The sequence below is a fragment of the Balaenoptera physalus genome, assembly GCF_965194825.1.
Source record: "Balaenoptera physalus genome assembly, chromosome: 17".
NCBI classification, from domain to species: domain Eukaryota; kingdom Metazoa; phylum Chordata; class Mammalia; order Artiodactyla; family Balaenopteridae; genus Balaenoptera; species Balaenoptera physalus.
The window spans coordinates 51,947,408-52,019,496 of record NC_138895.1 but is presented as its reverse complement, the minus strand read 5'-3'; the positions used below and the strand labels follow the sequence as shown (position 1 = coordinate 52,019,496).

The 72,089-nt window shown below is 41.5% G+C and overlaps 1 protein-coding gene and 1 pseudogene across 6 annotated transcripts; one reads left to right on the top strand and one right to left on the bottom strand.

The window, feature by feature from the left end:
• Positions 1-20,147: 20,147 nt before the first annotated feature.
• LOC309647203 (large ribosomal subunit protein eL8 pseudogene) lies at positions 20,148-22,260 on the bottom strand (annotated as a pseudogene). The gene has a single exon. The product of its transcript is annotated as a large ribosomal subunit protein eL8 pseudogene (transcript).
• Positions 22,261-35,543: 13,283 nt separating this feature from the next.
• Positions 35,544-66,698, top strand: AZIN1 (antizyme inhibitor 1). Of its 5 annotated transcripts, none has more exons than XM_082434320.1 (13): positions 35,552-35,893; positions 40,659-40,796; positions 47,864-48,009; positions 54,017-54,214; positions 56,028-56,201; positions 57,385-57,557; positions 59,198-59,332; positions 60,678-60,759; positions 61,118-61,192; positions 61,785-61,944; positions 63,118-63,233; positions 63,561-63,775; positions 64,368-66,698. In XM_082434320.1, exons 4-13 carry the CDS (start codon positions 54,113-54,115, stop codon positions 64,477-64,479), a joined length of 1,344 nt encoding a protein of 447 aa, XP_082290446.1. In that variant the 5' UTR covers positions 35,552-35,893; positions 40,659-40,796; positions 47,864-48,009; positions 54,017-54,112; the 3' UTR covers positions 64,480-66,698. The 5 variants fall into 5 exon arrangements, with proteins under 5 accessions (XP_082290445.1, XP_082290446.1, XP_082290449.1 ...); XM_082434321.1 differs by having other exon boundaries at positions 35,559-35,893; positions 47,864-48,021; XM_082434319.1 differs by lacking the exon at positions 47,864-48,009 and having other exon boundaries at positions 35,544-35,893.
• Positions 66,699-72,089: the final 5,391 nt, after the last annotated feature.

The following is a 72,089-nucleotide window of genomic DNA, read 5'->3' as shown; positions in this document are numbered from 1 at the left end:
TGCTAATGAAAGACTGGGATATTTCATTTGTGGAGGGTGATTTCCAAGCCCAATCCTACAGGCTGGTGGCAGAGAAAATTGTTAAACTGATGCTAGCATAATATACCAAGCATAATAAAGTGTGAGTCATTTGGCAACTCACCAAAAAAAGAAAGAAAGAAAGAAGACAGAAAAAAAAGAAAATTAAGAAATTTAAAGTCTACAAGGAAAGGACGAAAGGAGACCTTACCTGTGTCCCCATCAATGGACAACTATATCTAAAAACTTTATATTGTGTCTATAAGTCTGTGCTCACATGCATGTACTCAAAGTAGAATATTAAAAGAAAGTCTCAAATTGTAGGGAAGGATCAGAAAGACCCTACCAACTCCTGACCTCATCTAATTCTTCTTAGACAAGAGTATGATGAATGTAATAGTTAAGAGTTCTGGCTTGGATGAACCGGTTTGCAGGGCAGAAACAGAGACACAGATGTAGAGAACAAACGTATGGACACCAAGGGGGGAAGTCGGGGGGTGGGGGTGGTGGTGTGATGAATTGGGAGATTGGGATTGACATGTATACACTGATGTGTATAAAATTGATGACTAATAAGGACCTGCTGTATAAAAAAATAAATTAAATAAAGTTCAAAAATTCAAAAAAATAAAATAAAAAAGATCATTATTACTGGAAAAAAAAAAGTGTTCTGGCTTGGAAGTCAAACTGTTGGGTTTGAGTCCCACTTCTTTTTTTTTTTTTTTAATAAATTTATTTATTTTATTTATTTATCTTTGGCTGTGTTGGGTCTTCATTGCTACGTGCGGGCTTTCTCTAGTTGTGGCGAGCGGGGGCTTCTCTTGTTGCAGAGCACGGGCTCTAGGTATGCGAGCTTCAGTAGTTGTGGCATGTGGGCTCAGTAGTTGTGGCTTGCGGGCTCTAGAGCGCAGGCTCAGTAGTTGTGGCGCACGGGCTTAGTTGCTCCGCGGCATGTGGGATCTTCCCAGACCAGGGCTTGAACCCGTGTCCCCTGCATTGGCAGGCGGATTCTTAACCAGTGCACCACCAGGGAAGCCCTCCACTTCTACTTCTGATGGCAGTAGAGATCTCTATTTGTCCTGTAGTATCTATTCTCCCTTTCTTCCCTGAATTTTTAATGGACGTGTGGCCAAGGTGAAGACTACATTTCCTAGCATCCTTTGCAATAAGGTATAGCCATGTGACCACATTCTGGCCAAGGGAATGTGAACATAACTTCCAGGTCATCCCCTTAAAAGGGGCAGGTTTCCCCTCCATTTTCTTTCTTCCTCTGTTGAAATACAGAAGTAACATTGCTCCTTGATCCATCTTTGACATGGAGGAATAGGGTACCCCCTCTGATAAGGCAGAGCAACATGAAAGAGGCCTGGGCCCCAACAAGGTTGAGCTACCTTATCAGCCCCAGCCAGCTCAGGATGAGACTGACATGAGAGAGAATTAAACGTCTCTCTTGTCTAAGCCATTGTTACTTTGGGCCTTGTTAGTAGCAAAATTGATATCCTACTAGAGTAACTGTGATTAAAAAGCAAGTTACTTAACCTCTATGGGCTTCAGTTTTCTCATCTGTAATATATGGAAAATACAATGACAATAACAACAACAATAATAAAAATACCTTCCTCATAGGGATAGGGCATGTCAATTGATTAGATTAAGTTTCTGTCTCATGGTGAGTACTCATAAGTGTTAGCTATTATTACTAAAGTAAAATTATCGAATGCCGATTATATGCCTGGCATGATCGTAGCCTCTGGTAGTTTTAAGTTCATCCTCTATACAGCCTTCCTCTTCTCATTGGTATATGAATATCTTTGTTCAACTACTAAACACTATTATAATTATATTTGGTGTGTATCAGTTGTATCCCCTGAGTATCGCATGGTGTATTTTTTTAAACAGCTATCCTGTGTAGATTTCAGAGTATGACTTTCATTAGTTAAGATCCAGAAGAAGCTTAAAGTTAATCATGAAGGGTGGTGTGTATAGACTCGAGGGAATTCAGTGATAGGCAGCTTTGAGATTCCATTAAAATCAGGATTTATGTTTATAATAGGAAGCTGAGAGGTCACACGGATAAGCTCAATATATTCAGAGCTGATTTCCTCTCCCAGGCCCTCCCCAAACTCAATCCTCCTCCTTTATTATTACAATCCACTTTACCCACCAAAAAGAATTCAGCCCCAAGCACTGAAATCAAAAACCTATATGTGTCCCCAAGCCCTCGGGGCTGAGCTGCTTCTGGTGTGTGAAGTGACGCAATGCTCCTCCCAAAGGCACTCATGTTTGCAACCTGCAAAGAACTTTCTGGAAGGAAACAGTGAGACCTAGGGCCTCTCTTTATAATATAAAAGTTAATATAATATCCCTGCTGGACTTGGGCTGAGGTTGGCTGGCCGGAAAGAACAGAAGTGTCCCCGAGGGGGCTCAGGGTCAGAGTGGGGTTCTGTTCTGGAGAGCTGACTCTGGGAGCAGTACCAGAGCTGGTGCCCTGTGGTCCAGCCACTTGGCCCCATGGGTGAGCCCAGGGAAAATGGCTAAGAGTGTGGGTCCTCTTGGCTGTGGAGTGGTCACATCTAAGCATCACACAGGGCATCTCCCTCCTCAGCCTGAGACTGGGAGCCTCAGCGATGCCTCATTTTCTACCGTGTTCAGGGTCTGGCCTAGACTGCTGTGGCTGGCTGGCATTCGTGCCTCAGTTACTGCAGTAGGTCCAGGGATGGACGGAGCCTCCTGAGAAGATGAGGCCTCCCCGCTAGATGACTTTCTGCTTGGGGCCCTTATACCTTTAGCCACTGCAGAGGAGAAGGGCTTAACAGTAGACATAATGGTAACCAGGACTGACTCCTTAAGACCCAATGAGTTCCCCTGGGGTTTTGTAAATGTATTCTAAGAAGGACCCCCAAAAAGGAAAGGAAATAAAAGGAGGAAGGGAAGAATGTATCATCATATTTGCTTGAATGCACATTTAAAAATATCTCTGGAAGGATACATAAGAAACTAGAAACAGTGGTTAGCCTTTGCACGTCCGGGTGGGAATTGAGCAGATGGGGGAGAAGTGAGAGGAGCGCTCTTCACTGTCTTCCTATCCTGTCTTGAATTTTGAAGCATCTGTGAAACTGAAGTCAAAAAATAAAATAGAATAAATTAAAATAATAGTAAAGTAAAACGATGTCTTCAGATAATGTAGGGAGGCTGAGCAAGGATGCCTAGAGAAGAGAAAGGAGGGGGGAAGCAGCTACAGACCCCATTCCCATTGCAAGTCTGCGGTTCCCACAGCTTTGTCACAAGAAGGGGGCATGGGAGGACCGGCTGTCTTTCAGCTCTGCAGAGCCGAAAAGAGATGTGACCTCATTTTGGACCTCGAGCTAGTAAAATAGCTACAATTATTATCTTGTCTCTGCTGCCTCTGAAACGGCCCTTGCGTCTGGGCTTTCTTCGTCTCTCACCTTGGTTTCTCTGACAACCTTCCAGCTGGCTTCCTTGTGCCAAGCTTCTAATCCCTCAAATCCATCCACCAATCTTTAAATTTTTTTTGCAGAAATGAAAACCTGATTGTGCCCCTCCAGGAGCCCTCCGTGGTTAACGTCCTCCCGCAGTTGCCCATGGAGCACATGATAACACCTAAATTCCTTCTATATCCTTGGAGGATCTTGCCACTCTCCCACTCACCCTGCTCTACCCACACCTGGCTGCTTGTGGATTTCTGGATGGCCCATCATGTCATGCTTTGTGGCTTTCCATATGCCGTCCCTTCCCCCTGAAGTCCCTCTTTGTGTCTTGTCGCTCTGGAAAACTACATTCTTCCGTCAGGATTTGGTTGAAATGTCATCTTGTCTCTGTGACCCATGATGGGCCCTCTTCTTGCCCCCAATCCTGACCCCGGTCACCCCAGAACACATTGAACACATGACTATTAACATTTACTTTAATCTATTTGTATTATTTCTACATTTTTATCAGACTCTCAGCCTCCTGAGAGCAGGAGTTATGCCTTATTCTTCTTTGTATTTCCAGTAGACGGAAGAAACTGGGGTTATAAATGGATGAAAGTTTTGTTCTGAATTAAATCCTCAGGGTTGGCTACAGAGAACAACTGTTAAGGTACCCTGAGGATAAGCTTGCCTTCCAGAATTCTGTAAAGTTGGCTCTGTCCCTGTCTAAATAATGATGAAGCTTAAACACTGCAATTGGCTCTGTCCCTGAATAAACAATGATTGGAGTTTAAACTCTAACCAAATAAATCCTTAGCTCACTTTTTTTTTTTTTTAATGCTTAAGTATTGAAGGAGATGTGGCCTTATATCAAGGAACGGAGTGGTTTTATGTACTGTGTGAATGCTTTGAAAGTCAGGACATGTCCCATTCCTTAGTAACAGCACAGTGATACTGTAGCAACAGGTAGAGTCCAATAGCAACCATGTGTGGACAGATTCACTTTGGGGGAACTCCAAGGAGTAGACTAGTGGTGTTTTCAGTTCCAGCTTGGAGAGCCAAGTATGGTTTTCACATGGTACTCCTCTCTGTAGGGTAGTTATGGTGACTATCAATGGAATTATAAACTGCTGAGATGAAACCCCACAGAACTTTTTATATACTTTTTTTTGGTGATTTTTTAAAAATGGTACTAAAATATACATAACAAAATTTATCATTTTACCCATTTAAAAGGTATAGTTCAATGGCGTTAAGTACATTTGCAATGTTGTGTAACCACTATCCATTTCCAGAACTTGTTCATCACCCCAAACAGAAACTGTCCTCATTGAACTTTCCATTCATCTCCCCCTCCAGCTCCCGATAACCTTCATTCTACTTTCTGTCTCTATGAATTGGCCGATGCTAGGTACCTCATACAGGTAGAATCATATAATATTTGTCCTTTTGTGTTTGACTTATTTCACTTAGCATAATGTTTCGAATGTTCATCCATGTTTTAGCATGTGTCAGAACTTCATTCCTTTTAATGGCTGAATAATATTCCATCATATGGGTATACCACAATTTGTTCATCCATTCATACATTGATAGACATTGTTTCCACGTTTTAGCTATTGTGAATAATGCTGCTATGAAAATGGTGTACAAGTATTTGCTCGAGGACACCCTCGAGTCCTTGCTGTTAATTCTTTGGGGTATATACCTAGAAGTGCAATTGCTGTACAATATGGTAATTCTATGTTTACCTTTTTGAGGAGCTGCCAAACTATTTTCCACAGAAGCTGCACCAGTTTACATTCCCACAAACAATGCACAAGGGTTCTTTCTTTATATCCTTGCCAACGCTTGTTATTTTCCCTTTTTTTTTTTTTTTTGGTTATAGCCATCCTAAATGGGTTTGGTAGTTTTGATTTGCATTTCCCTAATGATGAGTGATGCTGAGCATCTTTTCACGTGCTCACTGGCTCCTTGCATATCTTCTTTGAAGAAATATCTATTCAAATCCTTTGCTCATTTTTTTAATCGGGTGTTTATTTTTTTCTTGTTGAGTTGTAGGAGTCCCTTATACATTCTGGATATTAATCCCTTTCAGATATATGATTTGCAAATATCTTTGCAAAATTTTAAGATTTCATCCAAAAGAAAGTAGTAATGTTATACTTAGTAGCCATCGAAGTGGTGATGCCCAGGCTTTCCAATGCTAAAATGAAAGCTCTGTTACCAGCCGGGCAATACATTTCCCTCCTGTCAGCACCTCAGAAATGGGGGCAAGCAACCAACAGCAACAGGTGGCAAGAATGAGAGCTCAGCAAGGTCAGGGTGGGAGGGGAAGGATGACCAGAGCTGGAGTCTTGTTTTAGGAACTCAGAGGGTCAAGGGAACAACCTGGGTTCTCCCTCCCTGTGCCCCCTGCTGCCATGGATGTTGACTGGGAAGTCTCTTCTGACTGCTTCTAGAGCCTACTCAGAAACATCACTTACTGAATTTGCCACCTGGAGGCACCCCCCTCCCCTGCCTCACCTCCCGACCCTGTTCCCCAGTCAGGAGTCATGCAGTTATTTTAGGCCAAGCTTTCTTTTCACTTTGTTTCTGGGGCCTCATTCATCCAAGGCTGACAATGGAGCTGGTAATGAGACAGCTGAAAGTCCCCATCTCCCCCAAACAGAGCTGCAGTTAAGAACAAGGGCTCAGGTGTCAGTTGTAGTATCATTTTTTTTTTTTTTTGGCTGTACCGTGTGGATTGCAGAATCTTAGTTCCCCGACCAGGGATTGAACCCCAGGCCACGGCAGTGAAAGAGCCAAGTCGTAACCACTGAACTGCCAGGGAATTCCCAGTAGCGCCATGTTTGAGCTCAGTTTTTGAAGAAACCGGCTGCGTTTGAATCCTGGATCCCCTGTTTATGAGCCCCGTGATCTTGGGAAATCACATTTCTGTGCCTCATTTTTTTCATCTCCCAAAGGGGGATAATAATAGGATCTACATCAGAGGGCCAAGGTGAGGATTAAATGACAAAGTTCCTGGAATGTGCTTAGACCAGGGATGGCACATTGTGAGGGCTTAATAAGCATTAGTTATTATTATCTTCACTCCCTCCAAGGTTCCTCTTAAGCTCTGGAATTGGCACTTTCCTGTGAGTGACCCTAAATGCTGTTCCTCCTGTGAATTTCTGCTCTGCACCTGTCCCGGATGGCTGACTGCATGTTCTACGAATAGGTGATGATGCTGCCAAAGGGGTCCGGGACTCACCCTCGATGACATTACAAACTGAGTCACAGTGCCCAGGTACCAAGCGAGAGAAGAGGGTGCCCCAGGGAAGGTGAGTCACTCAGCGCCACCCTCTGCAGAGCACCCACAATGCTCTGTGACATTCTCCATGACCACCGACAGTAACATCGTCCTCACCTGGGAACTTGATATAATTTCAGTGTTCTAGCCCAGAGCCAGTTATGGCAGCAGCAACCCAGCCACGGATAGGCCTGGCATGCCCGGGAAGAGAGGCTTGAATGGATACCCTGACTCAGTCCAGGATCACTATGGCAGAGCAGCTAAGAGTGTGGGTACTGGGCTCAGGCGGCCTAGATTCTTACCTGGGCTCTGCTATTCATCAGCTGTGTAACGCGGGCAAGTAGCTTAACCTCTCTGGACCCCAACTGTTATTATCCGTAAAATGGAGATCAGGGTACTAACCACCTCATGCTCTTTTATGAGGATAAAAAGAGTCAATACATGCGCAGGACTTAGAACAGTGTCTGGTGTACAGTAAGCACTCTCTTAAAAATGTATGTGATGCTCTGAATTCATCAACCACTAAACGCACAGTAATGGAAGAAAAATGGAACTATCAAAGAGAGACAGATGGAGAGGGTGACCCCAGATCCAGCAAGCAGCATGTCTGGCTGTGCGGTGAGGGAGAAGATAGCGTGGTGCCACGCCTTGGTGCTGGCACTCAGTGGAGAGGTTGGCCCTCACTATTACAGGGAGACACCTGCACAGCCGGGTACGGGGAGGAAGCCGAGGTTAGGAAGGATAGAGAAGCTTCACTGGGGCTCTTTAGGGGCTACTTATTGGGAGGTACCCCGGATGGGGCATTCATTCCATTCAAAACATCTTGGAAGAAGACCAGTTTATATTTGCATATGACTTAAGCAACATCAACTTCATTGTTTCCACCAGCCTTTAGCTGGGAGATGACATTAACACAAATTCAGAAACCCTTCCCTGGCTCTCCACACCTCTGCCACTTCCAAACTGGGTTAGCATAAGGCAGTGGCCAAGGGTGCTGCTTTTTATGCTCCTCAACAGGCATGCGGGGTCTGCTCTTCTTGCCTCCACTTAGTGTCCCAGGAACACCTCCGCTTGGCCCCGTGGTTTCCAGCTACTGGACTGCCACTTCTCAGGTCTCAGACCCCTTCTGGTTTTGACACTTTGGTAATGACTGCCTTCCTGGCTCAACTGGCATCTCCTGGCACCCACCCCTGTTAAATCTATCGGCCTGAAGCAGCAGTGCACCCTGACGCTGCAAAGCTCAGGGCTTGAGAATCAGGTGAGAGTCCAAAGTCGCTTTCAGTTCCTACTGGCCATGTGACTTCCTACTGGCCACGTGGCAAATGACTCCATCTCTCAGAGCCTTAGTTTCCCCATCAGCAAAATGGGAATCACCGGCACCTTCTAGCACTGTGGTGAGGATTACAGGAAATAAAGAAGTGTTTAGGGCACACCTGGCAGAGTGAGTGCTAGATAAATGCGAGCTCTTCTTAGCAGGCGTTGGATGGCACATCTAGGCCCTGCAGCTGCTCTTTTGAACCCCTCCTCCTTCCTTTCTGCCAGGCACCAGGTTTTAGGATTAAGGTAATTACTAACGTGTTGACATCTGGGTGGGGCACAGGTACATTTGGAATTACAAATCAGTTTGTGACAGACTACTTCAGCAGTGCAGATTGTGGGGAGTCACTGGCCCCAGGCAACTAATTGCTGCTGTCTTGTGAAGTAATTTGAGTTGGGGCCCCAAACACTAGGCTCTGTTTTTGGCACTGGGAAGTGCGCTGACCTGGGCAAGAACTCTAAAGGAACCCACCCACAGGAAGGGGCGGATCCGGTCCCTTTCTGTTCTCCACGTTCCAGCTGGATTACTTGCAGCTGGATTACTTGCGAGGGTTGGGGACAACTGAGCCAGAAGCCGTAGGTACTAGGATTTGTTTTTTGGCACCAGGGGAACCAGACCTTAACTGACTGTTGTACCCACTCCTGCAGGGCAAAACAAAACAAAATCCACCACCACCAACCCAGGTGTCTTTGGCCCACACTGAGCACGGCTACTCTGATGAGGGGTGCTGGTATTTGGTGACCTTTGACAGCACTGGAATGAGCTCTACTTGTCTTCCAGGCAGAAACAAAATAGAGCTTGGGTCCTCTAGCTCAAAGGAAAACAGTCTCTATCTCTTGGAGGTCAACCTCCTCCCTTTTTGCCTAGCACAAAAGGGTCAAAGGTGCCCATGCTTATCGCTCAGCCAAATCCAGCTTTTCTTTGCCGAAAGCAAGCTTTCGGAACTGGCCACTCTCCACTTGTTACAGGTGAACCAGATCATTCTTCCTGGAGTCCCCTGGGGCTACTGCCCTTGGGGCCCAAGAGCCCCCAGAGGTCCTTCCCACCAGGAAGCATCAAGCTCTGGCCTCCCGGTTTCATGAAAGTTGGTGTAACGTGGCCGTGTGTACTACATCACACTTCCTGTGTGAAATCCAAACTGGAGCTTTCTGTTGCATGGGAGGAGGCAGAGGAAAAGGAAAATTCCCTGTGGCATTTCTAAGTGGGGCTGTAATTATATACACAGATGTATTATATCCTCTAAAAACAAAACTTTTGACTTTTTTTTTTTTTTTTTTTTTGCTTCCAGTTAACCTTCCCTGAAAAATCTCCTAAGAGAGTCCTTGATATTGGTTTCCCCTCTTTCCCTTTCCCTCATCTTTCCTTAGTGCCTTCGCCTTTGCTCCCCTCCACAGACATTTTTGGAGGCTGGCAAATCAGCCCTATCAGGCAATTGCAGAGATCGGATATGGAAGTGAAGATGGTTGGACATACAAACATTGCCACAGATTCAAATTTCGCACAGTATTTTCTAACAGCCAATGCCTCTCTATGGGAACAGCAAGAGAAATCTGAGCCACTGGCTTATGACTCTTTTCAGGTCTTTAATCCTCAAGCCCACCAGCTCTCTGCAGGTGTCTTGGGGCAATCTCAGAAGCAGCCCATTTGACCCAGGCCTCTCTGCTCTGTCCCTCCCATAGTGGTCCAGCAGGACCTGGAGTGACCTAGAGTGCTGACATCAGGGCTGGAGCAGTTACAACACTATGGATAAGCATGAGTATACAAGGGCCCTGGGCTGGCAGGTCCCTAATGACCAGGCAGCACACAGCTGAGCCCAAGAGAACTGGAAGAGGAACAAAAAAGGAATCCAGAATCTCCCCATCCACAAGTCCTTAGGCATGTGACATAAAATTCATATTTTAAGGCAAGACAAGAAAAATCTAAACATAAAAATTCTTCTCTGGGGAATTTCCTGTCGGTCCAGAGGATAGGACTCTGTGAGTCCACTGCAGGGGCCATCGGTTCAATCCCTGGCGGGGGAACTGCGATCCCGCATGCCACGCGGTGAGGCAAAAAAAAAAAAAAAAAATTCATCATTGCCCTTTGGCCTCCCTTCTCCCCTCACTGTGCATTGTGTATCTGCATTATACTTCAACCAGACCTCCCCCACGAGCAGCAATACCTGCTCAGCCATAAAGAGCAACAACAAGACAACTCCCTTAAAGATAACATTCTTTCTTGAGCTTATAAGGGGTCACATGACCCACCACGATGATGAAGCTTAGATCTGGATTATGTAAACTGTCAATAATACGTCATTTATGTACAGCCCTCTGTCTCAAAAAACTTATATAACTGTGCCTTGACTTCTAACCGGCGGAACAGTTCTCAGAGCTTTCTGATGTGCTCTTCCCGCGTTGTAATCCTCAAATTTGGCTCCAATAAAGTTTTCCATTTCTTTCTTAGATCGACTGATTAATTTTTCATCGACAGGTACCTTCTTTAAGAGGTGGGTGAGTAGAAACTTCTCCCCATGGAGGGGCTGGGCTGCATCTGAGGGGCTCCCTGCCTTGAGGGGAGACTCAAGAATCCCCTTGGCATGCAGGGAAGCAAGACCTAGAATTTCCCTGGGGCTTATCCTGAGTCACTCATTCTGCCTCAGCTTTGGCATTGGAGGGGAGGCACCAGAATGGTGTGAAACCCCTCCCTCGCCTCCACATATCTGCCCCTACCCAAGAAGGAGAAAGCTTTTCTTCTCTTACCTATGGGAACCTTGGACATAAGTGGTTTTAATTTATCTGTTTTCTTTTTCTGTGAGTGTTGGGAGCCACAAAAAAAACAAAACAAAACCAGGAGGTTTGTTGTTATTACTATGGAGAATTTTTTTTTTTTTTTTTACAGTTAAACAAAGGCAGAGAAGAACCTCTCTAAACTTTTTGCTCAGAGAACTAAACTTGAACTTCCATCCTTGAAGGATTCTTGGAATACTGTTCAGGTAAGCACAGAATCCCCACTTACCCCACAGGGTTCTGAAATTTTGCTGCCCAGCCCCTCCACGCATGCCAAATAGACACTGTGTCCCAACCCAAGAAGCTGAAAGGCTCATGAAGCTTAATCAAAAAATTATTAAGAAGAAACAGAAAGAGTAGCAAGGCCGCAGAGGGCTATGATGAATCACACCAACAGCAGCTCACACTGTTTTGCATGCAGCCACTGTGCCCACGCTGCTACCCGGGTTATCCCACTTGACTATCACTACATATAGGAAGGAAGCATTCTGTTTAGCCCATTTTACAATTCTTGAGAATCAGAGGCAGGGTAAGAAAGCGGCCCAACGCTCTGTTCCTAGAGTCACACAGCCAGGTTCAAATCCTGACTCCATCAGTACCTGGCAGTGTGACCTTGGGCAAACTACCAAACTATCCCTTGCCTCAGTCTCCTCATCTGCAGAAGGGGGATAATAATAGTACCCAGAGTTGCTTCGAAGAGTAAGTGAGGGGGGCTTCCCTGGCGGCACAGTGGTTAAGAGTCTGCCTGCCAATGCAGGGGACACAGGTTCGAGCCCTGGTCTGGGAAGATTCCCACATGCTGCGGAGCAACTAAGCCCGTGCACCACAACTACTGAGCCTGCACGCCACAACTACTGAGCCCGTGTGCCACAACTACTGAGCCTGCACTCTTAGAGCCTGCGAGCCACAACTACTGAAGCCGGCATGCCTAGAGCCCGTGCTCCGCAACAAGAGAAGCCATTGCAATGAGAAGCCTGCACACTGCAACGAAGAGTAGCCCCTGCTCACCGCAACTAGAGAAAGCCCGCATGCAGCAACAAAGAACCAAAGCAGCCAAAACTAAATAAGTAAATTTTATTTAAAAAAAAAAAAGAAGACTAAGTGAGGTAAGAGACACAAAGTGCTTAGGGCAGTGTTTGCACACAGTAAATAATGTTTTATCATTGTGACCTTGTTCGTTCAGCTGGCAGGCCAGAATTAGACTCAAGTTATCTGGCCACCAAGGCCTCTCGCTCCTGACTGTGCAGGTAGATTCTAGGAAGCAAGAAGCCAGGGCCCGCTGACAAAGCCCCAGGGCATAGCCTGACTTGTCCAGCTTCGGGCACCTCCTGCTCAGGCAGGTCCAGTTCTCCCCTTTCACGCAAAGGCGGAGCCGCAGCTCAGACACATCTGATGTCAGCAGTGAACCTCAACACACAGGCGAAACCTGCGAGTGCCCATCTTTCCCCTCAGTGGCCAGCTTGTGACGCAAAACCCTGCTCCAAGAACTGATTTTGGGAGGCCTTCACTGTACCTTTCACCTTGGTGTCCTGCCAAGCCCTGTGCTTGAGGCAGCCTCATTCTCCAGCTCTGGCCTCTCAGGCACCACTCTTTTCCATGAACAATTCAATGAGCTCTTTCTTCAGCCCAGCCATGCGTCAGCGAGGCCCGACACGGGCTTGGCTCACCACCTCCAATCAGTGGGATTGCTGGACTCCAATCACCAGTAGGGGTGGCCCCCTCCCTGCTGGGGACTGCTCTTTCCCGGGTGTTCCCTTGGCTGGTACCCTCACCCTGGTAACTATTCTTGAGGGATTTCTGTGATTGTTATTAAAGCAACTGCTCCTCCCCCTCCTCCATCCCCACACCCCACTGTCAGGTTGGGCTTCCCTGATCTCAGGGAAATAGACCTAGAATTCAAGCTCATGTTGCTGCTTCATGGAGAGGCTCAAGGGACACCAAGGAAAACCCAGCCTTTCATGGTGGTTGTGAGGCCTGGAGATATTTATGCAAACTGTTTAGCACATGCCCAGCAAATTATAAACTTTCATTAAATAACCTAGATGCTATTGTTATTATTTGCTGTGCAATCAACCTAAAAGCAGTCCCACTAAAACAGAGCGGGAAGACTGCAACTGCACCTCCCAGAGTGTTGCCCTCTTACTGTGATGGACTTTTCCTTCTCTAGGCTGCCTCTGAAGTTCAATGCCAGTTGGGTTCCCCTACAGGAACTTCTTGTCATGGGAGGGGAAACACACAGGTGATTTGTTCCACAACTTGCTTAGCGTCATCCATTCTTAGAAAATAAGGCAAATAAATTGAATGGGTGAGAGGAAGCACTACGTGTTTGGGAAGCGTCTATAACAGTGTTGGTTGCAGAAAGTAGGGGTGAGGTAGAGAGGGGGCAGAGCAGATATGAAAAATGGGAAGGGTGTTCCAAGGCACCTTCATCTGCTTTGCAGTACTGTGTAGGACCAAGATGACAGCTCCATTCCCCCTTTCATCCTCGGAAAGTCCTATGAGGTGGGATATTATTACCCCATTTTCACTTGAGAACACTGAGGGGAGTGGCCAGATAACTTACCTGAGGTTCAACAGCTGTTGAGAAGCAGCATTGAGCACTGAGATTCACCCCAGGTCAGCCTGAGCCACAGCTTACGTGCATCCTTCCCAGATTGCTGTCTTCTCCATAGTGGTCCTGAGGTAGGGAAAGCAAGAAAGATCTGGAGTGAGGTAGCCTGATTTCCATTTCTTGACCCAAGCTACAAGAGGTGGGACAGCACTGCACTCACCCCCAACACAGCGCCTGGCTACGGTAGGCTCTCAGCAAACACTGAGTGGGGCAAACAATGAGAACCGAGTTCAGGTGAACTCTAGCCAGGCCATGGAAGTAGGGCAGACAAATACCCACACTAGAAGTGCCATTTGCATCTTTTCTAAATGCTCTTTATTTGCTTCTCCCACAAGGATCTTGAATCAGGAACCCAGAGAAAAATGCAATTATATAGTTTGTTTGGGAACCATTACTTTTCATTTATTTATTTATTTTAAATAGACAAAATAACAGTGCCCATGAGATGCCTATAAAAATAGCGTTGACCTAAATAATGTATATGTAATTTACAATGATTTCTCTTTCATTCTAAGATTCTTATTAGAATTAATACTTACATTTGGGGGCTGGAAAGGATCTTGGCATTTTTCTGATCAAAAAACCCCATTTCTCAGATGGGAAAGTTGACACAATATCATGCGGTTTGTCTAAGGCCAGGCTCCACGGAGCAACAGAGCTGGTTAGAAGGCCAGGGCACTTTCTACAGGTCACAAGTTGTTGTTTTTTTTTTTTTTTTTTTAATTATTAGCACCTTTAATTATTATTTATTTATTTATTTGGCTGTGTTGGGTCTTCGTTTCTGTGCGAGGGCTTCCTCTAGCTGCGGCAAGCGGGGGCCACTCTTCATCGCGGTGCGCGGGCCTCTCACTATCGCGGCCTCTCTTGTTGCGGAGCACAGGCTCCAGACGCACAGGCTCAGTAGCTGTGGCTCACGGGCCTAGTTGCTCCGCGGCATGTGGGATCTTCCCAGACCAGGGCTCGAACCCGTGTCTCCCGCATTGGCAGGCAGACTCTCAACCACTGCGCCACCAGGGAAGCCCACAAGTTTTTAAATTGTGGAGAAGAAGCCACCAGCAGGTAGTAAAATTAATTTTATAAATTACAACCCACTTTTATTTTTATTTTTTAAGATATTTTTTAATAGATTTCATTTTTTAGAGCAGTTTTAGGTTAACACAAAAATTGCACAGAAGGGACATTTTTAACTGATGAACTGATATTGATACACGATTATTAACTAAAGTCCATTGTTTATGTTAGGGTTCACTGTTCCTGTTATTCTGTGGGTTTTGACAGATGCATAATGTCATGTGTCCATCATTACCATATCATACAGAATAGTCTTGCTGCCCTAGAAATGCCCTGTGCTCCGCCTATTCATCTCTCCCCCACTCCTCCTGGACCTGTAATTCAATTTTTTATACACAAGATAGAATAGAATAAAAAAATCATAGTGCATACCTCATGGTATGGATATTAGTTCATGAAACTTTTAGGTATTTGTAAATACATGTGTATTTGGGTTAAAATATAAAATATATTTCTTACTATAGATTGAAGAGAAAAAAAGTTTGAGAAACACTGCTCTAAGCTATCTTTTACTTAAAATTCTAGGGAATAAATCCAGAAAATGAATACACAGATGGAACATTTCTTATATGAAACCGAAGCAAGAAAAACACATAACCAAGAGACGTTACGAAAATAAACAAGCATAAAAAATGCTCTGAAGAGTGAGTACATAGAGGTCAGAAAATTACTGTTTTTCCCCAAATCAGTTTTGATTTTAGTTTTCACTGGGACTGCAAATCATTCAGATTTGAAGACTTTAACGTTCTCAGAACATAAGCTACAGTTAAGTGTGTGGGGGGAAGGGGTAGGAGCAAGGGTTGCCTCCTTGCAAACTGATTCTGTTCAAAGTTTCCAAAACTGTTAGGTCCGGATGGTAATCAACAAAGAAAAAATTCTTTTCCGGAGGGTTTTTGAGGTTTGTTTGGCTCTACAGCTTCACATTTCTTCCTTTTTCATCAGAAAAATCACAGAACAGGGATGCCGTTGTATTTAACTTCATGTCATATCAGGTGTCTGAAGATTTCTAAAAAATTTGAATTTATGCTTGAGTTAGATTCCTCTATTTTAAAAAATCTCCTTTCCATGTATATCGATGCTTCATCTGTCCAGGAGACATGTGAAATCTAGATATACCAGGGTGTCTAAGAGAAAATCCTGATTTCAAACTCAGAATTGCATTGGCTCATTATGTGGCCTGCAGGTAGACTAGGGTTTGAGTCCCAGGTTCTACTAGTGATCCCTGCGTGAGCTTGAAAAGGAATTCTCTCCTAGGGTTCTTTTTAAAAAATTTTTATATATTTATTTATTTATTTATTTGGCTGCACCGGGTCTTAGTTGTGGCGTGCAGGATCTTTTTAGTTGTGGCATGCAGGATCTAGTTTCCTGACCAGGGATTGAACCCAGGCCCCCTGCCTTTGGAGCACAGAGTCTTAACCACTGGACCACCAGGGAAATCTCAGGATTCTTTTTTAAGAGTGATATATAAAAATTACATATTAAATGAGGCTAAGATTATATTAAGAGCTTCTCCTTGTATGAGTAATGTGCTGGGCTAAGCCCTTTACATGTGCTTCTAATCCCATCAAGAATCCTATGACACAGAATTATTGTACTCATTTAACAGTTGAATAAATTTAATCTCAGAAAGCTTAAAGAGCATGCCCAACACCACCCAGAAAGATAGTGGTTAAGCTAGATTGGAACCGATGCCTGAAAGAGCACGGGCCTATTCTTCTGTGTGCCCCCAGGGCCTAACACAGTGCTCCGTACGTAGAACATGCTGAGTAGATGTTTCTTGAAGGGATGACTGATGGATAAGCAAAAGCTCAGCAAAGATTTGGGGGGGGGGGGATAAATAAGATACTACTACTAGTACTGCAATAATAATATATTATGCATAGAATAACATAATATACTACCACTACTTCTATATCTGTCATTCACTGAACACTTATTTGTGACAGGCACTATGTAAAAGGCTTTACATGCATTCTATTACGTACAGAATGTACATAAAGGAATTAACATAGCATATGATGTCAATGTTACTAACATTATTACATATGACTATGATGGGAGCTATCAGCATTATAGCAAAAGAGCTGAAAGTTATGATCTCTTCCAACACACACACTTGGTGCTTCTCTTGGAGCGGTATTGAACAGGTCCAACTGAGGGTCAGCTCTTTCAGCAGTGAACCAACCCCAAACCTGGTTTCTCCTTCCGTCTCTTTTTCAGGTGGGTGCAATTACAACACGCTGTGTTGGTTAATCCCTACATCGTATAAGGACGTGCTTTTTGGTGTGAGGGAGGAAGGGGGTTGCGTTTTTGTGCTCGCGCCTAGTTTGCATAAGGTGCTCTTCTCTTTCGGGCTGAAATGAGAAAGAAGCCATGTGGTCTGATGGCGGCAGCTGGGAGGAGAAGGTGGTGACTCAGCAGGACTCTGCGTGGAACAGTGCAGGGCAGCTCTGGGGAGCAGCACGATCAGCCTCCCCCTAAGCCATGTGTGGGCTGCGAGCTCTGAGCAGAATCAGCCTGTCAGGCAGCCCTGGCCGGTAGGAAGGAGAGGAAGAAAGTTGCCTGTGGTGGGACCTGGTCAGGTTGTGTCAGTGGCCTTGGGGACACCATGAGGAAGTTCTGGGGAACAGGACTGTGCGGCATCATGCTAGTACTGAAAGTTCTTTGTGACCCAAGATAGCATATTTTTAAAGTGGGAAAGTACCAGGTATTGCTCACAGGTCTAGGTAGGGTCTTGAGCCTGTAGCCCTGAAGTTAAACTTCCAGATGGTAACTGGAATCCTTCATGAAGCACATGCCACAGGCAGGAATATCATGCATATTTTTAGAAATATAGCACTTTATCATAACCGGAGGTCTTCAATCTAGTGGTCCTACTATTGAACTCAGTATCAATATATTTTGAAACAGGACTTATATAAATAGAATATGAAGTCACTGTTACCTCTAACGACTTGAAAGTTTTTCAACAAAAATTCTCATGGAAGAGATCTTGGAGTGTATTCATTCATTCATTCATTCATTTAGAGTGTATTCATTCATTCATTCATTCAAGCTACAATTTATTATCCTTTTTAAAAAATACTGGACTTCCCTGGTGGCGCAGTGGTTGAGAATCTGCCTGCTAATGCAGGGCACACGGGTTCGAGCCCTGGTCTGGGAAGATCCCACATGCCGCGGAGCAACTAGGCCCGTGAGCCACAACTACTGAGCCTGCGCGTCTGGAGCCTGTGCTCCGCAACAAGAGAGGCCGCGATGGTGAGAGGCCCGTGCACCGCGATGAAGAGTGGCCCCCACTTGCTGCAACTAGAGAAAGCCCTCGCACAGAAACGAAGACCCAACACGGCCATAAATAAATAAATAAAAATTGTTTTAAAAAAGGCCTTCCAAAATGAAGGGATAAACTGAAAAAAAAAAAATTATATTCTCTGAGGTAGGCTGACAGTGACCTGAGTATATAGAGATCTTGGGAAGTCTGTAAAATATGAATAAAAATTCTTTGCCGTATTCTAAGAACTTTTAAAAAAATTCATGTGAGATAATGTATGGAAAGTAATTGGTAAGTGGTAAAACATGATATGAAATTATTGCGTTTTACCTATTAAAGAAACGAGACATGGAGCGAGCAAAAATTTTGCCGAAAGTCATCATTAGCTAGTAAAGGAGGGACAAAGATGAGATATAAATTCAGGTGACTGGACACATTACATGCTGGAGTTGATTCAGCAAAACAGTTTCCTTTTTGTAGCCAGGATGTGCGTGACTGTAAGAAACATCAGTCCGACTGAGGTAAAACGGGGTACTTACTGAGAGTATACAGAGGTCTCACAGGATCCAAGGACAGAAAACGAAGTGTTGCTGGGCTCCATTCAGATTGGCCAGAGAACTGGGGAGCCCTCAGGAGCAGGGTGACTCTTCCCCGTGTCTCTCTGTCTCTGCTTCTGTGCCAGCTTCCGCCTTTCCTCCATTTTGCCTTCCTTTCTCTGCTCCTTCACCCTGCGAGAGGCACAGCCTGCCTGGCCTTCCTGGACTTACACCATAGCCGGTAAGCTCCAGGACTCACCCTCAGTTGACAACACACACTGAAGTCCTTCATAGAGGAAGGAACTAGGCTGGCTCTTCTGAGGAAACCTGGGCCACACAAGTCGTTTCTGAGCAAATGATTGGTTCTTGCTGGGTCAGGTGTGTGCTCACCCCTGGTCCAATCAGCTGTGCGTTTCCCCGCCCCCATCACCTCCACCGCCCATCCCTAGAAGTCACATTATCTTACACTGTCTTGTGTAGCTATATCTTCCAGAGAGCTGTGGGTGGCAAGGGTGCTAAATTGCCAGGCTGGATGTTATCACATAAAGAGAGAAGCTATTTATAGGGAGACTGTACTTGGAAAGACTTTATGATGTATTTCATTTATGAAATCTAAGCCCCAAATTTCCTGGTCAAAAAAATTCAATTCAATGGAACTCCCTGGCAGTCCAGTGGTTAGGGCTCCATGCTTTCACTGCTGAGGGCCCAGGGTTCAATCCCTGGTCAGGGGACTAAGATCCCACAAGCCTTAAAGCATGGCCAAAAAAAAAAAAAAAAAAAAACAAGTCAATTTAATAAATATTGTGTTGGGCTCTGAAGATAAGACATATATGCCCATAAGATATGCCCACAAATAATTATAACACAAGACAATTCTATGAAAGTTTCTTAGAAAACTTTTAAGAAACTGGGGCTTCCCTGGTGGCACAGTGGTTAAGAATCCGCCTGCCAATGCAGGGGACACGGCTTCGAGCCCTGGTCCGGGAAGATCCCACATGCCTTGGAGCAACTAAGCCCGTGCGCCACAGCTACTGAGCCTGCGCTCTAGAGCCCACGAGCCACAATTACTGAGACCATGCTCCACAACTACTGAAGCCTGTGTGCCTAGAGCCCGTGCTCGGCAACAAGAGAAGCCACTGCAACGAGAAGTCTGCGCACCGCAACGAAGAGTAGCCCCCGCTCGCTGCAACTAGAGAAAGCCTGCGCTCAGCAACGCAGACCCAATGCAGCCAAAAATAAAGAAACAAATAAATAAATGAATAAATATTTAAAAAAAAGAAAACTTTTAAGAAACTTACAAAATTACATGAAAGCTTTAAAAAGGATTGTAAGGGTTAAGAACAGGCCTCCCTAAGGTGTGCTAATTTGGCATGTGGATTCTTTTGTGCTAAAGGCAATGGAGACCCTGTAGGCTCAAGAGAAACTACTGCCCCTCCCTTAACTACCTGGAAGAATTAAAATTGGGGATTTTTCCCAGAAAAAGAGTTATTATCAGAAATAAATTTTATCTAAGCAGCGCCATCTACATGGCAGCGTAAACATCTAATTCCCAGCCATCTGCTCTTCTTATCATTCTGAAATTGCCTTCCTGTCCTTGGAAGTTCCAGGCCCTGATCCCATTCCTTAGCTCAGGATGGCATATATGCCTCATTTTATCTTTCTGTCTCTGAACCTCTCGTGTATGTAGGGTTTCCGTATGGACAGATTAAAATTTGATTCTCTCCTGTTCATCAGTCTTACATCAATTTCATTCTTAGACCAGCCAGAGAACCTAGAAGGGTAGAGGTAAGCTTTTCTTCCTCCCAGACAGCTTTTTTTTAAATACATAAATTTATTTTATTTATTTATTTATTGGCTGCGTTGGGTCTTCGTTGCTGTGCGCGGGCTTTCTCTAGTTGCGGCGAGCAGGGGCCACTCTTCATTGAGGTGCGCAGGCTTCTCATTGCCGTGGCTTCTCTTGTTGCAGAGCATGGGCTCTAGGCACGCGGGCTTCAGTAGTTGTGGCACACAGGCTCAGTAGTTGTGGCGCACAGGCTTAGTTGCTCCGCGGCATGTGAGATCCTCCCGGACCAGGGCTCGAACAGATATCCCCTGCACTGGCAGGCAGACTCTTAACCACTGTGCCACCAGGGAAGCCCCCAGACAATTTTAAATCTCCTGGGGGAGTCAGAAAACTTTCACTGAGTAAATGCACTTTGAGATATGTCTTGAAATGTTCATGAAATTTTTATAGAGTGACCAGGAGGACATATGTGAAGCAGTGGGAAAAGGATAAGCAAAAACTTGGAGGAATGAAACTATGTGTGTGCTCTGAGACAGCAAAAACTACAATGTGGCTGAAGAGCAGGGTGCAGGAGGGAGAAAAAGAAACCAGCATGAATTGACTGGTCTCAAGTATATGCCGGACATTTTCAGATGTCACCGCATTTAATAGTTTCAGCAATCCTTGAGGTGGTGTCGATTGCCCCTATTTTACCAAGTGCACAAAGGCCAAAGCCATTCCCTCCATTGTACCGTGATGAGGATGGGGTGGAGAGGATGGCAGAGAGCAGAGGGAGGGAGGTTACCTGCCAGGTAACGAGTCCACACTCGACTCCGGAGGCACTGGGAGGGAAGTCATGCAAGAATTCTGAGCCAAAAATGGCCTGATTGCCTCTGAATTTTAGAAAAATAATGCTGGTGATAATGGAAGAATTAAACAGAGTATTCTTTCTCTCTCCTTCATTCATTTAATTAAAAATATATATTGAAAACTTCCTGTGGGACAAGACTGTGGTGTACCAGACCTGTGGGAAAAAATGTTTGGGGCGAGATACAGCCCCAAATCTCATGAAGTTTACAGTCTCTGTGTATGTGCATATAATACATAGCTCATATATACTATTTTATTTTATTTTATTTTGTTTTATTTGGCTGCGCCACGTGGCTTGCAGGATCTGAGTTCCCTGACCAGGGATTGAACCCAGGACCCCGCAGTGAAAGCGCTGAGTCCTAACCACTGGACCTCTGGGGAATTCCCATTTGAGCTAATTTTTCTTTGTTTGTTTGGGTTTATTTTTGGCCAAAGAATTTTTATTACTTTTATGTACAGAAAACTCAATAGTGTACACTCAGCTGGCCAGTTTGGTAGGCAGCTCTTTGGCCTTTGCCTTTTCCAGGTTGGCAATGCAAGCCCCTGATTTTGGACCAAGGATGTTGCTTCCCCAGTGACGGCAGATGTTGTCATATCATCATCGTAATCAGTCCTGATGGCTTCCACTAGCTTAGCCAGAGCCCCTTTGTCTTCCGAGTTGACTTGTGTGAAGGCAATGGTGGTGCAGGTCTTCCTGTGGACCACATGTCCCAGCCTGGCCATCCCCTTGGTGATGCAGTAGGGATCCCCCATCTTACAGCACAGGGCAGGCAGGAAGACCACCAGCTCAATGGGATCCATGTCATGTACAATCACCACCAGCTGAGCCTTCTTGTTCTCCACCAAAGTGGGGACAGTATTAACCCCTGCTTGAAGGACAGGTGGCCTCTTGGTGGGGACATCCCCTTTGCCCTCAGCTTTCTTCTCAGCTCAGGCCAGCAACCTCTGCTTCTTCTCTTGCTTCATCTCTGGTCTGTACTTCTGGGCCAGCTTAAGCGGGTGAGTAGCTGTTTGGCGATCCAAGGCCTGGGTGAATTGGTTAATCGCAGGAGGCACTTTCAGCTGCTTATAGAGGATTTGCCACTGCAGCCGGATATAGCAGGGCCGTTTAACAAAGTGGGTGAGGTCCCTTTTGGGCTGGATGTCCTGTCCAATGCCAAAATTCTTGGGCCTTTTTTCAAACAGGGGATTGATCACCTTCTTGGCCTCCTGCTTCTTCACGGCAGCAGGGGCCTGGGCCACCTTCCTGCCCTGGGCTTTCTTTCCCTTCGGCATCTTGAACAGCTGGCAGAGAGAGCTTGAGCTGATTTTTGTATATGACGTAAAGTAAGGTCCAACTTCATTCTTTTGCATGTGGATATACAGTTTTCCCAGCACCGTTTGTTAAAAAGACTGTCTTTTCCTCATTGAATGGTCTTAGCACCTTTGCTAAAAAGCATTTGACCGTATATTCAGGGTTTATTTCTGGGCTCTCTATTAGCTTCCATTGGTCTATACGTCTGTCCTATGACAGTACCATATTGTTTTGATTACTACACCTTTGTAGTAAGTTTTGAAATTAAGAAGTGTGAGTCTTCCGATTTTGTTCTTTTTCAAGGTTGTTTTGGCTATTCTCTTGAGATTCCATTTGAATTTTAGGATGGGTTTTTCTATTTCTGCAAAAAAAGCCATTGAGATTTTGATAGCAATCACGTTTGAATCTGCAGATTGGGTGGTATTTACACAGCATTTTGAATGCACTAAATGTCACAGAATTTATACTTTAAAATGGTTAATTATACATTTTGTGAATTTCAGCTTGATTTAAAAAAAAAAAATTGGGCAATTATACCTGAAGAGCAGGTATGGGGATGGCATGAGGCTGCTGGAAGGTAAAGGAGGTTGCGATCAGAGGGAGGAATATTGGGATTGAAGACTCCAATACTGAATAGTTTAGGGCAGGTGAGGGCCCCTGGATTTGAGCAGTAAAAACAGCTAAGGTGACCCAAACCTTATCTCCAAAAACACTGACTTCACAAGGAGATTCAAGACTGCAACTTCAGAAGGATACATGTCCAGTTAGGGATGGTGGCCATCACTGGAGTGGGGTGGGGATAGCTGAGATTATAGGGGAATTTTATTACTATAGTATCTTTTTAAGGAGAAAGAATAATGAAAGTTGTTTTAAAGCTGAAATACAGGAACTTTAGGAAAGGAGGACAATGACCTAAGTGCCTTTTTTTTTTAACTGTCGTGGGAGTGGCAGCAAGGTGTCAGATGATACAGGCATGGATAGGGCGTGGGCAGGCCAGCTGACTTAATCTCCTATTTATTTTCAGAGTAATGGTCTGGCAGTAATATTGTGGAGCTGGGAAATGGCCAATCCTGCCTTCCAACCCTGAAGTATGTGAGGCTTGTTAGAGTAAACACCCCTCAATTCAAGACGATAGCCAGGTTTCAGTTAAGGCAAGGAATGGGAGACAGACTGGGGATGTGGAAGGATTTGTTCACCATGAAATGGGGGCTCCAGAGAAAACAGAAAAGTGTGAGAAGGAAAGGAGCAGCTGGGGAATGTGTGTGGGAAGGCACAGGGCAGTTTGGGGACCAGTGTACAGGATAAGATGGATGACCAGAGGCATTCACATTTTGGCACTTATATGGGATGGGAATAGGGTAGTTCGGTGAGTCATAGTGGCCTTAAAGGCCCAGAAAGACCTGTGATGTCAAGTTTAGTAACGGTGGGACAGGCCTCCTGGGATCCAAACAGGATATTGGACTTCAGCTGGGACTTCGGACAGTAGAATCTGGGTAGACAATAAAACAACAGTACAAAGTCCCTGAGGCAGACACGATCATGGATAACTCGATCATGGATAACTCGAGGGCCCACGAGCAAACCAGACAAACCGAAGCTGAAGGTTTGTATGGGGGTTTAGAAGGCTGGCTCCCAAGGGTGGGGCTGGGGTCTGAAGAGCCTTATAAGCCAGCAGAGGAGTCAAGACATGACTTGTGGGTGGACTCTGGGAGGCTTCACGCCAAGGAGTACTTCCCAGAACTTCTGCTGCCAGTGTCCTTGTCCCCACGGTGAGCCACAGCCACCCCCCGCCTCTGCAGGAGACCCTCCAACACTAGCAGCCGTGTGGCTGACAGGGTCTTAGTGTTCCGGCCGGGTGTCAGGCCTGTGTCTCTGAGGTGGGAGAGCCGAGTTCAGCACATTGGTCCACCAGAGACCTCCCGGCTCCACGTAATATCAAATGGTGAAAGCTCTCCCAGAGATCTCCATCTCAGCGCTAAGACCCAGCTCCACTCAACGACCAGCAAGCTACAGTGCTGGAGACCCTATGCCAAACAACTAGCAAGACAGGAACACAACCCCACGCATTAGCAGAGAGGCTGCCTAAAATCATAATAAGGTCACAGACAACCCAAAACACACCACCGGACGCAGTCCTGCACACCAGAAAGACAAGATCCAGTCTCAACCACCAGAACACAGGCACCGGTCCCCTCCACCAGGAAGCCTACACAACCCACTGAACCAACCTTACCCAGTGGGGGCAGACACCAAAAACAACGGGAGCTACGAACCTGCAGCCTGAGAAAAGGAGACCCCAAACACAGTAAGTTAAGGAAAATGAGAAGACAGAGAAACACACAGCAGATGAAGGAGGAAGGTAAAAACCCACCAGACCAAACAAATGAAGAGAAAATAGGCAGTCTACTTTTGACCACCTAGAGGGGTGGGGTAGGGAGGGTGGGAGGGAGACACAAGAGGGAGGAGATATGGGGATATATGTATATATATAGCTGATTCACTTTGTTATAAAGCAGAAACTAACACACCATTGTAAAGCAATTATACTCCAATACAGATGTTAAAAAAAAAAAAAAGATATGATTTGTAAGAAGCAAAGCTTCATTATGGGTTTTTACCAGTGGAAGGACATGAAAACAGCATTTCAGGAAGATTAGTATGAGAAATATCCATGCTAGGTGGATTGGGGCAGGAAAATTTGGGCTTGCCACAGATTTTGCAACTATCCAAACATGATGTGGTATAGGATTGGACTAGGGAGGGGAAAAAATGATAATTTCAAAATAAAAACAAATGGAACTTGGTTTTTATGTGGGAGAGATAAAGAAAAGAAGGGATTAAAATTTTTCAAAAATTTGAACCTGGCTGAGAGTTATATCAAGCATGGGCAGGGGAGACCTGAAAGAGGAGGATCAGTTTAGGGGGAAGGAGTGGACAGTGATGAATTTAGTTTGGGACCAAGATTCATTTGAGTCTTACAGCTAAGTGAGACTTTGCATCTAACCATGTGGAACAACTAAGGATCATGTTACATAGATAAAGAAATCTTGAATTTGAGATAACACAGGACATCCTAGAAGAGATGTCCTAGAGGCAGTTGGCCATTCGGAGCTGTACTTTAACGACAGATCAAAACTAGTGATAGCCGTTTTGGAGTCATAGGCATCGTCTTGTCAAATAACTGTAGGAATGGATGAATTATCCAAGGGAGAGGAAACAGTGAGAAGAGGAGAAAAGCCATAGGAGGAGACAGCAGAGAATTGAATCAAGAGGCAGAAAAGAGACAGGAATTTTGGCTTTGCTATTTGTTAGCTATAGGAACTTGACAATTTATTGACCTTCTCTGGGTCTCAGACGGCAGTCATATCAAGGCTTGCCAGGGTCGGGGTCGGGTGTGGTTGGGGGATCTGCTTCCAAGCTTTGAGTGAGCTTGGAAGCAGCCTCCGGTCCCTGGCTGTTGGCTGGAGACATTGGTATCTTACCACGTAAGCTTCTCCATACGGGCACTTAGAACATGGCAGCTGTCTTCTCTCTGAAAGTGAGTGAATGAGAGAGGGCCCCGGTCTCATACAACCGAATCTCAGTGGTAACGTCTCTGAGACGTTGGTAACATTTTGCCAAATTCTATTCATTAGAAACAAGTCAAGGGTCAAGGGGAAAGGGTTACATAAGGGTGTGACTACTAGGGGGCAGGATTATTGGAGGCCATTTTAGCGACTGCCTGCCATAATATCTAACAGTTATATTCTTAGACACTCATACTCATTACTTTTGTAGCTAGTTCACTTAAACTGGCAATTTAATAAATATTGAATCCACTGAGGTGGGCACAGGCACAGGTGGGACACAAAGAAGGCAATTTTACCTAGAGGGAAAAGTCATAGAAATTTCAAGAGAGGAAATTATGCTTGCACTGATTCTTTTTTTTTTTTGGCTGTGTCAGTCTTAGTTGCCGCACGTGGGATCTTTCCTTTTGGTGCGTGGGCTCCAGAGCGGGTGGGCTCTGTAGTTGTGGCGCGTGGGCTCAGTAGCCCTGTGGCACGTGGGATCTTAGTTCCCTGACCAGGGATGGAACCCGAGTCCCCTGCATTGGAAGTCAGATTCTTAACCACTGGACCAGCAGGGAAGTCCCGCTTGCACTGATTCTTAAAGGATAAACAGGAGTTTATCAGGAGAAAAGATGGCCAAATTAAAAGTTTATCCAGGGCTTCCCTGGTGGCGCAGTGGTTGAGAATCTGCCTGCCAATGCAGGGGATACGGGTTCGAGCCCTGGTCTGGGAATGATCCCACATGCCACGGAGCAACTGGGCCCGTGAGCCACAATTACTGAGCCTGCGCGTCTGGAGACTGTGCTCCGCAACAAGAGAGGCCGCGATGGTGAGAGGCTCGCGCACCGCGATGAAGAGTGGCCCCCACTTGCCGCAACTAGAGAAATCCCTCGCACAGAAACGAAGACTCAACACAGTCATAAATAAATAAATAAATAAATAAAAGAACGTGAATTTCTTTAAAAAAAAAAAAAAAAGCAAACTGGGCTATTCATTTCAGTAACAGTCAAGTGGTCTTAGTTTGCATTCAATTTCCAATCAGTTTCTCAATCTATTTCATCTGAAGTCTTCACATTATCCACTATAAAAAATACCTATTTATTAAAAAAAAAAAAAAAGTTTATCCAACGATTATAATTTGGACTGTGGCGTTCTTAGGTACTGATTTTAAAGTTGAGTGGAAATATGGCAGGCGTGAAGAAAATATTTCCTAATTTGAAAAGTCTCCAATCTTATCGAACTGTGAAACATTGAGCGATTCACAGGATTTTATCATTTGATTTCAAATATATCTTTAGAAATCCTAATAGTTTAACACAGTCTACAAGATCTTGATACCCATTTTACTAAATTAGCACTCCTAAGTTTCATCTGTTTTCTAAAAATATTTTATGAGCACACTGATCAACTAAAAACTTGCATGAAATAATTCAGAAATTTAAGATTACAATTTAGAATGTACTTAGGAAAAACACAAAGGCTATTCTCCCATTTTCAGTGCTATTACTCTAGTACGATAAAGCTGAAATTCTAGTTTTATTTTTCATTGTTGATTTTACTAATTCTGTGAGCTTTGTAGGCCCCCATAGTTGACACACATTCTAGTACCTTCTTGCTTTCCTCACCCATACATTCAGTATTCTGGATGCGTAGGATTATGAGTATGGCTGAACTTCAAGTAAGCTGGTTTGGCAGTTTCCCAAAGTGTCAAAAATGACAGAACATTATGGAGCTTCTCTAAGGGCTTCTCTCCTCATGACTAGGGCTATCACTGTAGAATAAGTAGTCCCATTTCTTTCCTGTAAGTCTGAATTACTCTTTGGGGCTGTCTGATCACTCAGGCTTTGGCCCAGTCTAATCTAATTCCCCCAGATCTAAGCAACCAGGAGGCAGAACAAGAAGTGACGGGAGGCCCTGAGTAATGCCAGCTCATCATATTTGGAAGAATATTGATTTTGATTTTCTGACCATTGTTCTCTAACAACTAAAAGGTTTGGTTCATCATTTTACTGTGGTATTAGCAACCAAATGTTGGATCCCAGTGCTTGATAGTCATGTAACTCTGCTGCCAGTGGGTACGGTGCCTGGGAAGTAAGAGGCATGCCACAACACAGACCCTCTGTGTTAAATCATCTCCCACTCAAGGGCTGCTGCTGGCAGCTGGAAATTTGACTTAGGAATCAAATATGTTGTTAAGCACCATTGTTTTTGTGTACAAAGAACAATGACTGAGACTTTTTTCTTTTAAAGCATTCTTAATGTTATACTATTATAGTGTCCCTCATTTTCTATTTCTTCACTTTCTTTGAAAAGCAAACACTCTTTTCTTGGTAATTAGGCACACAAGTAAACATAAAACACCCCAGTTTTTCTTGGATAGTTTATCTCCATTTTTATGACTACCATTTAAAATTAAAACAAACAAACAAGCACTATTCAGTTCTCTCAAATTAGAGGCATTCTCTTTTCTTTCTTTTTCTTTTTCTTTTTTTTTTTTTTTTCCTACTGTAGGCTATTGATTTCCTTGGGGAGGAGGAGGAATCAATAATGGCTAATCACAGATAAAATGCATCCTAATTTTACTATGAGTAAATAATGCATTATAAAGAAATAGAACTTCATATGTTAATATGCAATCATCACATTTAAAGTTAAAATAATGCTAAATTTTGCTGGTTTTTAAAAAATAATATTTAATGAGTAGTAATGAATATGTTTCACCTTTACTTTGTGATTAAGTAAGGAAAGTGTCTAAGAGGTCCCTCTTCTCCAACATCCTCCCAGGGCAGAAATCCCCTCTGTATCTCTGAGTGAGTCCAGTGACAAGATATTGATAGCTTTCTGCTCCACAAGACATCCTAGGGCACTGCCAGTTACTACGCTGTTAGGAAGTAATCAGAGGTCTATGTGCAAGGCACTGTGCTGAGTGTTCCATCAGATTAAAAAAATAAGAATAAAATCCTTGCCATAAAGAAGCTTTGTGAACTTTTCACAAAGTTCAGACAATAATTACAATAACATAAGACAAGAAATTAAAGGGGCTATAGAAAGGCACAAACCAAACCTTGTGGAAACTCAAGGGGAGGAATGAGATAGCACATCTAGCCAAGGAAACCCACTGGTCCTAGCTCCGCTGTCTGGACTGACACTGTAGTTTCTCTTCTCCACTTGTAGAGCTTGACATAGTCTATAGATGAGTCCAAAGAGGCAATATAGTTGAGGGGCTTGAAGCTGGGTCTTGGGCATTAGACATCTTTGGACATGAATCTGGACCTTTTCTTTTTCAGCTGGGTGACCTTGAGCAACTTACATAACCTCACTGTACTTCTGTGTTTTCATTTGTAAAATGGGCATAGTAAGACCTACCTGACAAGCTTACTGAAGAATTAAATAATAATATAAGAGGCTTTAGCATTAGTGCCTGGCACTTGGTGTATAAAAAATTGTAGCTTTTGCTTTTACTTTTTTTTCATTTTCCCTGTGTTTTTTTCTCCCCAATTTATCTCTAATATTTTTATCACTCCTAATAATATGTTGTTTCTAGACCTCCTCACCTTTATGGCTATCCTCCTCCAAACTATCTTGTTTTCATTCTCCTGTACAATGTGCTACCTTGAACTTTGCAACAATAAAAATTTCCCCCCAAAATGTTACTTTTTCTGTTCGTTGGTTTCTGACCAAAACAGTAAACCAAACCACTACTTCCCTTCTAACCTGTACTTCTGTTAATGCATTAATTTATTGAATGTTCAAAATTATTGCATTCAAGTTTTTTTTTGTTTTGCTTTTGTTTTTTAGCAATTCCACACATGCCTTATCAGTTCATGGCAAGCTTGTGGCCAACTACCTTCTCTAGGCACTATTTAGATAATTAATGAACAATAGGTCTCTCCTGTCTTGTACTTGTGCTATTGATTTTTTTTTTTTTTTTTTTTTTTGGCTGGTCAGACGGTTTGTGGGATCTTAGTTCGCCGACCAGGGATTGAACCAGGGCCACGGCAGTGAAAGCACTAAACCGCTAGACCGCCCGGGAATTCCCATGCAATTGATTTTTTTAACCTAAATAAAGGTCTTTTCCTTTCACTCTCCTGTGTAGGCCTTGATTCTTAGTAGCAAGTACAGAAAGCTAGTTGGAACTAAAAACTTAAGTAAGAAAGACGAATTTTTCTGTTGGCATAACTGAAGAGCAAGAAAAATGGGACAACTAGAATGCTGACTATCCCTTCTTCATGATGGGCAGTGGCTTCATTTTCTCACATAGCTTTCTACTGGGACCCTTATGGCAGCAGCTCCTGGCTCATACTGTCATGACTTGAGCCATAGAAAAAATGATTCCCTCGTCCATTCCTCCTCCCTCCAACCAAGGTCTGAATCAAAAATGTGCCAATCGTTATTGAGCTGCCTCTGCCCCCAAGAGAGGGTGAGAAGTTGTCAACCCTTAAACTGGTTACTTTGTCCCAGCAAGGCAGAAGGTTGAGAAGGTAGCAGTTCCCAGCAGAACTCAGGGTATGGCAGGGGAGATGTTCTCCCAAAGGAATGAGGAATACATTTTCTAAAAGCAGTGGACGGGAATTCCCTGGCCGTTTACTGGTTAGGACTCTGAGCTTCCACTGCAGGGGTCACGGGTTCGATCCCTGATCAGGGAACTAGTATCCTGCATGCTGTGCGGCCAAAAAAATTAAATAAATAAATAAATAAATAAATAAAAGCAATGGAGGTGGCTTAGAATTAAGTGATTTAGACAAGTAGGACCTAGATGAAATGAAGATTCTCAAACTACTGTTGTTACAGATGGTTGAATGACACAAAAATATTATTTTTGTGAAATCAAGTCATTTACGTTTCTTCTCCCTATTTAAGTAAAGAAGGAACTAATCTTTTATTGTCTTTACTGCATGGCCTTTTCTCCTTTTAGTTAGTATTAGGTAAAGCAAATTTAGATTGATATAAATGTTTATCTGAGAACTTGCAAAACTTCAAGTTAAATGACAAAGTAACAAAAATTCTCATTAAATAAAATGTAGCCCGCAGTTACTTATTAATAACCATTTAGGTGCTCAGGTGACAGCACCTAGGCTAGGTTATTTATTTTAAAAAATAGAGTAAACCATAATTCAAACTGGACAAGAATAGATTTCACAGCTCCTATCTTCTATATGCCCTGAACCAAAAAGTTTAGGATGTTTGCCAGGAAGTTGTTTTGAGACAGAGAGATACAAGCTTATCTTGCTATGTATTACCCAACAAACAAAACACTTATCAGATAATGCCTGACAGCAAAGTGAAAATGAGATTAATTTTCCAAGGATTTCCTAACTTCCAAGGATTAGAGAAAGATATGAGGGAGTAAACTCATGGGTCACATCCATTGATTATTCTAATCATGTATGTTACATTTATTTTTAAATTATTTATTCATTTATTTATTTATTGGCCAAGCTGTGTGGCATGTGGGATCTTAGTTCCCTGACCAGGGATCGAACCCGTGCCCCCTGCAGTGGAAGCTTGGAGTCCTAACCACTGGAGCACGAGGGAATACTTGTATGTTACATTTAATTTGTAAAGCTGGATTATTGCTTTGCCCTTTTACACAGGTTTCCAAAACAGTCCTCTTAAATTAACAGTGAGTAATTTGTTATTTCTTGAAGTAATAAAAGACGTCAGTGTATTGCTTATGACGTGCTTATCTTAGAAACCATCCAAATCACTTGGGAGATAGGCTGACCCATATCTAATGACATACACAACCACTGCAATGAAAATAGAAAAAAATTCTTTTCCCTCAAACTGGGTTTGTATCTGGGCTCTCTCACCCTTTGCTTGCCAGGCATACCATTCTATAGTTCAAATTGTCCTGTGGACAAAGATATGGGTGATGGACATGAGCGATTTCAAATCAGTGCTGGGATGCAGGGTACCTGGACTGGAATGCCACATAACCCCTGCTGACCTGATCCCTACATTTTGTGAGAAAAAAAAATTAAATATGACAATAAAAAGTCTCCTTCCAAATTAAGTGATTCCTCATCTGAGGTGAAAATCAACCTAGGTAAAGGAATTACGACTCTAAAAGATTATAACAACAAATTCTTAGCAAATAAAGGATAGCACCTTATATCCATTCTGTTCAAAGAGAGAATGGTGTATAATCTGAACTCTGCGCTCAGCAAAGTAATTTACAGAGCAAGTGAGTAATTACTCATTTTTACCTGTCCGTAAAAGACATAGCACCAGATTCTTGATAAGCAAGTTAGCTTTTTCGAATATTATCAGTGCACAAAAAGATGTGGTGGACAACTGAAATATCATAACATATTAAAGTGTGACTGTTTTAACTATTTGAAATCTATATATTTTGCTTTTCTACATAATAAGGCATACTCTAAGAATGTACCTTAGCAATAGAAATTCTTATTAAGCTCTCTTTAAACATTCCCATTAAATTAGGATTTTTCACTCTCAGTTACCACTGGGCTCTTTATTTTGTCACATTTATATATGTGACTACAAGATATTTCTATTACAGGCTAGTAATTTTAGGTTTACCCATTGTTTTTTGAGTGACTTGTCTTTATCAACAATCTAATTCATTCAGTCTTTTATATCTACTGGCACAAAGGCAAACGACTTTGAATCAACAGACCAGTATGATCTAAGTGTGAATGGTATTATATCATTTTATCTTCAGGCTCTCTATTTAATGATAATACTTTCTCTGGCACTACCTGTGTTTTTGTGTATGTGTAACCTGACTTGGCAAAAAAAACCCAAACCTCGAACCCGAAACGCAATTAAATATGCTGTTCTCATTAGCCAGCTTTCATTCTGTTAAAGTTACATACTATGTTGTCTAGTTCATTGAAATACAGTTTTTAAGGCTCCATTGTATTCATTAAAAGCTAGCATTATTTAGATTTGAATACACAAATACTAATTGTGAGGGCACATAGTTTGAATGATAAATTGTTGGGTTGCTTCATTGTATAAATGATGTTGGATTAGGGTCTAATCCAGTTGAAAGAGTGGACATTCACTGACTTCACTTCAGCTGCTCCCCACTGGAACCTCTGCCACATGTCTGTGCCTCCCACTCCACTGAAATTCAGTTAAAGGTCACACATAACTTGTTTTCAGGCCCTTATCATTCTCCTTACTGGATCCTTATAATAGCTTTCCAAGTGTTCTCCCTGCCACACATGTATAGTCCTTTTTCTTCCCACCCCTACACTCTCCCCTTTTCTAAAATTCAAATCACTCCCATGATTGAAACATTTTTGTGTTAAAAATCCAGGCTTCTTAACCTGAGTTTGGAGTTTACCGATGACTTGCCATTTTCCTAAATCAGAACCCCCTTTCAGCCATTTCAGGGATATGACATGCTGATCATTCATTCCATCTTGAAACATCTTTCTTGAATGGCTTGACATGGTACTACTGTGATTCTCCTCCTACTCCTCTGGCTGGTCCTCTTTACTGGCCTATCTTCTCTCTGGCATTTCTCTAAGTCCTGTGCTTATATCCCTTTTCCTGTAGACCTTAACATTTCCTTAATTATCATGTCTGTAGGAGAGGCTCCCAAATTCACAGCCAAAAGGGTTCCAGATCTCCGTTTCCAGGGGCTTTTGGACCATTTTTACATGGATATCTCATCAACAGCTCAAACTATGCTCAAAGAAGGCTCATAGTCTTCCCTCTGAACTAGGTCATTTTATTTCTATCTCTGTTCATGATTCCAGAATTCTCCCTGTTGATTAGTTTCATATCTCCAAATCATTTGACAAGTTCTCCTTTCCCTTGACATTCAAGATTACCTCTACTCTTTCTTTGACTTTTCCCTCCCATCTATTCTGAAACTCCTGGTACTCTTCTTAACTGCTATAAGAGTATCCTTCACTGTCTCCCTCTTCCACATTTTCTGTTTTCAATTCCACTGATGCCAGAGTAATCTTTTAAAAATATCTTTGAGTATATCATGTCCCTGATTAAATGGTTCCAGAATGAAGTCCAAGCTCTGATCCCTTCTTGATCTCACCCTAACCCACCTTTTCCATCTCATTTGCAACACGATGCCCTAAGCTGGAGTCACAAAGGTCACTCGGTTCTCTGAACTGGCCCATTTCTGTGCCTTCTCTCACATAGTTCCCTTGCCTGGAATATCTGCTCTCAAATTCACTTATTTCCCATGTCTGGAATGTCTGCTCTCAAAATCTATCTCTACCTTTCCCCACCAGCCTTTCTCTCACTTAGCTGCAATCATTTCCCACTTCCACTAGGTTCCGTGCAACATTTTATTTATCTGTCAACAATTTAGTTATTTTGTGTAGTTGTTTTATTTCCCCTGCTAGATTGTAAGCAAGATTTCAGGTGGGGTATTCATTTCTAGCCCTCCTCCCTCCACCAGGGACGGGGTCTAGTAAAGTGCTGTGCTTATAAATGTTCTGAAGCGAAAATAATTTTTATAGAGTGAAAGAGAAAATCAAGAGACAGCAGAGTGAAATATGGAGATATGAAATCAGGAAAAGTCCACAGCTCCTGATTTCTACCTAATACTTTCATCCCAGAGCGTACATTTCAGCGTTGCTACCATTCTACTCAGGAATGTTCTCTCTCTTACTTTCTTATCTCATGATTTAGTAATCAACCACAGTGCAGCTCACAAAGTAAACAGACGGTCGGCAAGTACCAGAGGAAAAAAGTCTGGGTCTTTATCTCAAAGATTTTGGAGGGGTGTGTCAGTACATATTTCATTGAGTCTGAGTTGCAAGGCATTAGCACAGGAGGACTCAGGGTTTCTGATGAGTAGAGCGAAGACATTTTAAAAAGATGAGAATAAACTAAAAGCCATGCAGGTCGTCCTAGGTTCGCCAGTAAAAATAAGTTTGTTACGGAGTAGTAAAATTCAATGACCGCGCAACGAGACTTAGGGGGTTAAAGTAATGTGCCCTTGTAACGTCGATAATGCCCTCTACGACACTGGTCCTTCATTAATAAGGACTGGGTCTGACTGCACCAACTCTTTTAAAAAGGAAGACACAAATGTCACTCCTTTAGAAAAAAAAATCCTACTGCACCACACTGCAACGTGCGAGCACGGGGACATTTCCACGCGGTCACGAGCCTCTGCAACCACCCGAACACTGGGCCGAGCCGTCCTGGCCATTAGGAACTCGCTTCCAAAAAGGAGCGCTGCATCCCGCGGGGACTGGAGCTTCACCCTGGGAGGGCAGTCCCCAGGCGCAGCCTACAGAGCCCTCCAAAGCGGAGGCTCTCGAGGGAGGGAGTCTCCGGGGGTGGCTGGCACGGACCTCCCTTTCACCCTCTCCAGGCAGTGCACGCGTCGCGCAGCCCATGGCCCCGGACTGCGCTCGGCGCCGCGGCCGCCGGGCCCAGTTCCTAAAGCGCCCGGGCCCGCCTCGGGAGTGAGCGCAGGCGCCCAGGCGGCGGGGGCGCGGGCGATGCAGCGTTCTGCCGGAGCCACCTCCCTTATCCCCAGCCCGCCCACGTCCGCGCGGCGGTCTTCCTCGGGCGGGGAAGCTGCCGAGGGCGGGAAGCTACCGGACGACGGGCACCTGCATCGCGGGGTCGCCCAGCCCCAGACCCTTTCTCTCCCTCCGCGCCGTACCCCTTTCTCTTCTGCCCCCTCCCTTCTCTCCGGGCCGCAGCCCCGCTCCGCCCGGCTCCCGCGGCGACCCGGCCGCTGTGACGTCACTATGCCCCGCCCCCTTGATATAAATAATGGCGTCTCTGGCGCCGCCTTCTCACACTCTCTGGCTCTTCGCTCGGTTGCAGTGTTTCGTTCCTTCGCCTTCTCTGCCTCTTCTCATCCTTTCTCGCTCTCTGCTCTGCGGTGTGACGAGGCTGAATCCTCTCCGCACCCAGCCCTCGCCTTTCTTCTTCTGCCCGCGCTGTTCTATTTCTCTCCTTCGGCCGCCGCCGCCACTGCTGCACAGCTGGTGTCGGTGCCGCGCTTTTCCCCCCACGTCGTCCCCGCAGCCTATGGCCCAGGCCGCCTTGGGTATTTCTGCTCAAGGTAACCACATCCCTCTTTAAAAATTCCGCCTAAAAAGAGAAGACGCTTTACCCGACTCTTTGGGCCGTTATCTCACGTGAGTACCGACCCGAGGGGCGCGGCCGGGGCCGGGGCGCGGGGCCGGCCTCGGGGTGCTGCCGGGTGCCTCCGGCTGGGCCCCGCCGCCCGGTCGGCGTCCCCGCAGCGCCCCGCGGCCGGCCGCCTCGAACATGGCGGATGGCGGCGTGTGTGGCGGCTGCCGGTGCTTCCGCGGTGGCGGCGGCGCGACGGGCCGGGGCGGCGGGCGGCCGCTGGCCGCCGGGCCGAGCCCGAGCAGCTGCTGTTGGGGTGAGGGGGCGTATGTGTGGGGGGCGCGCGCGGGGGTCTCGCCGCCGGGGGTCGGCGGCGCCTCCGGGCGGCGTGCGGCCCCCACCCCGCTCCCGTGGTGCATTGCTGTTTCCGGGGAGGGGGACGGGCTGCAGCCCTGAGGGGCCTTGGTCCCGCCGTCCGACCCTGAGCGGCGGCGCGCCTTCGCCTCCGGGAGCCTGGCGGGAGCGCGACCGGTTGCAACCGCCGCGGCCTTGGGTTATGAATGGAGCGGGGCGGGCCCGGCGCCGGCCTCCTGTGACAGCTGCCGGAGGAGGACGGGTGCTCGAGGGTGCGGGGAGTGCGGCCCCCCTCTGCTGGAGGAAAGTTGACGCCGCAAGGGGCCAGGCGGCGGGGAAGCCCCGGTGTCAGGTAGCGAGCGAGAGGCCTTTGGCCTCTTCTGGAAGCCTCGGGGCTGCTGCTCCGCCCCCTGCGGCGCTCCTGATTGGGCCGAGTCGCCTTCACTCACCCCAGCCACCTCCTGGAGCCCGAGGATTAGTCACCATGGCTTCGTTTTCCCGGCCACGCCACGATTCCAGGGCAGAGAGAGGGAGAGCGGTAGGCTTGGGTGGCTTATCAAGCACTGTTTTGGCAGTTAATGGTGCTGTTTTAACCCTTCCCCAGTGTATATCCTGAACGTGTGTTTCTTAGGCTAAACTGCTGGTTCGGCGACCTGAAACGGTCGGGAACACAGTTTACGGCCCCATGTTTCAGCAGATTTAACTGGCTTTTGTGGTTGCCTCGTGGATACATTAAGATGTTTTGTGTCCCGTCGGGTTTCCACCGTTGAACCCCCTGCTTGGATGGGAACCGGAGGACACTTAAGGGAGAGAATTGATGTGTGATCAAGAAAAGGTTGATGTAGAAGAGCCTGGCAGAAATACAGCTAATGATTATAGGGCAAGGCTCTAACAGTCCTTTGATTTCTTTTGCAACTATAGGAGAGTACAGATGCTGGTTATGAAGGCAAATAAGCCCAGAAGAGTTAGAAGAAAAGATAGGCTCCTGATGATTATAGGTGATATGGTAGGCGCCGGAATCAAGTAATAATCAGTGCCGTCCCTCTTGCCACCCAGGTTTAACTTATAAATTTTCAAACATAACAGAGGGAGTGAAAGAATTGTACCCTCACCTACGTTCAGTAAACACTTAACATTTTCCTTTATTTGCCATTCCACTGTGCACTCATCAATCTTATGTTTCTATGTATTTTAAAATAAGTTGGAGACACCAGAACACTTCACCCCTCCAACTTCAGTATGCACATATCATTAAATAGAGTTTAATAGGGTAAAATTCACATAACAGCAAAATGTACAAATCTTAAGTTTACCATTTGACGAGTTTGACAGAAAAAAGTAATCCAGACCTTTAACAAAAGATGAGAACATTGCCATCAAACCCAGAAAATTCTCTTTTGCCCCTTCAAACTCCATCCCTCACAACCCACAGAGGCAACCACTGTTCTGACTTTTTACTAACCATATAGGTTAGTTATTATGGAAGTCTATTCTACAACTTCCATAGGCATATACTTACTGTATGCGTTGTAGTTTGTAAAAGGCTTCTTTAACTCAGAATGTTTTTGATATTCATCCATTCATCAGTAAATTGTTACTTTTAACTGCCAAGTAGTAGTCCATTATATGACTATGTTGCCTAATTTTTTTTTAAACAACTTTATTTTGGAATAATTTTAGATTTATGGAAAACTTACAAAGATAACATGAAGTTACTTTGTACTTCTCACCTCGTTTACCTTATTATAAGAGGTATTGATAGTACATTTGTCAAAATTAAGAAACTGACTTTGATACATTACTCCCACCTAAACTCCAGACTTTCTTTAGATTTCACCAGTTTTTAATGTGCTTTCTGTCCAGGGGCCAATCCAAGATACCACACTACATTTAGTTGTCATGTCTTCCTCAGTCATCTCTGATTTGTGACAGTTTCTCATGTCTTTGACAGTCTAGAGAAGTACTGGCCAGATATCCAGTAAAATGTCCCCAATTTGGGTTTGATATTTTTCTCATGATTGGACTAGGGTTTGGGGTTTTTGGAAAGAATACCCAGAACAACTTGAAAAGTCATTGGTAAAGGCAATGTGTAAGTTGTTCAGAGAAATACTGATAATTTGGGGGATACTAAGTTTCTGGGTAGTTACTGTCAAAAGTGATGGGAGGTTTTTGGTGATTTATTGGCCAGCTGCTGACGCGGTTAACTCTAGTTCTCCCTGTGCTGTCTGCCAAGATAGTGTAGCAAGGGTCATTCTCTTCAAACAATTGAATTTGATTGCAGTGTTGTACATGATCCAACTGATTGAAACATTCTAAATGAGAAAAATTTATCTTTCCCTTTCCCTTCTATTTTTCCATATTTTTATTTTTTAATAAATTTATTTATTTATTTATTTTTGGCTGCATTGGGTCTTCGTCACTGTGCGTGGGCTTCTCATTGCGGAGGCTTCTCTTCTTGTGGAGCACAGGCTCTAGGCGTGCAGGCTCAGTAGTTGTGGTGCACGGGCCTAGTTGCTCTGTGGCATGTGGGATCTTCCCGGACTGGTGCTCGAACTCACGTCCCCTGCACTGGCAGGCGGACTCCCAACCACTGAGCCACCAGGGAAACCCTTCATATTTTTATTTAACCTTCTCTTATGGTTTATCATGACTGTACAGGTGAACATTCAGTTCATCCTGTATGTAAATGGCCCTGTACCCCTTTTATTTATATTAAAGGGTGCCTTTCAAAGTTTAGAGCCTTCATTTCCTACTAGTATCTTTTTCGTTAGGTGGAAATATTTTAGAGATCCTGCTGAAGAACATTCTTGAATGTCTGAAGTGTAATGTTCTCAACATTTCACAGTACTGCTCCTGGGTTGCATTAAGCAGCAAAATAGCTATTGATCTATATAGCGGGTCGGGGTGGGGGGGGGTGTGGATGAAAATGTCTCAGCCAGGATAATTATCCTATTCCTTAGAACAGTTAAGGAGAAACTCTGTCTCTGTCGCTAGCGTGAGTCGGCTTTTAATTTACTTTTAAAATTACCTTGGTTTGGGAAGAATTGGAACCTTTGTTTTGGAGTACTTAGTTGGAATCTAATGTGATGATATAGTCACTGTTGCATACTAGTATGGATTTTTGCCTCATTGTCCATAAGTGTCATTGAGCATGTGAGCAGGATACCCCTAGTAGATTGAAAGAACATTTTACCTCCCCTAAGGGTGCCTCTATCCTGGTTGAGATGAGATATGCTTAAGATGTGTCTAGAGTGCTTCTGAAATCTCAGATTCTTCTAATTCCTAAATTTCATTATTTTTCTGGTTCCCTTCTTACCACCCATCTTCTAGCAGATACTGTCAGGTTGTATTACTTTAAGGTAGCAATCACTGAATTACAAATAGAAGTATAGATGTAGCTGTTTAGGTTAGAGGTGATAAGTCTATCCTGTCAAATCATAATAGGTAAAAACCACTTCTAAAACTTATTTAGCATTTTGTAGTGTGCCGAGCACGTTCACATTCATATGTTGTTCCTAGTGATAGTAGAGTGACTTAGATTAGGAATGAGGAGGAGGTAAACCTTAAGAGGTTACTTGTCGGATATGTAAGGCAGGTCTCAGAAGTTATTTCACATGTGTACTTAGTGTATTAGCTAAGCCACAAAATGTTTTTTTTCTTTTTGATATGTAGTAGGATTTTACACTTAAGCAAAGAAGAACTTAGAATTTGGAGAGTAGAAGAAGGCTTGTGGGTAGTTTCAGACTATTAGATATACATATAAAATCTTGCACACACACCAGGTTAGTGAGGGCATTTGGAGATCTTAAAATTTTAGGCCACTTAGAAGTTTGGGTTTTGGAGGACAAATAAAAGCAAAAATGAAATTCGGTGAAGACTGGAAACTGAGTAGGTAGATAGAGTAACTTGGTAAGATGACCATGACCTCAAATTCTGTCAGTTCTGTACTCTAGCAGCTTGGAAATGCTTATTACATAAAAAAGTACTTGGTACTGTGATAAACCCTTTGAAAACATCATTTTGTGTAATGTGCTTTTTTTTTTTAAAGAAATTCACGTTCTTTTATTTATTTATTTATGACTGTGTTGAGTCTTCGTTTCTGTGCGAGGGCTTTCTCCAGTTGCGGCAAGTGGGGACCACTCCTCATCGCGGTGCGCGGGCCTCTCACCATCGCGGCCTCTCTTGTTGCGGAGCACAGGCTCCAGACGCGCAGGCTCAGCAATTGTGGCTCACGGGCCCAGTTGCTCCGCGGCATGTGGGATCTTCCCAGACCAGGGCTCGAACCCGTGTCCCCTGCATTGGCAGGCAGACTCTCAACCACTGCGCCACCAGGGAAGCCCTGTGTAATGTGCTTTAATGAAACACTTCAAACTAAAACTTCTTCCCGCACTTAATCTTTACATCAATTTAACCTTCTTGAAGCGCCACCTAACATTTTTTACCACTGGACTTATATACTTTTATTTTCCTCTTTAGGGCGAACTTTCTGACCAAGTATACAACTACCCAGAGGGCCTAGGAGAAGTGCTGTATAGAGAGCAGTTCGACTTCAACGCTGAGCCACCTTGGGAACCTAGCTGATGATAGGGGGGTTCCATCTCCTAACTTGTCCATGTAAGTATTTTCACATCTGCAGAGGGTGAGGGACGGTCTTGTAAAATAGAAGTAAAGGAGAGTTCTTGTTGCTCAGTCTTTTTCAAAACTTGAAATTGTATTTACCACTTATGCCCCACCCCGCCCCCCACCTTTTTTTTTGGCCGAACTGGGTGGCTTGAGGGATCTCAGCTCCCCCACCAGGGCTTGAACCCAGGCCATGGCAGTGAGAGAGCCTGAAATCATAACCACTAGGCCACCAGGGAACTCCCCCACTTACCTTTAAAGTTGATTCAGTTGTATGCATTGTTTACTAGTGGCTGGATCCTTATTTGTTACTATATCTAAGTACATACTACAGGGTAAGTTTTAGGAAATCTTACTATTCCAGATTTTAATATAAGTTGGAGAGATGGTTTTTTGTTTGTGTTTTAATGAGGTGTGGGTAGTAGTTTATCACGCCATTCAACCATTTAACTTGTTAGATTCAAGTATTTGGAGTATTCAAGTATTCAAGTAAAAAATTCAAGTATTCAATACTTGAATTCAAGTATTCAAGCAAAAAATTCTGCTCTCCATTCCACTCAAACCTCTTCCACAGAGCATGGGATATAAGAGGTGAATCTTAGTTCTTGTTTTTCTAGTTATGAGCATCTTGCCAAATACAATGTAATTTCTAAGAGTTTATGTTCTTTTTCACAAAAAGACTTTGTATACTACTCACCTGGTAGAAAAACTGGTTGTCTTTAGAGGTATTACTGAGAGATGATACATGCTTGTCTCTCAACCGGCTACCTTCCCGAGCGATTTTCAGGGATAGTTTTTGACTATACTTGATTTTCTGTGTATGGATTTAACTTTGAATTTAAACCTCTGTGCAAAATGCAGTTCCACAGTAAACTGTTGTTCGAACTTGTGCTGCTAGATTTGTGTGGTTCATTTAAAATTTTTTATTATTTGTAGATTTCTTGCAATTGAAATTTGGGTTTTGGTGTTGAGGTTTGGATGTCTTTAAGTGGGCTAGAGACTTGGAGGGAGTAACATTAGAAAATTTCAGGAAAGAGATCTAATTGGATAGCGTATGTTAAAGCAGACCTTTTCAACACGTTTACTGTTAACCTCAAATTACAATTTTAGACTTCTTTTTTTAAGTCTAAAGAGAAAGGGGGGAAACAGTTTAAATAATACGAATTCTTGAAAGTTCTACTGACTTGGAACACAGACTGGAGGGTTTCCCATACTGGCTTTCTCCTAGCTGTGTGAATTTGAGCGAATTGCTTATTTTTTAAATCACAGCTGTAAAATAAAGTTGAACTAGAACAGTTCCTTTAACTGTAAATTGATACAATGATTTCTCTTTTTTTGAGGGTTTTAATCGCCCTTTGTTAATGCAGTGTGTGTGGTCTTTGGAACAGTAGCATTAGCATAACCTAGAATAGAACTGCAGACTCTCAGCTCCACCCAAACCTGAATCAGAAATCTGCATTTTAACCAAGTGGCTTGTATGCATATTAAAGAGTACAGTTGCCACCAGTTCAGTGCCAAGCCAGTTATCTCTTTAATTTTTGTTAGTCATCTATTCTCCTTCCAGCATATCTGATGTTTTCTCCCAAGTTGTCTTAGAGATATAAAACTTTTCTGGGTGGGGTGTAGTTGACTCCATAGTTGAGAGGGGAATAGATTCTAAGATGGAAATTTCATAACAAGCTTCATGTTTTAAGGAAGACCATATTAAAGGATAAGATTTTTATTTCAAGTCTCTTTAATGGAAACCTAACTTTGCATTATATTTTATATTTCTATTGGTGTTTCCTCTTAGACTTGAGAAACATATTAGTGAGCTCATACATTTATAAATGATTCTGCCAACTCAGGGAAAAGTCTTTAAGATAATTAATATTGTAGAACTCAGAAAGTCTATAATTTCCCCCTCTTTTTTTGTTTGTGGAGGTGTAGTGTATATAGGCACAGATAGAAAATGCTAACACTTCATTCTGAAGGTTCCGGCAGCCAAAGTGACTGACTGATTTATTATGCCCAGGTACAGTGTATATTATGTTAAGTGAAACTTTAGTTCTTGGTGCTTTGCTATAAAGCTACAGCCACAATCCCTTATTCATGTAATTCCAAAATTGAAAAGTTAAAAAAAAATGTATAGCTTCCTTGATGTGACTTAACCTGATTGGGGAACAAAAAGTTGACCTGAATCTGAGCTAATTTGAGGCTATTTTTATTTTGACTTATCCCATTTAGTGCTAATATTCCTAATTCTGCTGCCTCCTGGAGAGCGTTAAATAATATATTAAACATATATGTATTAAATTGCCATTCTAAAATCAGAAATTTTGAATCCAGAAAGATATTTTGCCCCAAAGGTTTCTTGACTAGAATTAGTAAAGGTGGCAAGAGAAATTCTACATTCCGGAAATGTCCTTAGATATTAATAGCTGTTTGCAGTACTAGACATTGAAATCCTGATGTTTCCTGTGGAGCGACAATACTGTTTGGAAAATTAGAAGTCAAAGGATTTAATACACTGGCCTTCATGGAAAACACTTAGCACATAGCATTGCAAAACATATAATTACATGAACCATGTTATACGTCTAGTACTCCAGTAGGATTTCTGTGCAGGTGGTCTAAGCGCTAGGATTTGGCTTCAGATTTAGGTTTTCAAATCAGGTAACCATCTGAATTTTTAGATAGTTCATTTCATTAAGTATATGGAAACTTTATAAGCTGCTTGCATAGTAAAATTTCTTCTTTTGGAAGTGTGTGTGGTGTAATGTGTGAGCACTGTAAAGATATCATAACAAATGCTTAAGCTTAATAATATCTCAGATTACTGAAGGGCTCTAGTTGTGGAAGAGTTTTTGTGTACGTTTTAAATTTCTTAGGCTCTACACTGCAGTAGTTTTTTCAGTGGGCTATATTTTCAAGGTATTTTAGCTAGAGCTCCGATTATAATTAATAGATCAGCCTAATGGAAAAATTTTAAAGTCTGTTTCAGAAAACTAAATTCTCTTCTAACCAGCTGCTTTTATTAGCAGATCTAGTGATGAAGTCAAATTGAATTAATTATTAACATATACCTTTTAATGTTTTGTTTCTAAGAATAGAAAAGGGATTCAATTAATTGATTTGTCTAAACGGACAAATTTTGTCTAAAATTTTAAATATTCAATTTAAATTACCAATATTTGGTAATTTAAAGATTCTGTGATGTAAGCAAATTCACAGAACTTTTATTAATGGTTGTTGGTGCTCTTTGACCGCGAAGACGAATAAAACTATCATTGAAAACACACAGATTTAGGGACCAGTTTTTAAAGTATGTGTATCCCCTTGGCATGCAAAAAGTAGTATTCAGTGGTGCCTCATTGCTTGTGTAAAGTAGCAAAAAAGCATTCTCTATAAGCCCAATGGGAATAATAGGATGTTAATGGATAAAACGGTTTGGGGGACATGGTATTCTTTCTTCAGGCAAATTTAAACTTTTCTGGGGGGGCCAAATAGATTAGAATGCAGTGTAGACCGCTTTTAAAGGGAATAAAATTGTTCTTGCATTTATTACAGAAGATAGTGAGCTGAGAAAGTTAATAGTCGCTACCAATCTGTGTATTTCATTACACTCCCTTTGGTCTTAATTTCAGAGTTTTTGAGTTTGGGGTTTTTCTCCTCTGCCCTCAAAAAAGCATTTAGAGACACTTAATTCTTCTGATTAGGAGTAGATAAGATATTGTGTAAACTGTACGTCCTAAGCTATAAAATCTAGGTAAATGGTAGGCTGCAGTTTTAGGCTGGCCATTGTTCAGACCGGCCTAAGGAGGCCGTTGCAAGTGCAATGCTGTCGTGCTGGTAAGGCCTGGAAGACACAGATGCTTTTGTCCTTCACCTCCATTCCAGGGCCATCCATGCACACTGAAGCAGTTTGTCACAACCTAACCGAAACAAAGATTTGGCCATCCTTTTTTCTAATCCAGGGAATAATGTGAAGAACATTATGGCATAAGTAGAAAATATTTGTGCAGCATACTGAGTTGCAAGGATTAGGCTGATGAAGTTCAGCCTGCCCAAACCATACCCAGCCACCATGAGGTCTTAAATGCCTGTAACTGAGTGAGTTGCAGCAGGAGCCAAGATGATAAAACCCTTTTGGAATGCTCTGCTCTAAACTTTTCCACCTTTCTTCATTATCTTATGTAAGCACACATTTCAGTTCTCTAGGATTTACTTGGTGTGGAGTTTTGACCTTTCTTTCCTTTACTGTTTAGTTTTGTAAACTTGTGAATTGATCTTTGTTACCTTGAGCAAAATTATTTGGGGGTACCATGGTCTTTGTTCTTGTTTTTTTATCTGTGATGTGTGTGGACTTGATCCTCAGAAGTTTAAAATTTTTTTATGAAAACAGCATTCTCTAGAACTGCTCTGTTCAGTACAGTAGCCACTAGCCAGGTAGCTATATAAATTTAAAGAATTCCAATCAAATAAAATTAAAAATTCAGCTGTTCAGTTGCTTGGGAATTATATGTGGCTAATGGCTATTGTTTTGGACAGTGACAGAGAACGTTTCAATCATCATAGAAAGTTCTGTTGGACAGCATCACTCTAGGATAATTGTTACTGTGAATGTGAGTGGTATTAGCCATATTAATCTTAAAATATCTGTTAATAAGAATCATAAGAATTACACATTCTCTTCTTTCTCCTTAGGTTTGTCTAATAAACTGTTCTTGACTGTAGGGGCTTTTCAGTTTTATATTCTAGTTGAATTCTTTAGTTGCCCAGCATGTTCTTAAGATCCAGCTCCCTGCTATACTTCATGTGCTCATACAGACTGAACTTAATATTAGGTTTACGTTGAATATATGACTTCAGATTATTCTTGATCTGTTTCTTTCTTTTGGTGGGGGCTGGCTTGTGGGATCTTTGTTCCCCAACCAGGACTCGAACCCTGACCCCCTGCAGTGGAGGCATGGAGTCCTAACCACTGGACCGCCAGGGAATTCCCTATTTGTTGTTTTTTACTGCAAAGATACTGTGGTGCCCAGTATATAAAGAGCTCCTAAATAAGTATAGTCTCTCCTTAGTTCATCATCTAGGTTCAGCATGGTTTGCATGTTATGTTTGGCATGACCAAGAGTAGAATGGGATATTCTAGTATGTTCAACATGGATACTATAGCAAAATAAATAAAACTCAAAATGAGAGAGATTTGCTATCCTGAATTCACGAAGAGCTCTTATAGGTCAATAAGAAAAAGCAAAAAACATGTAGGAAAATGAGCAAAAGACTTAAAAACAATTTTTCACTAGCAACATAGCAGTTTCACTCCCAGGTGAAGTAGCACACTGCTTGGTTCTTCATTTGTGGATCAGCTAGTTTGCAGACCACAACTTGAGCAGTGTTCCCCTTGGGTACATAAATAACAGCAAGAAATTATATTATGGTGTTTATAAACAATATAGCAAAAAAATGGAACAACCTATAGGTCCTCTTTGGATAAATAAATGTTGTACATCTACAAAGAATAGTACACAGCAATGAAAATTAATGGACTCCAGTCCCATCTATCTGTGTGAAGGAATTGAAATTATAAAGTTGAGCAAAAGACGTCATAGTAGGAAAACAACAGTGACTCCATTCATGGTTCAAAACCAGTAAAGCCGATGTTTTAGGGGGCAGATAGAGGAATAAAAAGATTAAATAACAAGGGAATGATGATTGGAAAAGTCTGAACATGCTTATTCTAGAGGAGATGCAACCACTGCTACCTGGTAAAGATGTTTAGGGGCTTCTGAGGTATTCAGTCTTCCTTAACCTGGTGTTTACTGCAGTCATTGTGTAATGGACACATGCTTTATATAATAAAAGTAAATTTTCCTCTTGGTGAAGTGGCAATGAGATCTGCCCTAGGGTAATCAAAATAGTAGTTAAGTGCATTTGTTTAAAAGGTTATTTCTTGTGCTGCACCAGGAAAACTAGAAAGCTTGAAATAATATGGTTATGTATTTGCTGCTGTTCATGTTGCATTATAATAGTTATCTGTAATGTTACTACATTTTAATTACCATAGGGATTTACATATTTCACTTCTGTACAGGTACATACTTGTTGCAGAAGAAATTTAGTCTTCACATCAGATAGTCAAGACACATTTTTTAAGAGAGCCTAATCTTGTCAATTTCACTTGCAAAAGTATATTGCTATGAAAATCCTGTATTTCCATTTTCTCATTTAGATGTATTTTAGAGTTTAATGTGAGGCATTTCATTGGGCAGCCTTTACCCAAGCATTTCAAACTTAGCCTGTTGGGCTCATTTCCTTTAGGATTCCCCCCACCTTTATGTATTTCCTATTCATTCTTGTTCTTGTCTGTTTTTTTAAAAATAATTCTTCAGCAGTCACCTTTAGTGTTCTTCCTCTAGAGTTAGTTTTTTTCAACCTTATCAGCTGAAAAATAAACTTAAGGATGTTTATTGCCATTATTGGCTTTCCTCTTGCTGTCAATTAAAGCAACCCCTGTCCTGATGATCCTAAGTACTCTGTAGGCTATTGTTATTATCCATCACTTTTGGTCCAGCATGGCAAAAGTTCATACGGTCTTATGATCACACAATTTATTGGAACTTCTACCTACCAGTTCTGATATGTAGCTTCCTGGAACTACCTTCCTGGAGGCCTGCTCCAGACCTCATGTTTGTAGTACCAGTGTCATCCTTCTGGCCGATTATTTCTAAAGGTATTCTCTGTGGTAAGTAACATTTTTCTGTGGGATGTAGAATGCAGAGGTGACTTTGACAGCATTGTGTCTATCTTTTTTTTTTTTTCCCCATTGTGTCTATTTTTAAACCTGTGAGCTGAGTGCTAAGTCATCAAATGCCTATGTAAAAGTAATAATAAAGGTAGAAATACCCTTTGGCTTCTTCAGAATAATAGTAGTGTAAATTTCAAAATATCTTAAGTTCTCATTTTTAATGAGTAAAAGTCCTTTTAGAAAACTGGTCATGTGTTAAGGTTGGGTTTCCTGCTTAGATGTCTCTGAAACAGTACTCTCAAACTTTCAGCTCTCCCTGTTCTACTTCCAGGGAGGTCTTCACTTCAGAAATCCAAGACTCATATTCATCCAGCTTGGTGTCAAGTGGGCTGTTGCTGCCAGAATTATCTTGTGATTATTTGAGAGATGTATCAGTTTCTTCTGAAGTACAATCAACTGTAGAAGCCTTTGTAGCAGGTGTGTAACAAGGCAAGTGCCCAGCTGCTGCAACCACTCCTCTTGGAGCTACCCTCTCGATGACATGAGGACTCACGACCTCATGAAAGACTCCAGGGAGCAGTGTGTGGTTCTTGGGAGGCTTTTCTTTCCTTGGCAGCTCTTCCTGAAAAATGTATTATCAAAAAACACCAATATGAAGGTGTAAATAAGGAATGTTAAACATGTTCTTTTCTTCCCAGCTATGATGTCTAAGAGGAAATTATTTCGTTTATAAACATAGTATTGTGACTGCAGCAGTTGTATTAGTGTAAAATAAGCTGAGCTTTCTTTCACCATATATTAAGGTGTTTGGTTGTGAAAATAGCTCAAAGGCTCTTGTGAATAGAGAGCACATTCTAGTGTCTATTGATAAAAATAAACTTGGGAGCTTTTATTAAAAATGGATTTGCTCTTTTAAGTTTAAATAAGTCAACGTCCAGCAACACTAGACTATAGTATGTAGTGGTCTATAACATGTCGGAACCAATAAATCAGTACTGTTTCTGATTTATACACCATTTAAAAAAATGGTGCAGTGTCTGTTGGGAATTATAACCAGGATTAGATTGGAACATGGGGGAAGTTTGGCATCATCTGGGTTTGAGTCTGCTGCATTCTTTTTTTTGGCCGGAGCACTTTGCAGGATCTTAGTTCCCCAACCAGGGATTGAACCTGGGCCCCCTACAGTGGAAGTGCAGAGTCCTAACCACTGGACCAACAGGGGAATTCCCTGCGTCTGCGTTCTTAATGGAGAGATTCCTGGAAATTCCCTGTGGTGTGGATTAACTTGGTGGATCTGGCATACAGTATAAACTCTGTTTTATGCGTGCCAACACATGCACACTTATTTTCATTCTGACTCCTTAGGACATGCTGTGTGTCAGATTTTTGGTTTAATATTACCACCAAGTAACTTTAAATGCCTCTTGAAAACATTTTACTCAAATATTTCTTTACTTTAGTGCCTAGTAAAGCAGAAATGTAGAACATGAACCTTTTTGCAACAGTGAAACTTTAAAGTATTTTTGCTCATGTGTTAAGAAAATTGCAAGCATAGGCTTCTGAGGGTATGGTTATGAACTGCTTTTAGGACTCTTTCAGTGAGATCGGGCGTAGGAAAGACTCAAGAACAGTCTATGCTTAGCCACCAACTTAAGCCTTTTCAATTGTTGGAAATACTGGGCTTCCAAGTGAACATTTCATTTGAGCACAGGGTTTGTTGGCTCAAAATGTGTTAGAAACCTTCTTTCCTGAAGGTCTTTGTGTTTTGTGGATTCTTTTGAGGAATTAGTTTTTCCTGGGCATAGCTTTTAGTTTTTAACTGACAGTTGAGCTTTGCATTTACATGTGGGTCACTTGTATATCAAGGTTTTGGGCTCCTTTTAAGGATGTGAAAGATGGACCTCTTTTTCAACACACTTGAGGGAGTTCTTTCCTGTCATCACCACAACCCTTAAGTTTCAGAACTCCCCATTCTTAGAATCATCCTTTGTCCATCTGTTTCTCAGCACCTACTCTGGGCTAGGAAATTATGGGAATCTCAAGACCTTCCTAGGGAGCATCTGAGAAGATAAACCGAGATAGAGCTCACTTATCTCAACATTTACCATCTTTTATGCATAGACGTTATTAGTATTGGTTTTAATCAACTGTTATTGCAGTGCTTGGTATAATTACGGAAGTAAAAAATACTACGTTTACATCTGTCTTAGTTGTTGCAGGTGTGTTGGTCCCAAAATCCTTTTTGTCAGGTCCTGCCAATATAGCACATTTTATTTTATTTTTCTGTCACAGTCCTTTTGTGAGTAAGCTAAGGATTGGTAAACTAACCCTACGGTTACTTCAGAAGTCAGAGTTCCATTTCAGTGATGGTAATATAGCCACTCTAATGTACTCTCACTCTTTCCTTTAGAGCAGGGCATGCTTTAACATATCTTTATTCCTGTTGGTAGTACATTTATTTGTCAGCTGTTTTAGTTTGTCCTTTACTGTTTAAAATTATTCCACTTCACAGAATACAGTGTGGTTGCCAGGGGCTGAGGGAAGGGGAGATGGGGAGTTGTTCCTCCGTGGATGTAAAGTTTCAGTTATGCCAGGCAAATAAGTTCTGGAGATCTGCTCTACAACACAGGGCCTGTAGTTCGCAATACAGTATTGTGCACCTCAAAATTTGTTAAGAGGGTAGATCTCACGTTGTGTTCTTTTCCCCCCAGCTTTACTGAGATGTACTTGACATATAACATTGTATATGTTTAAGGCTTACAACCCAATGATTTGCTAGGAGTGTATGTTGCAAAATGACTACCATAATAAAGTTAGTTAAGAGCTCTAAAAAAAAAAAAAAAAATTATTCCACTTCACAAAAGTCTGTAGTGACAGAAAGCAGATAAATGGTTGCCTGAGGTGGACAAAAGGGACATGAAGAAATTTCTCTTTATGGTAGTGCTGGTTACAATGGTGTATACATTAGTCAAAGCGTGGGTGTACGTTATTGCATGTAAACTAATTCAAATTTAGAGTTTACCTGAGAGTTTTAGACAAAAGATATAGAAGGAGCAAGGTTGAAATGTAGAAACTAGTCATAAAGAAAGGTTTGAAAGGCTATGAGAAGGCATGATAGGATGTTTTGGTACCACATGTGAATAAACTTTATTATACAGAGGTTTAAGAACTATGGGAATTTATATGTCTGAGAAATGGTTAATTGATTATGGGGGTGTCATTTAGTCTATCAAAGAGACTGAGAGTTGTGATTGATTTCCAAAACAGGAATCCTGTGTTTTCTAGGAATGGGACTACAGGGGAGACAGAGTTTTCCTTTTAACAGACAGGCATACCTCGTTTTATTGCGCTTGGCAAATACTGCATTTTTTACAGACTAAAGGTTTGTGGTGACCTTGCTTTGAGCAAGTCTATTGGTGCCATTTTCCAACAGCATTATTTTTTAGTTAAGGTATATACATTGTTTGTGTTTTTTGGGTGTGTGTGGGTTTTTTTGGGTTTTTTCCCACACTTAATAGACTAGAGGATAGTGTAAGCATGACTTTTATAGGAACTGGGAAACTAAAAAGTTTGTGTGACTGGCTTTAATGCAATACTCACTTTATTACAGTGGTTTGGAACTGAACCTCCAAGGTATGCCTGTTAATTTGATCATCAGCATCTCTAGAGCTAGCCTAATTAGTTGTTCTGTGCCTCAGTGTCTTCATCTGTAAAACAGAATAATACTGTCATAGTGGGGTTTTCTTTTAATATTTATTTATTCATTTATTTATTTTTGGCTGCATTGGGTCTTCATTGCTGCGCGCGGGCTCTCTCGAGTTGCGAGTTGCCGCGAGCGGGGGCTGCTCTTCATTGTGGTGCACGGGCTTCTCAGTGGGGGTGGCTTCTCTCCCTGCGGGGCAGGGGCTCTAGGTACGCGGGCTTAGTTGCTCCGCAGCATGTGGGATCTTCCCGGACCAGACATCGACCAGACATCGAACCCGTGTCCCCTGAATGGGCAGGCGGATTCTTAACCACTGCGCCACCAGGGAAGTTCCTGTCATAGTGGTTTTAAAGGTTAAGAGAATATTGTATAAAGTACTTGGCACACTGCTATAAAAAATGTTTGCTTTTAGATTTAAGCTAGTTTAGCAGGCAGTGAGAGTTGAACCTGTAGATTATATAGTTTGAAAATAGTTGGAGAAAATATCCTATCCCTATGACTATAACCTTACTTAATCTAGAAAAATTTCTGCAGAATGTTGGCATTCAGCAGGTAAGACTGGATTGAATGGGCCTGATGTTTTTGCAGCTGTTTAGGATCCTGATGTTAGAGGAAAATTAGCCTTCTTGTAAACACTAGCTGTAGGAAATTGAGGTTCATCTTGTCCTGGCTTTAAAAGCTAGACTTTACATTTGGTAGCAGTTGCCTGTGATGGTCAGTAATTGATAACTCAAGGTTCCCAGGTAAATACTGCATAGAGAGTAGAGTCTCCTTAGGAGTCTCATGAGCGGAAATACTAGGCTAAAGATCTTGATTAAGTATTTTTATCATTAATAGAATTATTGATCTTTTTGAATGAGTAGGTTTTATCTGTTCTGTTCCTTTAGTGCATAGTTCAATATCCCTCTAAAATTGATGTTCCAGCTGGTCTTATATTGCTTAAAATAAACATGTATCCTCAAGCCTAAAATGTGTACTTTCTGGGCACAGATTTAAATCATTTCTGGTATCATAATCTAAGAGATTTGCTCAGCTAAACTGAATGTAGTTGAGTTCTTGGAAATAAAATTGTCATTTTTAAAATACTGCTTGTATTTTATGAAATTTGACTAATGCTCTGGCTTATTGATGAGTTTGTTTTGGTACAACCAAAAAGCTGACACTTTTTTTTAAAAATTTATTTATTTAATTTAATTATTTTTGGCTGCATTGGGTCTTTGTTGCTGCACGTGGGCTTTTCTCTCGTTGTGGCGAGCGGGAGCTACTCTGTTGTGGTGCGTGGGCTTCTCATTGCGGTGGCTTCTCTTGTTGTGGAGCACGGGCTCTAGGCGCATGGGCTTCAGTAGTTGTAGTTCGCGGGCTCTAGAGCGCAGGCTCAGTAGTTGTGGCGCACAGGCTTAGTTGCTCCGTGAAAGCTGACACTTTTGAGAACCATTGAAATGGAGTATATTTTTAGGACAGGGGCCGTCACCCATGGTGAACTCTTGCATAGAGCAGGGAGAGGGGAAAGGAAAGGGGGCAATCAAGGATGTAGGCAAAGCTGTGCAGGTTTTAAAATAGGTTGCCAAGAGCTGGTCTATGTCCGTTATAATTAATGTGGCAACCAGAAATCAGTCCCAGGCAATGAGTAGCATCCTGTCTAGAGGACTTGTTTTGTTTATGGACTTTATATTAAAATAAATCTTTGCCTAAAGTAATGTAAGGACCAGTGAATTCAGCAAAGAACATAAACTTATTGTGTGTGCCGCTCCAGAGGACAGTGGGTGATTTGGAGAAAGAGGGAAAACTTTATTTGATTGGGGCGGGGGTTGGATTTAGTCTGATGCCCTTTTAAAAGTCAGAGTTCTTAGTAAATAAATGGTTTAGGATGTATAGGTCCCTAGCTTATGCCTAGTTTCAAATTATGATGGCATTTTTGTATTTCTGGCAGTTGGCGACTTAATTTTAGCCCTTCCGAGTCAACACTTAAACAAGTGATTTTAATTTTGTTTTTTACAACAATCTTTTGAGGAAGTAGTTAAGGTAGTTAACTGAAGTTGACCTCAGATTGCGCAGCTATTAAATGACACAGCCAGGACTAGGTCTTCTGACTTCTAGTCCAGTAACATTTTCACCAATCAGCTCACCTCATAAGAGACTTAACACTGTTAACTTGATTTAACTAGTCCATTTTAGCTTGTGGTGGGATCTAGATAGTGTGTATCAAAGCTACAGATTGTCCCCTAAAGTTGGCCTCCACTTTCACTCATTCCTATTATTGATATTTACACATCACCTACTCTAGAATTTTACTTAGAAGACGTTTATCTGCAGTTACCTGGTAGCACACTGTTATGTGGCTGGCAGTGTATTGAAGTTCAGACTATTTTGATTTCTTAGTTGCAGACATTTATTCCGCTAGCTTTCTTTACTTAAAATGAGTAAAATTGTGTGTGTGATGGAGGAATCACGAAACAAGATGAATAAAACAGACTGGCTCTGCAACTCTGTATGTAAGGTGACCATGTCTACTTGTAATATTTTGTGCATATGTGTCAATTACCTTCTCAAGAAATTGTCATATTAAGCTTATTTTTTTAATGTATAAATTCACATTTATTTGCTTTAAAATGGGCACTAAAGGAAAGGATATTAGTGATCTAGTGTTTCTGAAAGTGTTAAGTGATCACAGATTCTTCACTAAATTGGGTACTTATTATTAACACACTCTCATTGACAACTCATACATTAAGTTTGACTAATGAAATAATACAGACTTGGAAATAACTTCTATTTTGACAGTTTGTTGCATATTCTAAGGACCCAGACGTAAGGCTTGGTGGCCCGTCTCTTGTTTTTCCTGGTTTATGACTTTCGGCTTTGTGGAATACGGCTGAGATGAAAGGATTTATTGACGATGCAAACTACTCCGTTGGCCTGTTGGATGAAGGAACAAACCTTGGAAATGTTATTGATAACTATGTTTATGAACATACCCTGGTAAGTGTGTCATCTCACATTTCTGAAAACAGTGTTACAAATTTCTGAAATCTGAAGCATCCATGCTTTGTTTCTAAGGTCTTAATCTGATAAAAGAACTTTGTTCCAGGTTGTCTTGACTTGACAACCCCAGTTCCCCTTGAGAAGTGATGAGATTTTCTTTCTAGCTCACATTAAAAAAAAAATGCTTCCTGACAGCCCTTTCTCTTCTGTGCTTTATAGCACCTGGTTTTGTATGTTCTTTTATTTTCTTGATATGTTGCCAGCTATCCACTTAATCAGTACGTGGCTTCTTACCCATTTTTCTCAACTGTGTACTTCAGTACACAGTTATAAATTATAATTAGATTTTAATTTATATTTCAGATAATCTTGGTTATGTATGTTGAATGAGAATTTATACTGAATGCTTACTCTTCACTGCCGAAGTGTCAATTTCTATAGAATCATATTTATTGCTACTTAAGATCATTTTTGTTTCATACTTACTGATAGAAAAATTTTGTTTATTGCCTTACTGGTAGAATTTTTGTTGAAGCTAATTTCCCATATTCCCCAAATTCGAACAATTGTTTTCGTGTTACTGGTGTTCAGTAATAGGATATCCAAAAAACTTTCTTCTTCTCTTGACCTTTACAGATGTGCTTAAGTCTTCTTACACACCAGCAAAATCCTGTTATTTCTCTCTTCTGCCATCAGAATTCTTTTTGGGGGGTGAGGAAGAGTGACACTTGTCCTACCGTTCAGTCTGTTCTATAGCTAAGTCATTGTACAGTTAATTCTCTGATGTCACTAGTCTTAGTCACTTTTACAACACACTTCCTGGGGATGGCACTTTTACAGCACACTTCCTGGGGATGGCAGCATGTTTTTTAAGGATGGGGTAACTTCAGTACAACTGTCCTATATCTGCCACCCATAACCCATAATTTCTAGTCGTGTCTGTTTCTTGGTCAGTATGTTCCAGTAATGTATATCTTCAAATAATGTGGATTATAGAAAATAGTAATATCTTCATGGCTTTTCAAACAATACTTGCATGTTGTATGTTTTTAATAAGATTATTTTGTCTGCCATCTAACATGGGGTAATTTATGCTCTGGATGACATGCATAGTCATCTCTCTACCCCTAGAGTAGCCCCAACTTCGAAATCATTACAGATCTCTCCCAATCCCTAATTAAAATCTGTTTATTTGGGATTGAACCCAGGCCACAGCAGTGAAAGCGCAAGTCCTAACCACTGGACCTCCAGGGAAGTCCCCCAGTTTTCTTTCTTTGGAGGGAAGACTATCCTTACTCAGATTTATCTGACATTTAGTGTACTTCTGTATTTTTAAATTCAAGTTGGCCACCTATATGCACACAAACTACCAACTCCTTAAAAATGGGTTTCTTTTGTTTCCTTGTTTTACTGTCTTTAAGTGAAATTCATAATGGAGATACAGCTTTTTGTTTAGGATTCCTCATTCTACTCACCGTATTAGGAAATTAGATCCTATACTGCTAAAGTAGGTTTATTTTAAACAGTTAAGGAAAGCATGGAAGGAAATAAGTAGTCTCCTTCCCCTCTCCCCAAAAGTAAAATTGAGGCATTTCTGAAGTAGAAAGTCGCTATAATTGATACATTTTTTTTTAATCGAAGAGAATATTTTCTATACCAGCATAGCATAGCACAGCACAGAGTCAAATTTAAAAAGGAACAAGCCTTAAGTGTGGTAGTATGTAAATGTTTATCCAGGGGAGTTCTTTCCTACTTTTGATAATCTGTTTTCAATAGTTTTTTATGTTTCTCTTTTTCATAACCATAATAGACAGGGAAAAATGCATTTTTTGTGGGAGATCTTGGAAAGATTGTGAAGAAACACAGTCAGTGGCAGAACATAGTGGCTCAGATAAAGCCATTCTACACGGTAAAGTGCAACTCTACTCCAGCTGTACTTGAGATTTTGGCAGCTCTTGGAACTGGATTTGCTTGTTCCAGTAAAGTAAGTCATTTTCATTACTTTATTACTAAACTGCAGCATTTTAAAATTGACTAATTTTTGGTGACCCACAGCAGTAGGAGAACACTTGCAAGGAAGTTTTGACTTTTGAATGTGTTTCCTAACTCTTGTTTAAATTTGCAGTGTAATATTGGAAATTTACAAACTTTCAAGTGTACCTTTCAAGGAATGTTTCAGTGAGATGAGATTTTATAAGCTTTATTTTTCTTTAATCAAAAACTGTTATATGTTCCTCATTTTTAGCCTAGAGCTAGCTTGACCAAATTACTTCTTATGACAGCAAGATAATATCCTAAACTATGAGATTTCTCTGATGGTAATTACAGGCATACCTCAGAGGTACTGCAGATTGGGTTCTAGACCACTGCAATAAAGCAAGTCACATGAATTTTTTGGTTTCTCAGTCCATATAAAAGTTATGTTTATACTATATTGTGGTCTATTAAGTGTGCAATATAGCATTATGTCTAAAATATAATGTACATACGTCAAATAAAAAAATAATGCTTTGAAAAAATGGTTCCAGTAGACTTGCTCAACACAAGGTTGCCACAAATCTTCAATTGTAAAAATGCAGTATCTGCAAAGTGCAATAAAATGAGATATGCCTGTATACCTTTTTTTAAAAAAGTAGGATCAGTATTTATTTTTAATTTTAATTTTATTTTTTGGCTGCTTTGGGTCTTTGTTGCTGCGTGTGGGCTTTCTCTAGTGCAAGCAGGGGCTGCTCTTTGTTGTGCTGTGCAGGCTTCTTATTGTGGTGGCTTCTCTTCGTTGCGGAGCATGGGCCTAGGCGCACGGGCTTCAGTAGTTGTAGTTGTGGCTCGCGGGCTGTAGAGCACAGGCTCAGTAGTTGTGGCGCACAGGCTTAGTTGCTCCGCAGCTTGTGGGATCTTCCCGGACCAGGGCTCGAACCTGTGTCCCCTGCATTGGCAGGTGGATTCTTAACCGCTGCGCCACCAGGGAAGTCCCTGTATACCTTTTTAAAAGGTTTTTAACAGAGTACAGTATAGTAAGCATTACCGGAATCTGAACTATGACATACATAATCCTAATTTAACCTTACATAATTTGAATTTAACCAAAAAATAAAGGTATGTGGTAGTGATTGAAAAGTAATAGAAAGCATGCCTTTTAGATGACACTGTTTAAAATCTGTTTTTAGACTGAAATGGCTTTAGTGCAAGAATTGGGTGTATCTCCAGAAAACATCATTTACATAAGTCCTTGCAAGCAAGTGTCTCAGATAAAGTATGCAGCAAAAGTTGGAGTGAATATCATGACATGTGACAATGAAGTCGAATTGAAGAAAATTGCACGTAATCACCCAAATGCCAAGTAAGTGTAAAACTAGGTACATGGGAATATTATTACCTAGGGTTTGGGGTTGTCTTTAGCCTGGGAAAAGGGGGCATTTATGTAGAGCAGTGGTATATGTTGTGATTACTGTGACTATTTCAAGTTCCTTTATGGAAAATGCTACTAGCATTTTATTGGCTACTTCTGATCCTTCCTGTGGAGCTGGGATGAGATAAGGGCATTTTGGGATATGAATTTATAATCTTTAATTCAAGGAAGAGAATCTGGTTGGTAGGATAATCAAATTAGAGCCACAGCTATATTTTCACAATTACATTAACCATGCTAGTTATTTGTCATATTGGGAACAGGATGTGTTTTGGTCAGCTTTTTTTCCTGGTTAGCTGAGGGTTTAATCTGCCCTTAGATGTGGTTTCTTGAATGGTTGTCCTTTGTGTCAGTGTCTTAGGAACCTAGTCCATAGATTCCTGGGATTTCTTTAAGGCCCTTCTCCTCAAACAGGAAGTTTAATGTTTTTACTTGTACCTACATGCATCCCAAGAGTTATTTTTTTAATTAAACACTTCACTTTTTAAAAGCAAAAGAATTTAAGGCAAAATTAATATTGCCATGAATATCAAGAGGATTTTACAATATACTGAAAGTATATTAGTACAAAATTGTTTCCTTTTTAGTAAGTTATTGTGTGTTATATGTTGCCGAAAATGTGTATCATATCCATATTTTCCTTGTATTCATAATTTTCTTATTGACTTTAATGGTATTCTTAGAAAGGTATCGTGACAGGATTTATTACTCTGAAAACCTTTGTTTTGATAAAGGCCAGTTTTTTGATAAAGTGGTTCTAGGGAACCGCTTGTCTCTCTTAAAAGTCTTCTGGGGGCAGTGGGGTGGGGGGGAGTCTTACTTTTCTGTGACCTGATTTGGGGTTTTTACTGTATTAGATTATAAATGGAATGGTATATTCTTGATAGAGCTGGTTCTACTTGTAGGTAGAATAATTTTGCGTTTACAAACAGTATTTTTGTATAATTGCATTTTTTAGTGGTTAGTAATTACTTGGAGATTGCCTGACAGTCTTGATCATTTTGTCGTGGTTTGGAAGGAAATACCAAATAGGTTTGAATCAGCAGTCTAAAAGGCTGCTGTTGAGATACGTAAAATAACGTAGGACTTCCTAATTTTTTTGTTAGATGTACAAAATTAATGGGAGGAATGTTCAGAATAAGTGGTAGAAGATTAGCTAACTAGAACAATTTAGGAAATTTGGAACATTTAAAGCCCTGATCATTTTTACTGAAAGACAATGATGGCATTGCTATTCAATTTAGTCTTTCTAGGTGGATTTATGGACTGATGGACTTGATTTGAAAGTAATGTCTTTCATTACAGAGCCCAACCGACTCTTGATGCTACAACAGAGTCTTAACTTCGTGCATTTTCCAAATTCCCATCCTTGTAAGCTTCATGCTTTAGGCCCTAATTGCTAGTTTTTTCTCTATACAGGATTGTTTTTCATTAGGTTCACTTGATTCATCCGACGCTGGATTTTGGAGCGCTGACAACATAATCAACACACTTCCTACAATCTTCAGGCTTCACATGTGCTGATGATGATGTAAACCAACTCTGCCCCAATCATCTTCCCCTTCTCTTAGGGTCTTACTACATATTGCAACAGAAGATAATATTGGAGGTGAAGAGGGTAACATGAAGTTTGGCACTACCCTGAAGAACTGTAGGCATCTTTTGGAATGTGCTAAGGAACTTGATGTCCAAATTATTGGGGTTAAGTGAGTATTTGTTTTAAACTTCATTTTGTGGTGATAATCTTTGTCTTTCTGTTTACTGATTTAGAATTTCATTTGCATGAACTCTAATAGATTCAACTTTGGGTTTAATATACACATTTCCCTTAGTTCAGGAAAGCAACTAAATATGCTTATCCTTCATACTATTTTGTACCTGTACCTTCCCCTCACCCAGTAAAGAGAGAAAATAGTAAATAACAATTCAGTTAGTAATGTAAATCACCTCTTTTTAAATTGAATGGAGGGATTTACTAGAATTCTAATGAATACCAAAATGGCATTCAGCTTCTAAGTTGTTGGAGATGTCATTTTTTTTTCTTTTTCCTATCCTAAGACTTTTTCTCTTCTCCTTTTTAATCCCTCAGGAGCACTTCAAAAAATCAGTAGACTTTATTTTATCCTCTCAATTTTATGTGTGAGGAAAACTAAGACCCAGAGAGTTAATGATTTTGATCATAGTTTCAGAACCATGATCTGAATCAAATTTGGAGCAGCTTAATGCTCCAAATTTTAAAACTGCTCATTAAGACGAATAAAGAATCACCACTGTTAAGCCTAAATCTACCTTACTTGATAATATTAACAGTATTGGAGAGTTTGCATAGTTCAGCTAAATTTTATTGTTAACACACAGGAAAATTGATTTGGGGTATATTCTTCTATGAATTTTAACATATTTTTGTAACCACTGCTACAGTCAGGGTACAGAAAGAACCATATTTCAATTCAATTTATTTTATTTTATTTTTTGGCTGCACCACGCAGTTTGTGGGATCTTAGTTCCTCAACCAGGGATTGAACCCGGGCCGCCTGCAGTGGAAGCATGGAGTCCTAACCACTGGACCGCTAGGGAATACCCTATTTAAATTTAAATAGTCTGAATCATTGATAAGTATCACTGTTAATGAATACTAACAAGTATCAGTACTACTCAGCTGAATTAATGTTCACTTGTATTTCACAATAGATAACATTTTTATATTTTTAGATAAAATTGTGCGTTCAAATTAAAGGTTTTGTAGGGTGATGCTTGTTACTTTACCATATATGCGTAAAAAGCATGTCCCTATCTGATAGTCATGAAGCATAACTGATAACTTATAAAAAATTGTTTATAAAATTACAGTATTCTAGTATTGGATAATACTTTTCTAAAAGGCTGGTATTGTAACTTGGATGATTAGAGGCTCCTGCTTCTAATGCTTTAAATATTTGGTAAGGTTAATGTGAATATTTTTTGTGTCAGTATGGTGAATGAGAAAGGACTTATAGGAAAGGCCTCTAAAACTTGCAGCAGCTTCAAATTTATTACTCTTATTTCTTTCAGATTTCATGTTTCAAGTGCTTGCAAAGAATCTCAAGTATATGTACATGCTTTATCTGATGCTCGATGTGTATTTGACATGGCTGTAAGTTTTTCCCTTAAATTATTTCGATATTTTAAGCCAGGATGTTATCTAAGATTCAGTGGTTTTCTACCTCTGAAGTACTCTTCATTCATTCATTTTTATGACATGCACATTTTTAAAAATGGGTGTGAAGGGATGAAATAGTAATTTACTTGCATATGTCTAAAGATAATACGGAAACATCAGGAAGACAATACATATAACATTGAATGAATCTGCTTCTGTTAGTAGAAAGCAAGAAATTTACTGTACTAAAGGTCAGAACAGAGATTATTTACCTCCTTTTTTTTTGAAATGTCCCTATATGCATTACAATTTGGAAAAGCATTTAAAGATTTTCCCCCCTCCACATCTCTAGGGAGAATTTGGCTTCACAATGAACATGTTAGACATTGGTGGAGGCTTCACAGGAACCGAATTTCAATTGGAAGAGGTAAACCTTGTTCAGTGGGTGGACATAACTGGAATAATCTCTCATTCTTTACTACTTACCTGGTAGATTTGTAGACTAGAGTTTTTACAGCAGCAACTAAAGGTGTAACATTGTTTAAAATTTTATTCTAAGAAAATGAATAGGCAATGAGAAGATAGCTTAACTTTGAAAAGTTAAAACTCTATAGCATAATTTTATCACAGTTTCTATTTTCAGTACTTGATGGCACAGATGAATTCATAACTTGGAGAGCTTGAGCTATTTTATCCAGATACACACCACTCCTCACCTTCCTAATATATAGAAACTGATTTGAAATTTTGCTCCTTCATTGGTAGTGATTGAATATAGAGACATGACTTTAAACAATCACCAGTAGCCATTTGCCATTGGAGTTATGATATTTTTTTTTTATGCCATTCTGATAGTTAGAAAATAAACTTTGATGACTTGAAAGCCTGCTTTATTGCAAAGCTTCATGGTCTATAATTCAACTACTTAATTTTCCTAGAAAATTTAATAGCTATTAGTCTCTTATTGTGAATTATCTAATCCAGTATTAAAACCATAATGTGGGGTTTTAAATCCATAGGTTAATCATGTTATCAGCCCTTTGTTGGATGTCTACTTTCCTGAAGGATCCGGCATTAAGATAATTTCTGAACCCGGAAGCTACTATGTGTCTTCTGCATTTACACTTGCAGTTAATATCATTGCAAAGAAAGTTGTTGAAAATAAGTTTTCCTCTGGAGGTAAGTTACAAAGTTTATAGTTTTGTTTCTGTTACTAGGTAATTCCAATTAGTTCGAAGATGAGTTTATCAGATACTACTCAGGTATAAATTTACTGTAGGACATTTCATGGATTATAAAGTTGTGGGTGGTCTTCATCCATCAGTAGGCAGCAGCTAGGGAGCTTTTCAAAATGCCCTAGCCAAGGTCCCATTCCATAATAAGACTTTCTGAATCCACCTCTTCTTGATACTGATGTTGAGATAGGCTTATTTTAGATAAACTTACCCAGGTGATTGATTCCCCTTAAGAACCAGTACAGTCTTAAATGTATGATTTGACAAGTTAATGAAGGCTTACACTGTCATCCCTATCAAGCTACAAATAATTTTCGTATCTTAAAGTTTTTTCTCAGTTTTGTTCCTTTGCCAGATAATCACTCTGATTATTTTTCCACCATAGATTAGTTTGGGCTGCTCTTGAACTTCATATAAATGAGGTCATATAACATATATTCTTCTGTTTAAGACAGCTCGGTATAATGTCTGAACCATTTTGTTTTACATTTATTGCCAATTAATATTCCATTTTCTGAATGAATATACATTGTATATTCATTGTATCCATTCTCTTGCTGATGATTATTTGATTGTTCCCAGTTTTTGGCTATTAAGAATAAAATTATTACTACATTCTTGTACTACTGGTATTGTGGACATTTTTCATTTCTCTTAGGTAAATGATTAAGAATAGAATTGCTGGGTCACAGAGTAGGTGTCTGCAAAGATTTCAGAATGGTGTTACTATTTTGCCCCTCCAATGACAATGTATATATGCAAGTTCTGGTTGCTCCCCACCTTTACTGACTTTTTGTGGGGGGTGTCAGTGTTTTAAATTTTATCCATTCAGTAGGTGTATGGTGGTGGTATCTCACTGTAGTTTTAATTTGCATTTACCTGGTGACAAATGATGTAGAGCACTTTTTTCATGTCTTCATTGGTTATCGTCCTTTGTGAAGTGTGTTCAGTATTTTAGGCTAACAGTTTTAAGGTATGTCAGTATATATATATCGGTGTTTATGTTTTGAGGAATGTGAAACCTACGAGTCAGTTCTGTAAATACTAATTCAGACTTTGATACACCTTTTAGATGTTTTACTATAAACTCGTCTTTACTTTTCCTGTTTCATTTCAGTAGGAAAAACCGGAAGTGATGAACCAACCTTTATGTATTATATGAACGATGGTGTTTATGGTTCTTTTGCAAGTAAACTGTCTGAGGACTTAAATACCATTCCAGAGGTTCACAAGGCAAGTTTTATTACAAATAATATAAAAACTGCTTATATGGCAGTTTATGAACAAGCTGTTATTTTTAAGATACATCCCAATTTTTGGAGAAATATTTTAGGATGGGGGAAGGTTGCCCCTTTTTTGAGGACTTGCATATCTCTGGCTGAGTTCCTTTAGTTGCTTCCTTAGATGGAGTTAAGGAACATCACTGCCGCTGGTTCTAGGCCTTTCTTCCAGGTGCAGATTTGATCTGAGATAGTGAAAAAATGCTCTTATCCACCTTCAAATTCAGTGCCTGCCTGAGTAAAAACCTAACAAAACAACAACCTTTTTTTTTTCCTACAGAAATACAAGGAAGATGAGCCTCTGTTTACAAGCAGCCTTTGGGGTCCATCCTGTGATGAGCTTGATCAAATTGTGGAAAACTGTCTTCTTCCTGAGCTGAATGTGGGAGATTGGCTTATCTTTGATAACATGGGAGCAGATTCTTTCCATGAACCATCTGCTTTTAATGATTTTCAGAGGCCAGCTATTTATTATATGATGTCATACAGTGATTGGTAAGATGGTGTTTTTGTTTTAAAGCAGATTGGGTATTTGAGGTGACAGAACTGTAATGAACGCACAACTTAAAAGTAATAGCAAAATGATCTTTTAAGAGTAACTGGGGGACTTGCCTGGTGACGCAGTGGTTAAGAATCCGCCTGCCAATGCAGGGGACACGGGTTCGAGCCCTGGTCCAGGAAGATCCCACATGCCGCAGAGCAACTAAGCTTGTGCATCACAACTACTGAGCCTGTGCTCTAGCGCCCACGAGCCATGACTACTGAGCCCGTGAGCCACAACTACTGAGCCCATGTGCCACAACTACTGAAGCCCGCGCGCCTAAAGCCTGAGCTCTGCAACAAGAGAAACCACTGCAATGAGAAGCCCGCGCACCACAATGAAGAGTAGCCCCTGCTCGATGTAATTAGAGAAAGCCCGCGTGCAGCAATGAAGACCCAACACAACCAAATAAATAAATGAAAATTAAAAAAAAAAAAGAGTAATTGGAAGACCACTTATTTTACAGTCCTATTTCATTGTCCATTTGTTATGTGGTTGTGTGGTCTTTATCCTTAAATTCAAATTTTCTACTTTTTTCTTATGTAGGTATGAGATGCAAGATGCTGGAATTACTTCAGACACAATGATGAAGAACTTCTTCTTTGTGCCTTCTTGCATTCAGTTGAGCCAAGAAGACAACTTTTCCACTGAAGCTTAAGCAGGCATTAACGCTTTTTTAGATCTGAAGTTGCAGGTTAAGCTTGTCTGGTCTACATTCCAGTGTGGAAAAAATTTGAACAATCTTATTCTGTTAATTCTCTTGGAAACAAAAACTACTAGTAATAGCTATTTGGGACCAGACAAAATTAGCTCTCATCTATAATTCACTGGGGGTAATTGGGAGATTAAGATAATGTATCCACATTTAAACTTACCAGTTTGCCCTACCCCTTAAGCGTTTAAAATAAAATATGCAACAAAATGGATGACTTAGTGGAGATGGAAGCCCATTAATTGGGTTCCCCATTAAACCGTTTACATACAAGTACACAGTTTTTATACTAAGGATTCGTGTTTAAAAAGTCTTGTAAAGTTAATGTCTTTCACCCAGATATATCAAATGTCAGTGGAAGACCAGTGTGATTTCATTAGATACGTTTAGTGTATTTAGAATGTGTAAATTTGTGCTTTGAACTGTAGTTTAATAAATGTAAAATTGCATCATAGTATTTGTTGTATTTGACCTAATGTAACCCTTGTATGATTGCAATAAAATTTTGTGTAGATTTTACTGTTTTTTCAGGCTAAAACTTTGGGAAAGGGGCTAGCTAGCAAAGGTAGTTTCGAAATAGATGTGTATATGGACTGTTTAGAAGGTTATTTTCCTTTATAGCCCATTTAAGTTTAGTTTGGCTCAGTACATTTTTCATTTATTTAATTAGTAATTTAAGTAAAATGTTTGGTAAATCATTGTGAAGTTGAGATTCATTATGGAGAGTTGATGTGCAGTAAGCATGATGTTTAACAATTTTAACACCAAAAATGTTAATCCTGCATAAACCAATTGTAATAATTAATAGGTGTTTCTGTACAGATAGAATGCATAGAGTACCTTAGTAAATCTTTGAATCACAAATCTTTTGGCTGAAATGGAAGATTCTCTTAAGTACCTTGAAAAAACTTTGGGGGAGGGAAATAAAATTGCAGAAAACTCTGCAGCGCACTAAATCTTAAAGAAGGGCTACATCTATATCCAGAAACCTGATGCTCCTTTGCACGGAATATTATTTAAATTGAAAATTGTGAGGTGGGGTGGGGAGAAGCACACCTATTTTCAGTTTCTCAATTGCAGTGATTTCAGACTTAGGGTTTGTTTTGTTTTAGCTATTCACTTAGCTTCTTGTTATTTCCCATTTGTTCAGCTTAGTGTAGTTTTAATTCTTTTCATACTAAAATTTTATGGTGATTGGGGGAAGTGAGTTAGAGTCACTAACATGACAGTTGTTGCCAGGAATTTGCATTGTTCACTGCTAGTATATTAGTAATCCTAGATCTCAGAATCACAATAGTAATAAACAACAGGGGTCATTTTTTCCTAACTTACTCTATGTTCAGATGTGGAATTTCTGTCTACCAAGAGGAAATGTGACTTCACTTTGGTGCCAATGGACAGAAAATTCTACCTGTGCTACATAGGAGAAGTTTGGAATGCACTTAATAGCTGGTTTTTACACCTTGATTTCAAGGTGGAAGGAAATTGATCATGAATCTCTAATAAATTTCAATCTCTTAAACCAGTAGGTGCTTAATATTTTTGATTTGATTAATTCCCATTTGAATTATGTGGGTTCTATTAATTTTAAAAAAAAAAAGACTCCAATCTGTTGTCATCTAATTACCCTTGGGCTTTTCCAAGACGTAATGTGGGGTTTTATGCAGAATTCCAAGCTACCATGCAACTTTTTTTAACTGTAATAAGGAGGAGGAATTGTTCCTAACCTTCTTTACTTGTTGTGCTTTTTGGTCCAGAAATGCCAAATCTTTTAAGAGATGGTACAACTTTGACTCATTGGCCTGACTATACAACTTTGAGCTTCATGGCGTGTCGATTTTGCCATATTTATAGGAGAGCTATTCTGTGTATAACAGCTCAGAGTTGCAAGTAAGACGTGAATGATATGGTAACTTTAAGAAATATCTGTGTTGTATTTGAAGACTGTTTGCCATAAATCTGAAGTTTGAACTTATGTATTTCAATTTGGTTTGCTTAAAATAATGAATTAATGTAACCATTTTTTTAAAAACAATATTGTAATCTCAGTTCAGAATTTAACTGAAACTATAAAACCCAAATGATTTCTATATAGTAAATTGAACTGTAAAGGTAACTTGTGTGTGATTCTGAATACACAGATAAAATGTTTTTATTCCTCCTTATATTTTAGTTTTGCTTTGCTTTGGCTTCTGTCGTGAAAGACTTGTAATTTTACATATCAGCTTTGTGTGTTAACTTGTAAGCATTCTTTCAGAATCTTAACTTGCTTTATCACTTAGTAACAAATTGAATCTGGTAAAATGATTCTGGATATTACATACGGAATACTGAAGGCTTCGATAAAGTCCAATATATATGTGAGCCCAAAGATTTCAGCTTTTGTGTGTTGTCTTGGAGCAGGTAAGCACCATCTTTCTTACTCCTGAATTCCATGACCTATATTGGCTTCAGTTTCAAAAGCAGTTCCATTTTAATCTTTGAAATCCTGATTCTACCATAATACCTCTTACGCCTGTCAAAACCCTTTGTAGTTGATGGCTTAGGAAGAAATTTAGCACTGGATCAATTATGGGAAATTGGAAAGTTAATCCACAGCTGGCTAACAGGTGAAGTGATCATGTATTGGCAATAGAAAAAAGGGGTTGCGTGAGAGTGCAAGAGAAGAAAGATCCTTTGGTAAACCAGCAGGATCTTATTCTGTTTAGATTCAGTCTCAGATTCCAGTTAGAGCTTTTCCTAAATGATGGTGCCAGACTTCATCCTGTCCGCCTGTGCTTACAGTTCTGTCACCACTCAATTTTTAGCAATGGTGTACAGAGCAAGGGGGACACGGTTAAAATTCAGAAATTTTTAATTCTCTGGATCTCATTGATTTCCTCCCATCTGTTTTTTTTTTAATTTTTGGCCTCACTGCACGGTATGCGGGATCTTAGTTCACTGACCAGGGTTGGAACCTGCGCCCCCTGCAGTGAAAGCGCGGAGTTATTTATTTAGGCTGCATTGGGTCTTAGTTGCTGCATGTGGACTCTTAGTTGCAGCATGCATGTGGGATCTAGTTCCCTGACCAGGGATGGAACCCAGGCCCGCTGCATTGGGAGCACGGAGTCTTACCCACTGGACCGCGAAGAAGTCCCCCAAGTCTTTTTTTTTTTATCTCTGCAATTTTTACAAGCTAATGATCTCCCAAGAAAGCTTTTTGGAAGTTCCCCCCAGCCAGCCCTTCTCCCCCGCATCCCTCACCCCCACCCCAGACGTAGATAGTCTTTTGTTTTTTTCTCTCTGTTTTTGGAAGTTTTTTTTTTTCTCTATATGTTTTTCGATTGGTCTGTATCTTTATTAGAGGCATTCTTCGGATGTGTGGTAACCCTTTTATCTGAGTGGGGGGCTAAAGAGCGAATAGGAAGCTGTGAGTGCAGTTTGTCAACTGAATGTGCCCTGTCCTAGTGGATCGGTTGGGGAACCTCATGTCATAATTTTGAAGTCTTTGCTCATTCTCAGTGAACACTTTTCATGTCTCCTTCCTGAAGGGTAATGGGCCATCTGCTAGCATTCTAGAAGACAAGTGGAGTCAGAGGGGTTGGGCTTCTGTATTCAGTGTGCAGTAGGGTACCCCTGCCCTCAGGAGTGCTCCATGTCCATTATTCCAGAGGCCCATTTACCCACTTGAGAGAAGGAATCTCCAGTCATGACGAATGAGAGTGGGCTCTTGCCCAGCTGTGCAGCATAGGAGAAAGGATTTAGGAATTGAATGCTTAGACTTCCAGACAATCCTTATTTTGCCCCACCTCCAGATGGGACTGCTGCCAATTTCTCTGCAACGTTTTAGAATTTGAGGGTTTTTTGGTACCCCCTGGCAACTTAGGATTCTGTTTCCTGCCGTTTCTAAATAATTTACTAGTCTGTGCACTTTCCAGCTTCATTTTTTCATCTGTCTCCATCCTTGTGAGTTTTCGCCTTAGTTCAGGAAGAAACAGATGTGTTTCCAGTCCACCATTGTAAACGTGCCTCTCAACATATACTACGTGCATGAGCAGTCAAATTAGGAGAACTTTAAATTTGGGGAGACCACTCAGACTATTTCCATCTGCTCACTGAGCTTAATTTGGGGGGATTTTAAAGTTTCATAATTTTACGGGTATACCAACAATCCCTTTACCATAAGGGATATATGGGAATAGAATTTTAATTTGCATTTATCTAGAACTGTTCTTTTTTAATTTTAGTGGGATGCTCTTAAGTTGTAGTTTATGCAACACAGTCACATACTCAGTTTTTGTTGCTTCAAACCAGTCTTAATGCACTTAGGCAATTTCTTTGTTTTACTGCTCAGTAATGCCCCTCAGCTTTAGTTACTTCTGTGACTTAAACCTACCCTCTTAATAGTCTCTCTTACTGTTAAATTCTCAACAGAAATAAAGGAAGCGAGGGCATTTTTGAAGTTTGGTTTCCTCCTTTTCTGATTCTACGAGAGAACACACGTAAAGAGCTTGCTGGGAGAGGGAGGAGAACTTTAGTGTTTCCCAAAAGAGAGGCATCATTTTAAAATGTGTTTTAAAAATGGGTTTAGGGACGTCCCTGGTGGCGCAGTGGTTAAGAATCCGCCTGCCATTGCAGGGGACACAGGTTCAATCCCTGGTCCGGGAAGATCCCACATGCCACAGAGCAACTAAGCCCGTGCGCCACAGCTACTGAGCCTGCGCTCTAGACCTCCTGAGCCACGACTGCTGAGCCCGCGTGCTACAACTACTGAAGCCCACGCGCCTAGAGCCCATGCTCTGCAACAAGAGAAGCCACCGCAATGAGAAGCACGTGCACTGCAACGAAGAGTAGCCCCCGCTCACCACAACTAGGTAAAGCCCATGCGCAGCAACGAAGACCCAACGCAGCCCAAAATAAATTTTTTAAAAAATGGGTTTAGTTAGTGTTACCTTCATGTTGCCCCAATAGGAACTGGGTTTAGAGTATTTTAGATTGATGTCGGGGAGGGCATGTAAAGCTTCATATGAGAACCTATGCGGACATACAAGAAGTTCACGTTGAGGAGGAAAAGTAACTACCCAAGCGGCAGAATGCTACTGCCCCCTCCCTTTTATGTACAGTCAGTTTTGCTAGAACTTGGCATATGCTTTCCTAAAAATCATTACACTATGAAACCGCACCATGGGCTGATGGGGAGTATGAGGTTGGGAGCACTCATGCTGTCAGTGCGACATTACAATATTGATGGTAACCAATTTGAAATGGCTGTACAGTTGTACACGTGTTAAACAAATACATAGATACCACAGCCACTGCAGCACGTCACCTTGAAAAAGACCCACAGTTTGTGGAAGCGTTGCAGCTTGTGAGTTGTGAAGTGGTGGAAGGGGGTTATCTGAAAGTGGTAACATCAGTTTACGGGTGGGTGTGGCTTGTTACACTGGGTGAACTGAGGTAGCTGGTAGATATTTGAGGAGTGTGTATTTTGCATATTCGTATGTTAAGAACCACGAAGTTCAAGTTATCTTAACGTTGACCCCTAATGAACCAATCACCCTGGAACAAACGGTTTCAAAACTGACTTACTCTTCACCCTGTTGGGAGTAGGTTTGAAGAGTGTATCAATAATAAAGGATTACACTCAAGTCTTTACTACAGCAGTTTGACGGCAATTGAGAAAAGAAGAGCAAAAACATAGGACACAGTGGAACTAAAAGCCTAGCCTAAGCTATTTCGTCAAGGACAAGCATCTCCACAGCCTCATGATACCTCTGTGTGACACACAAATATGGAGCTCAAAGTATCCTAGGGATATTCTTATCTAATTTCTTTGTTTTACACTTGAAGAAATGGAGACTCAGATAGGTAAAGGAATTTGCCCCCAAATTTTACAGCTAAGATGTATCAGAGCAGGGATTTGAACCTAAGGCTTGATAAACCTGTGTCATTGTTTCAGACTGGGTTTCCTGAACACAGGTGAAGACAGCTGCACGCAGAAGGTTGATTGGAAGTGCTCGTAGGAGCTGGGAGGCAGGAGTGGGCAGAGGGAGAAGCTGATCCATGATGTATTTCCAGCCGAGTCCTTAGCTGAGCCAGTGGGGGGGTTCTGGAGCTGGGCTGGCCCTTCAGAGTTGGACCAAATTGAGAAGGCGGGGCTGGGACTTTGTATCACAGTACTAGCCAGCCGTTGGCTACAAGCTGCACCTTGTGAAGAGACATAACCTTGGGCAAGCAGTTCCCTGCGGCAGAGGGCAATTCTCAGAGATGAACAAAGTTGTGAGCCAATTCCCAGTGAAGAATGCAGCTGTGAGCGTTCAGTGGCTGCTGGCTAGTATCTGGGGGATGCGTCCATCAGCCCTGCAGAGCAGCTTGACAGAGCGCTCTGTACTCAGTCATTAAAAGAAAAAGACTATATCATGTTCAATTTCTATTTAAGAAGGTCAGAACTGCAATTTCTGCTAGGATGTGTGTCAGTTTGCTACGGCTGCTGTAATAAAGTACCACAAACTGGGGGGCTTAAACAATAGAAATTCATTGTCTCATAGTTCTGGAGGCCAGAAGTCCCAGATCAAGGTGTGGTTAAGGGTTAACTAAGACGGCTGTGAGGAAAAGATCTCTTCTAAGCTCTCTCCTTGGCATGTAGACAGCCGTCTTCATGTTGACATGGCATTCTCCCTGTGCATATGAGTCTGTTTCCAAACTTCCCTTTTTACAGGGACACCAGTCATACTGGATTAGGTCACTCCCTAATGACTTCATATTAACTTTAATCATGTCTGTAATGACCCTATTTCCAAATAAGTTCACATTCCTCGGTACTGGGGGGTTAGGACTTCAACATGTGAATTTAGGGGGACACAACCTATAAACACAGATATGTTTGTAGCTGCCCTGGTGGCCCCTGCCTGCCCACTCCCTTCCCTGACAGTAGCTGCTCCTTTCTTCTGCTGCCTTCCTTTCCTCAGCACATTTTCAGGCTTCCTGCTTTTTATCTTTTATCTTCCCTTTTTCTTACAAGGTTAAAGGATCTTTGTTTTTTCCTATTACTATAAAATTCTTATAAATTAGAAAAACTCTGATGAAAAAAATCACCTGAAACTATCCAACAGAGACAACTGCTTTTAATATTTTGTGGCACTACCTTCTAGATACCTGTTTTTATTCCAACATTCCAACCCTCTTTCTCCTTCGGGAAAATGTCTGACCATAATGGACACTACCCAGCATTTTACTTCTGCCACTTCCAATCATTTCAAACCTTTTATCTTGAACAGTGCAGGAACCTGCAGGAGAGGAACGTCTGGGGAGACCATCTGAAGTCGGTTCACCCCTCAGGCGAGCCCTCAGGTACGCCTGCAATGCCTGGGAAGGGTAAGTTCAAAGGGATGTGGTGACTCTGCCACCCTCCAGATGGTTCTCTAGGGGAAGGTGAGCCTGAGTTCAGGCCTCAGCCCGGCTCAGAGGGCAGCTGGAGGTGTGAGAGCATGTCCAAGAACTAATTTCCTCAACCTGAGTGGCCCCTTTTTATTTTCAACACTTTAACCTCTCTCTTCCCACAACTCAGCCCCCAGACC

Bases quoted from the DNA above. Each gene is read 5' to 3' on its own strand.
- AZIN1 (XM_082434319.1), top strand. From the start codon at position 54,113: ATGAAAGGATTTATTGACGATGCAAACTACTCCGTTGGCCTGTTGGAT. The intron at 54,215-56,027 runs GTAAGTGTGTCA...TAACCATAATAG, and splicing joins ATGTTTATGAACATACCCTG to ACAGGGAAAAATGCATTTTT. The intron at 63,234-63,560 runs GCAAGTTTTATT...TTTTTCCTACAG, and splicing joins CCATTCCAGAGGTTCACAAG to AAATACAAGGAAGATGAGCC.